At 37.4% G+C, this 72,089-nt stretch overlaps 3 protein-coding genes across 6 annotated transcripts; 1 reads left to right on the top strand and 2 right to left on the bottom strand.

The window, feature by feature from the left end:
• Positions 1–812: 812 nt before the first annotated feature.
• LOC137385657 (collagen alpha-1(I) chain-like) lies at positions 813–17,984 on the bottom strand. Of its 2 annotated transcripts, none has more exons than XM_068072169.1 (25): positions 17,655–17,984; positions 15,966–15,997; positions 14,544–14,597; positions 12,634–12,859; positions 11,976–12,109; positions 11,662–11,851; positions 11,342–11,547; positions 11,035–11,143; positions 10,760–10,839; positions 10,165–10,327; positions 9,798–9,940; positions 9,517–9,661; positions 8,934–9,140; positions 8,538–8,725; positions 8,298–8,433; positions 7,967–8,190; positions 7,656–7,817; positions 5,847–6,027; positions 5,537–5,653; positions 5,182–5,315; positions 4,756–5,089; positions 4,069–4,186; positions 2,620–2,761; positions 2,111–2,332; positions 813–1,654 (listed from the first exon to the last, which is right to left on the bottom strand). In XM_068072169.1, exons 1-25 carry the CDS (start codon positions 17,728–17,730, stop codon positions 1,511–1,513), a joined length of 3,867 nt encoding a protein of 1,288 aa, XP_067928270.1. In that variant the 5' UTR covers positions 17,731–17,984; the 3' UTR covers positions 813–1,510. The 2 variants fall into 2 exon arrangements, with proteins under 2 accessions (XP_067928270.1, XP_067928269.1); XM_068072168.1 differs by having other exon boundaries at positions 10,954–11,143; positions 17,655–17,983.
• An 8,008-nt stretch (positions 17,985–25,992) lies between these two features.
• Positions 25,993–42,358, bottom strand: LOC137406620 (transcription intermediary factor 1-beta-like). 3 transcript variants are annotated; one of them, XM_068093243.1, is made up of 9 exons: positions 42,287–42,358; positions 36,218–36,381; positions 35,965–36,112; positions 35,443–35,626; positions 32,908–33,089; positions 30,956–31,126; positions 30,753–30,861; positions 26,728–26,892; positions 25,993–26,234 (listed from the first exon to the last, which is right to left on the bottom strand). In XM_068093243.1, exons 2-9 carry the CDS (start codon positions 36,376–36,378, stop codon positions 26,098–26,100), a joined length of 1,257 nt encoding a protein of 418 aa, XP_067949344.1. In that variant the 5' UTR covers positions 36,379–36,381; positions 42,287–42,358; the 3' UTR covers positions 25,993–26,097. The 3 variants fall into 3 exon arrangements, with proteins under 3 accessions (XP_067949344.1, XP_067949339.1, XP_067949329.1); XM_068093238.1 differs by having other exon boundaries at positions 26,728–27,249; XM_068093228.1 differs by having other exon boundaries at positions 26,728–27,435.
• Positions 42,359–62,475: 20,117 nt separating this feature from the next.
• LOC137389538 (flagellar attachment zone protein 1-like) lies at positions 62,476–63,909 on the top strand. Its single transcript, XM_068075575.1, has one exon. The coding sequence runs from the start codon at positions 62,476–62,478 to the stop codon at positions 63,907–63,909; it is 1,434 nt and encodes a 477-aa protein (XP_067931676.1).
• The last annotated feature ends 8,180 nt before the right edge of the window (positions 63,910–72,089 follow it).

A 72,089-nucleotide genomic window follows, 5' to 3' on the forward strand; every position in this document is an offset into this window, starting at 1 on the left:
GATGAGAAATTTGCTTGCTTAGGTAAGCAATTCCTTCATTGGTACAAAAAGACTGCGCCAACTGGTAACTCCTCTAGCTTACCAGATATGGTTTATTTTTTTCCGTGTCATGCCTAGTTCAAAATTTAAAATGTAATGTAGTTTTATGGTTTGTCTTACAATTAGATAGCTCATAACCCGCTTGCAGCTTTTTAACGCATATCGCTACACCGCTTTTGCAACAATCCATGAACACAGACATTGAAAGCGATTGTCCTTAATGCATGCGAAGGCGCATTCTTAGCCCCTAATCAGGTAAGTATTTAGTAGGCTGGTTCTCAGGCACCAGGCAGAGTTTTGAAACCAAAATACCTCTGACAACCTGGTGGAAAACATACAGCCTGTCTGTAGAAAGTTTGGATGAAATCTGTCAGAAAATGTAGAAACAGCATTTATGCAGACTAACAGACAGACAGGAAAACAAAGTTTGATTTATTAACTTGGTTTGATCTGTTTACAATAGCTCAGCACCACAGATTGTATATATGCTTTTTGCATAACAACTTACAGCTCTACTGCAGTGATAGTGGAAGCACAAGGATAAAACTTAGCACACACTGAAATAGGAGATAGCAGGTATAACATCCAGGCACCAGCTTAATCATTCAGCTGATGGTTTAATATCATAGCCAGTAACCTGCAATAGCCATATTTATTCGTTATGGAACAGTTTGAGACACTGCCACATCTGCCCCACAAATTGCTTGAAACAAGCTAATCATGCTGTAACACTCAACTGCTATGACTGTTTATTTTCCAAATAGACATTAATGTTGTGTTTTAGAATAGGTATTTTATTGCGCATAGATATATTCTCTATGTTCGTTTATAAATACACGAGTGCAGCAAGAGCTGAGGACTAAATTGTATAAAACTACATTCGTTGTAACTTTTGTACATAAGAAATAATCACATCAGAGTATGCAAGTTATAAACTAAAAGGAAAATGAAGAGTGCAACATAGTTGTGAGGAAGTGAAGATATATATAGACTAGAAACTAATGAGAGCAATGAAGGTGGTGGGCTGCTCAACCTTCCCGTCTATAAAGACAGTGGGAGCTGCAACACCAAGCCTACGTTCCAAGTCATCATTATCCTGTTAGTAGCAACTGCTTTAAGCACCATTGTTTAGCACCAGTTATCAATATAAACTACTCATCTTGTCTCTCTATACACCACCATTTGTCTAAAATGCATCATAAAAACCTTGACCTCAGTCACTTAGATCTCCTGTAAACTCTTTAGAAACTGAAAATGAAACTGCTAGCGTTAAGGAGATGTGTAATCAGAAAATAAAATACTTAAATCCGGCTCCAAATTTGCTGACTTGTGTTTATATACGAATACGTTTTTCAGAGACTTGAATTAGACAGTGAAACGCCAGTGTTGCAACATAAAAACCCAAAAACTAAAATTCCGTAATCAGATGAGATATTAAAAGTGTTTGTATTTTTTTACGCCATGTAAGAGCTTAGTGGAAGCAAACATCACCAACTCCCAGCTCGATCTGCTGTGATATATCTGCTGTTATGTATGTTGCAAAGTCAATGATGGGAAGCCGTTGCGATCTCTTGGTCTTTATTTCGAATACAGCCTGCCCCCAAGAATCTCTTGTCTGTAACAATAACAAATCCTAGGAGCTGAGGCTACAGTTTGTGTGGTATTTTTGACAAATGTCAGTATAAACTAGTTACTTAACAATACAGTAATTGCATATTTTTATGTCACAGACATTCAAGTGAGCACATAGGACAGCACATAACCTTAAAAGCGTCATATAATTTTTTGCCAGATGTAGAGTATATCATACTGTAAAACACTTTCTAGATGCAGATAGATAAAGATTAAGTAATTATGTTGATACTATTTTCTTTACAGAACTGTTTCAAAAGCCTTAGAGCCAACTCGAACCCGGGACAACAAATTCAAAAGCTAGCGTGCTACTACTACACCACTCAATCGCCTTGCTACTTCATGAGATAATTATGCATGTACTGATTACTCATGCCAATCTCTCAGTGTATAGGACTGGCCAGTGTACTAGTAACAATAATAATAGCAACTATTATACCTGGCATGAGTCTGAGATGACATTGTAGGTGAATTTGCTGCTACCATGAGGAGACAACTCCCTGTCATCATTAGTCATGAATTTGACTGCCTGTTCTGAGGTTGAGTTGTCACTAGTGAAGTAGCTTATTGTGTTATAGCAGCCAACAGTTAGCTGTTGTGTGGCCTCTGAACTCAGCAGCTGAAGGAAGTTCAGTTGGACTTTGTCCATTTTGTATGTGAGCTGCAAATATCAGCATAATAGGGGTCAGGAAAGACAGGAGATGAATAAGTAATAACATATTAGAACTCAACTAAGCCTTTTTGACTTTGTTTGAATTACTGTGTGAGACAGCTTGCTAAAATATTGCCAATATTGTCAATATTGCCTAATATACGTGCAAAACCAATGACTGGAAAGTTGTCAACCACTGTTGGAGTCACTTACACAACTTTCATGATTTCTACTTTGGTATTTTGTTTGTTTATTTCGTTATACAAACTATGCTAGTTTAGGCATAAAAATCTTACGATAGAGCCCTGGTTCATTTCTGAAAGCCAGATGTGTCCACTGCCCTCTCTATATAGTTGATCCCTGCGAATAGTGGTTGGTTTAGGAATGATGCAAGTCTCTCCAGTGGATATCTTACAGTTGACTAGAAGAGCGTCCTTGCTGTACACAGAAAATAAAAATGTTCATATTGCCTCACTTGTCATACAAGTATTATGTCTTAAAACAAAAAATACGAGGCTCAATATCTTTAATTAATGATTTTAAGCATACTGAAATCAATTAGAAACAATTTTAGTTGAGAGATCATAGGAAAACAACTGTAACAACTTAATATATGATTGTGATAGTTTTATGTACTTCAAGATTGGTATTATCCAAATGGTGTAATCTTTCATGTATTGACATGTTAAATCAGTTTCGAGTGAAGGCATCATCACGCGGTGCAATGTCTGATTCAGACCAATGTCTAGCCTGTCTTGACAAACTGTTGTTTTTTGTGGAGTTGTTCTCCGTCGAGCAGGCGAGCAACACAACAGCTTGTCACAAGATGTACTGCACCTGATGCATCAGCTGCACTTATAGGGAGTTGTTCTCTTCCATCTATGCGGCTTGGCTGCGATGTTATGTCAGTCGCTCCACTAGTAATCATAACAGATTTCGCGCAAAAATTTATGTAGAAAAAAAAGATTACAACGTTTAACCAGTGACCAGTCTCTGCGGTAAACTTTAGTAGAACTTGAGAACTTAGGCAACAACAGCGACTAAACATGTTGTTATTTGTGCGCTCAGTCAGTTTATTTTCATTTTTGTATCAGTCAGTTTTATTTGTTCTTATGGATTTTATTTTCAATTTATTTTATTCTTAAGTTTTACTAAAGTTTTACAACAGAGTTGTAAACAACCAACAGTCTTTGGTTGAACGTTGTAATCTTATTTTTTTATACATAAATTTTTGCGCAAAATCCGTTATGATTACCAATGGAGCGACTGACATAACATCGCAACCAAGCCGCATAGACGGAAGAGAACAACTCCCTATAAGTGCAGCTGATCCATCAGGTGCAGTACGTCTTGTGACAAGCTGTTGTGTTGCTCACCCGCGCGACGGGAGACTACTCCGCAAAACAACAGTTTGTCAAGACAGGCTAACCAATGTTGTATGTATGGCATGCAAGGTGCCACACACTGCTATGCAAGCTTATGCAGGTGGGCGGTTGGTGTGAACCAAATAGCTATGAAATCCCAGGATGACACAACTAAATCCTGCACACACTCCACAATGCATCGCGCGAGGTCGCAAAACAATGCTCCAAGAGCATTGTTTCTGTTTCCAAAACAATGCTCTTGGAGCATTGTTTTGCGACCTTGGACGATTTATCTGAAAATATTGCTCTGAATCAGGCATCAGGGAAGCTCTGTGGGGACCGCAAGCTAGAAGAGAAATGACAACTGATAGAGAGCCCGACCTGTTGCCAAGGTTAGGATCAATCCAGTATTCACCATCGTTCAACTCAGGGTAGGCCTCGGCGAGGTGTTTGCATGTTCTAGCTGGAGAGTCTTTGCTTCCCTTTGGTTTGGCCATGGCTACAAGTTGACAAAAGTGTTTTAAATAACATGTACTACGCAATTACTACTTCCGTTGAATTCATTACACGCCACTCAAACTTACACCAAATTTTCATACATCTGTGCGAATGTTCTGTTGCCGCGAAAAAAGTGGGTTTCACATAGCTGAAGACAAAAATATTTTACTGAAATACTACACAAAGGTAGATTTAGTTATTTAATGATTTTCTTTTATATCATTCTACAAACAAACTCGGCTTTTAGTAAAATCTTTCTTATAATAAAAGCTGTCTGTCTATCTCTCCGTCTATCCAAAGACACAGTAAGGGCGTTAGGGAAAATATTGCACCACACAAGAATCAAAGACAAAATATTTGGCTTCGAAGCCAAGCACCCTACCACTGCGCCACCTGACCACATTTTCACACCTAGGAATAATTGCGCACATACTTATTACACATGACCATCTCTCCCTGCGTAGTAGTATTTAATAGCTCTCTATGGTGCTACCATGGCTATTAGCTGCTTATTATTCTACTATTAACTTCATAGCTATCCTCTAACTTGCGTAACGGGAGTCGACTAACCTTCTACAGTTTGGACGATATCAAGGACATCGTCATTGTTATAGACATTGCTGTCGTCCATTTGATAGCCTTTGGAACCAGATCCTCCTCTGAACATGCTCATCATAACCTGAGGAGAAAAGGAAGGAGCAGATCCTGGAACTCCTGGAGGACCAGATATACCAGTGCCACCACGACGACCATCATCACCAACATCTCCAGTTTTTCCGGGCATGCCCTGAGGTCCCATGACTCCAGTTCTGCCAGGCATACCAGGTTGTCCAGTTAAACCGGTAGAACCACGGGGTCCAGGAAGTCCCATAGGTCCAACTTCTCCTTGTTCACCCATTGGTCCCTAAAAATTTTTAAAGACTTGTCTTAAATATGTGCATGAAAAGTAAACGTGCCAAAAGAACTCTCTTAATGATATTTAAAACAAGCTTGTACCTGAGGTCCTGGTTGTCCAGGTGGGCCAATAGCACCTTGGAAACCTCGGTCACCAGGATCACCATTATCTCCAGCCTCTCCCTGATTTCCGGGGGCTCCTTCTGGACCTAATGGCCCAGGTGGACCATGTGGACCTGCAACACAGGAATATAATAGAGATCTGCTCAAACTTGTTTTTATCTCGGCACAAATAGGCATACTTAACAAGCAACTTCAAGCTAAAAAATGAGATAAACCAAAAAGGCAGAAAACAGAGAAAAATAGAAAGGTCAGAAAGGTGAGAAAGAATGAAACAACTATGAATGTAAGAAAAAAGACAGTAACATAAAAGAAAAAAAGGAAAATTCTCTTGTACCTGCTTCACCAACAGAGCCGGTCTGTCCCATGTCACCACGTGCTCCTCTATCTCCTTGGGGTCCTTTAGGTCCAGCGTTACCCGCAGGTCCTGGCATGCCAACCAAGCCAGGTATTCCTGTAAATAGAAAACTAGTGTGAGTTCACAATAATAGGTCTAAAATTCGACTGAGCAATGCCAAAGTGTCAAGGTTATCAACTTTGTAACCCTTTTTCTGACAACAATTTCTCATTAAAATGAATATTTTATGATATTGAAGTATTGTTTTATAGGTTTTGGAGAGTCATTACTACGGAGCAAACAAACATACCTGGGGTGCCGATGGGCCCTTTGTCACCATTTCTACCAGGTTTGCCAGGTTGGCCATCCATACCATTGTTACCCGGAGCTCCACGCTCTCCTGGAGCACCGATGGGTCCAACAACTCCTGGTGGTCCAATGGGACCAGTAGAGCCATCACGGCCATCATGTCCAGCTGCTCCAGCGTCACCCTGTAGAGTAACAAGACATGATTTACACGCCTCGAGTGCGTAATGCTATGTTTCAGCATAATTACCTCAGCTTCACATGCATTGAAGTAAAAGACAGCGTAGCATAGCGCGGGTCACGTGAGGTCTCTAGAAGTGAGTGGCATTGCGTGATTCGGGAAAGTTGGCTGTCCCTGTACAGTTAACTATATTGTTATATTAACTATGCGATATGCAGGTTTTCATTTTTTGCCTCAATATTTATATGCAGTCTTGGCCAACAGTGTAACTGTTTTAATATAAGTTGTTCTTAAACCTCTAATGATTCTGCCATTAACACAGGAATTATTAAAACAAAAGGAGAAAACTTGTATGCGCCAGCGATAAGAATGGTCATGTGCTGCCAATGTTATCCACAAGCTTCGCGAATACTTACATGTTTGAAAAGAGAGATTTTATTCATAATTCACAATTTATATATAAATCTCAATGGTTATCTTTTGTTTGTCTTTTGTTTTCGATCATCCGTGTGTCCAAATATAGATATTAGAATCTAACAATGAAAAGTCCATATGGTATCACAACTTGACTCACGATGATCTAAATTGCAAGTCTGCAAACACACAGGCCTAACCACAGAGCTAAGCCAATCTTTTCATTCTCAGCTATCTTATTTATCCTTATTGTAATTGAAGCTAGATATGTAATTTACTTTTTGTTATTAATTGCTATTACCTTTTGCATTTGATTTTCTTTTGAAATATTTTAAAAGCCATTTCAAAATATATTACCTATGTTTTTATTTGTAATTTTCAAATGTGCTGTTTCAACTTCAAATTTACCGTTATGTGACACCTTCAATTTCTGGCTCTTCCTCTAAGGTCATTCTGTAAAAGCTAAAACTTTTCTTACATAGGCGGTTTTACATTGTGTTATCTCAAGTAAGATTGCCTCTACATTCTCTCTATGTTCAGTCAGACAGAGTACCCTAGTGCGCTTCACTGCTATACGTTTGTACCAGTATTGAGAGGTACCAATATTGTCCTTCATAACTTTGATTTGTAACCTTGTTTTATACAGTGCACCTCCGAGTTACGATTATCCTGTTATACAGTTTTTTCACCCTACAATGCGGAGTACGATGGTTTTTCACCCCGCCATTCGACATTTTCTTCGTCACGCGGCGTCAGCAAAATGTTTTCTCGCAATTCAAATTTTGCAGTTGATGTGCTGACTACGACGAAATAACAAAGATGCCGATATGCTATTCGCCGAAGTTCCTTTCACAACGCCTGAAAAAGGCTTGCTCTTTCTCTCTTAGTTCAATGTTAGTCGTTACAAGTTACCGGTATAGTAAAAATGAAACCAGAAACAAATAGATGATACAATTTTAGACACTGACAAAATTACAGTTTAGTCTTAATAAAACACTGACTAAAACTTAGTTTTGAGTATGCGTTTAATACGCTAAATTCAATTAAGTTAAATTCCAAGAGCTACACCGGGCATTCAGTAGTAGATTACAAATTTGTTATGTTCAACGTGTTCATGCTAAGCTTTGATAATGATATTCTTAGCAGCTGAGCTCAGCACCTATTTCAGAATAAATATTGTTGAAGAACAGCTACATTCAGTCAAATTGAGTGGCTTACTCGGGGTCCAGGCGCGCCTGCTCTGCCAACCTCTCCTTCAGCACCAGCTGCTCCGGGTGCTCCTTCTTCGCCTTGTGGTCCAACTGCGCCAGGAGCTCCAGTTTCACCGATGTCTCCAGGCAAGCCAACAGGTCCTTCCAAACCAGCCTCTCCTGGTGCCCCCTGAAAAAATTAGTCATCAAAATAGTATTTGAACAATCTATATTCTCACAACTAATCAAAATGCTTGTGTGTATTCAAAGTTTATTTATACAAAAGATTCTGTCCATCTTTTACATAGATAAGTCATAAATATATCGGAGCTGCCTTACCATCATTCCTGGCACACCGGGGTGTCCCATAGCTCCAACCATACCAGGAGCACCTTCGTCACCTTGTGGTCCTGTCTCTCCAGGGGGTCCTGAAAATCCTGGCATACCAGTGTTGCCATTTCGACCATTAGGGCCTGGGATTCCTGGTAGTCCTTCCTCTCCAACCTTTCCTGTTGGTCCTCTGGGACCAGGATCACCTTGAGCTCCATCTTTACCATTCTCGCCTAAAGAAATCCTATACTACAGCACCTCTCAGAGAAATTCATAATATATATAGGTAATTTAAAATTACAATTTATTCTGTTCTTAAAAAATATTATTGTTTAAATACCTTCGGGTCCTTCTTCTCCCTTAGGTCCAACATCTCCTACTTCTCCTCTCTTTCCTTGAGCGCCTCTCGCTCCTTGTCCTCCTTCAGCTCCTTGCTCTCCAGGCAAACCTTGCTCTCCTTGGAAGCCTTGATCTCCCTGCAATGTTAAGATGCATCTTACAATGGAAAATTATTAGTCTTGTTTCTTCATGCTAGTTTGACAATATGCACGTGGAAGCTGAGAACTTGATAAATTCATACCTGTGGTCCACGCTTGCCAGGAGCACCAGCTGGTCCAGGTGGTCCCTGCACACCATTGGCACCAGGATTGCCATCTGGCCCATCAACTCCGGGCTCACCCATTGGGCCAGGTGGTCCTACTGGACCCGGATACCCATCTCTACCATCATCTCCAGCCTGTCCCTCTGGTCCAATGTCTCCATCAGGCCCTGTTGTAAATGCAAGTGTGCAACTACAGCAATTTGTTCTAAGGGTTGTTGAGCTTGCAAGAATTTCCTGCCGCAGCAACATGATTTTCAGTTAAAAGGCACTAATCTTTTAAGCTTTTAAAAATGAAACTGTGTTTTTGCTGTTTTTGTTTATTTTATAAAATTGACCTTGACTTTTTGTTAGCAATCTCAACAAAATAACAATTACCTGGAAATCCCTGCTCTCCGGGACTGCCTCTGACACCAGTTAATCCTGGATAGCCTGTATCACCAATCTCTCCTGGTACACCAGGTGGTCCATTTTCACCCCTGAATCCCATTTCACCAGGAGTTCCAGGAAGTCCACGTTGACCCATCCTTCCATTATCTCCATTAAGTCCTACATCTCCCGGGAAACCAGCCTCACCATCAGGTCCTGAACAATCATGTACACATTCAATAAAGCAGGTTTCTACTTCATGCGTTTGTCTCAACCACGGCTTTCTTGGCTACAATAAAGTAACTTCTGAACCACATTTCCAATTTTAACAATAATCAGTATTTGTCCAAAGATATGAACCTTGACATTTGGCTTAGCAGCCAGCGGCGCTACCATCTGCCCCACTCGACTAACTTGCTGTATTTTGGAGTACTTATGCAGATCGTGATCACGCATGATGATCTCTTGCAGCTCATCGGACGGCCAACGTACTAGTTAATATTAATAAAAAATACTGTTATTTCATGTAGTCTTAAATTTAGCTTTTAATCATTCTTATAGTCAAATAGGCTTATTTTACTTAATAACTGACCTTGAGCTCCTTGTGCCCCTTGTGCTCCAATGGCACCAATGTCACCGGGCTCTCCATCATCACCGGGAGGTCCCTGTTCTCCACGTGGTCCTGGATATCCGTTAGGACCAGCAACTCCTTCCATACCTCTAGGTCCTTGATCTCCCTGGAGCACAAATTATTGTTAGTATGAATTGATTTTCAGAAATCTATTTTGCAATATATTGGAAAGCGTCACAATCTTTCAACGACCACCACAATAATAAAAACTAGAAAACTATAGTTGGTTTATTATTGTTTACCGGTTCACCAATGGGACCTTGATCTCCAGGCTCTCCATTTAGCCCAGTGTCTCCAACTGGCCCACGTGCTCCCTGAGGACCTTGCATACCCGGAGCACCACGAACTCCGGTTGGTCCAGCGTCGCCGGCTCGACCAGGAGAACCTAAAAGCGTATGTTACAGAGAAAAGCCTTAGTCATAGAAAAGATGCTATGTGATTTTTCAGTGCCAAGGGACATCAGGCTATTGCGAAAAACTCATTCATGTAAGACGACACATTTAAAGTTTTACTACTTTTTGAGGCCACAAATGTCTTTTCAAGTTTAGCTTACTTGCCTAAAAATTGTATAATTTAAATTTATAAAAATAATAATTGTTTTTTATGTACCTGTTGGTCCCATAGGGCCAGGCTCGCCAGGACGTCCTACTTTGCCATCTTCTCCATCAAATCCAGGAAGACCGGGTATTCCAGGATCTCCATCATTTCCTGGGGATCCAGGTAGACCTCTGCGTCCTGGTCGTCCCATATAACCCTGTTCTCCAGTAGCTCCCTGCAATGGTTCAATATTCTTGATCAGCTTTTGTTATCTTTTAGGCTGTAAAATCTTACAATAATTGTCTAACAATTATTTTGTAAAAAGCACAAAAATTACAAAGTGTTAAAGAGACTGGCGTAAGTACTTTGCTGCAAATTCAATATCTTGATTGCATCAGCTATCATAATTATGAGAATTGGACTTTGCATTCGAATTTTAGCAATAACTTCAAAAGTGAAATGGTTAGTTGTCTGCTCATATCACGTGCTGAACAGCGTGAGTAGACAACTTATTTTGTCAACTAGATCAAAGACATGAGTCTGTCAGGTTTCCCTAACTTAATGTTTCATCATTTATAATTTTCCTTCCCTACATCTAGTACTCTTCTATATATCAAATAAAATATCGCAGACAAACAGAACTAAGATCTATTAATCATATTGTTACCGTATCTCCAGATTCTCCATTTGCGCCGGAAGGTCCCCTCTCTCCGGTAGCTCCTCTTGCTCCGGGAGCACCATCTCGACCTACACATATATGTAGTTTTAAAATATCGTGTTTAAGATATTTAAAGGTGAATATATAAGTTCAGCTTTGCATCAAATATCAGCCAGACTTATCAATGTATAACAGGTTCTCACCTGATTGACCGATGTTTCCGGGTTGACCTTGTATACCTTGAGCACCTGGTGCACCGGGTGCTCCAACATCTCCTCTCTCACCAGTAGGTCCAGGGAGACCTTTAGGTCCTGGTGCACCATCTCCTCCAGCGGGTCCTGGCATGCCACGCATTCCTGGACTTCCAATGGCACCGACCATACCTTGTTCTCCCTAAATATCACCAGAAACACTATATTACAAAATGCTGTACCTTCAACATAGACTTACTGATAGATCTCTGTATTTGCATAGCATTGATTAAAAGTTGAAAATAGACTATTAATAGATTATTTATTGAATGATGCTACCGTCAGCTATAAATCCAAATAATAATCAGGCAGAAAGAATAAGGAACGGTGCATTACTGACCATCGGACCTCGGTCTCCTGGCTCTCCAGGAGCACCAGCTGCGCCAGTGGCTCCCATGGGACCTGTGAATCCCTGTGGTCCCTCGGGTCCAGGAGCTCCATCAAGACCTGGATCACCATCCATACCATTTTCTCCATCATTACCAGTTCGACCAACTACTCCTGCTTGTCCCATCTTTCCAGGGTTTCCACGAGCTCCTTGTGCTCCTAAACACGGACAAACAGTTTGCAAATAAGTTTTTTTGTATTTTTGGTGAGTTTGCATTTTTGGTGAGTTTTCATACTAAGAATGTCTAAAACACTAGATAACCATAAAATTACCTGCGCGCCCCTTCTGGCCACGATTTCCTTCGCCTCCTTTAGGTCCAGGGGCACCAGTCACACCAGGTGGTCCAGGCATTCCAAGGTCACCGGTGTTTCCTGGGGGTCCGGCTATTCCTGTAGGTCCACGCATTCCAGGAGGTCCTGGTGGTCCAACTCTTCCTCTGTCACCAGGCTGCCCTGCAGGTCCCTGTAAATGTTGGCACAATGTGAATGCATCAATCTAAACTTGCGTCATGAAGTCATATAGCTAGCGTTGTTTACAGGTGACTTGGTTAACACATTCACAGCGTAGATGTAAAATTGCTGCTTACCGCAACTCCTGGTGCACCAGTGTGACCGACAGAACCACTTGGTCCTTTAGGACCGTCAACTCCAGTGTCACCTTTTTCTCCTTGTGCACCAGTGAGACCACGGTCTCCTTTAGGACCAGGCATTCCTGGCATACCTATATACCAAATTGGTAACAAGTTGTGAAATTCTGCGAAGACAACTTCGAAATGCACTTTAGTAATTGTTCAATCTTATCTCTCTTGCATATTTTGAGCCAATTAGATGGAGAAAGAGCCCCAAATTGCAAAAGTACATATATACATATCCATATACATATATACATATACATATATACATACATATATACATGTACATATATGTATGTACATGTACATATATATGGATATATATGTATATAGCTTCTACCTTCATTATTACACTGTATATAGCGACTCGTAGTAATGTAGACGTTGTCTTGCTTGCACTATATGTACATCACTGTCAAACAAGGTGGTCTCGGAATGGCTCAATTTTTAAAAGTTGATGCATGTTGTCAATAGCTTGCATTTTGATAATTCGATGATTATCATTTTTAAATTCTAGTATTATAGCTTTTCTTTCAATTTTACCAGATTTTCAATACCATAGGTAAATGATCTCCGAATTTGATGCGGTACACCAGAGGGCACTGTTACGTACCAGGAGCTCCACGCGCGCCAGGTGGACCATTCATACCAGGTGCTCCTGATTTTCCATCATTTCCTCTGCTGCCATCTTTACCAGTAGCACCAGGCATACCCACTGGTCCTCTCATTCCAGGTGCTCCAGGGGGTCCAGCATCTCCACTTTCTCCCCTTGGTCCAGGAAAACCTTGAGCTCCTGCTGCACCAGATGGTCCAGGCTCGCCTCGAGGTCCCATGGGACCCTGGAGTTATAACAACAGGTTGAGTAGACAGTCGAGCTATGAGCAGTTGTGCTGCAGTTATGTTGCATCAGACAAATTTGGATGGATCTGCTGTGTTGTGTCAGCAACTTTAATAGGTGTTTAATGGCTCCTATACTAAATACTTCATAGATAACAATGACTTGCTAAAATCAATCTACAACTAAAACTTTTGACAACAAGTAGCAGGTGGGTAGCATTAACCAATACTGCTTTCTTGTTTTTTGTTGTTGTTACGATGCCAGCGCTCATAGTAACTCTAGTCTCTCTAATTAGCTTAGTAACAATATCCAGCTAATGAAAAACTGAGGAGACAGCGCTGCCGCAGCAGTATTGCGAGTCATCAACAGTCTGCGCTTCATGACTTCTATGGGCAAACAGCTGAATTTTCCAACTTGACATCTAGATTACCATGTGAGAAACTATTTGTACATTATTTACATGTTTGGTTTGGATTTCTGACATTTTAGTAAATGAGTGCAAAACCAAATTAAATGTAGGGGTGTGTTTAATGTTCAAGTGGTGCTCATCAGTTGGGTGCTAGGGCTGAGTGCGAGAGGCCATGTGGGCGAGACATCAATTAAGGCTAGCCCGAGAACTACGCTTGATTAAACTGCTTTGTTAGGGCTGGGAGGGTGTTGAAAGGGAGTCTGCCTGAAAATTTACAAAAAAGGAAGCCAATTGAAGAAAGTTCAAAGTAGAAATAGATGAAGGATGGTCTACTAGTCTATCGGTCAACTGTACTAGGATAGCGACGTGTTTATTTAATAAGATGATTCTAAAGATATAAATGCACACAAATGACCTAGAAAAACACAATATTGGTGTAACTCCAGAAAAAATACATAAGTTGTCAAAGGAAGCATATAAATGTTCATGTGTAACAGGTAAAACATTCACGAAAACACAAGCAGGTTTTGACACAATTTCCACCTGTATCTTGAGTATTTAGAGCGTGTATCCTCCAGATATTGTTGCATATCTTCTGCCAGTGTTACCTTTCTCTTCTTCAGTAGCTTCAGTGAAGCATCTCGTAGACCAAAAGAAAATCTCTAGATTATGAAGCCAAGCTAGAGATATTCTTTTAGACTACAGGACACGCCAACACTTGCCGCCTCTCTCTAGTCAACTGAGCTCAGCCTGCCACGCAGATGCCTTACACATGGCAGTTCATATAGGCTTGACCTCTGACCCGAGAAGTGCCGGGCAAAGCTTGACAGCATCAATGAGATAGCTAGTCAGCGGGAATAAGTTTATTAGCAGACCTCAAATTCCAAAAGAGATGAAAGATCGTGTGTCACGCAGAGAGTGCTGTTATTGGTGTGATTTGACAAGGGATAAGGAGGCATGGCGAAGGAAGGCATTAATTTTCATGGCCATGTAGATGTAACATGCTACAGTGCAAGCATGTCAAATCTGTCTGAATAGTGGGCACTTATATTCCATGATCTAACTACGTGATGAGACAAATTTTATTTTGTTAAAGTGTATTTTGCAGAATAGACACTGAAATTAGGTGGCTGTTGTGTTCCCTAATGCGTTTCATGTGAAATTTAAACCATCAATGATGTCCAGTAGTTGTGCTCGTGTATATGGTTTGGTAGATGACCAAAGAAGTCATATATAAAATGCTGAGATACGAATAAGAAAGATTAGGCCAACTTACAGCTCCGTACTGCGCGGGAGGAGGAGCATATTGGTCACTCTGTATATTGTGTATCTGCAACAAAACATGCTGTCAACATTTCATCGGCATAGCTTGACATCAAGTCAACGTAGCATAAAATCCACATTACATAGAATCAACATTACATCAAATCCACATTACATAGAGTCAGCATTGCAGAGAGTTAACTTTGCATAGAGCCAACATTGCATAGAGTCAGCGGAAAATGAAGTCTGAGTTGCATTGGCTAAGTTTGTTATAATGGCAGCACAGCATAATCAGCATTGTATAGAATTAAACAGTGTAGAATGAGAAGTCAGCGGAACAGGCAGCCAAACATGAGATATTGTACAAACATCTGCCAGCTATTTGCTTCGTTTGCCTGACAGGAAAACTCAAATTAATTTTCTTCCATGCCGCTAACTCGCTACAGCCAGCTAAGGAATGTAGCTGAGCAGCCAACCGTAGGTCGAGAATATTGCGAGACGTTTACACAACTGTAACAAATTGTTTGTGGTCATTTAGACTAAATTTCAGAACCTAATGTAACTGTCCAAATAGTCCAAAAAATATTTTTTTATAAACAAATGAAAGCTAAATGCTGTACACCTAGCAAGGCAAACTTGCGCTTTTGATACAGCATTTCTGATAGTATGGCCTTAAAGGACCTCATGTGACTGGAAAAAAGTGTTGGATATTGTTTTAGAATTAACCATTGGTTGGTATGGAGAGGCCCCAAACTAAGATTTTTAAACAAACTAGAATTACAAGCTATTTAAAAATCTCTGTTATTACAATTACATAGGCTGTCCATCAACGCTCAAACAAAGCTTTTCTCTTCTGCTGCCGTCTACGCGATGATGTGGACTAACAGGACTTCTCTGACATGGAAAGCTCAAAGAAAGAATACTGGCTGAGCTTTCAGCCAGAAAGTAATTATATGACCACAATTTGAACTGCCAGCTAATAAAGCTGCAATCAGTGCAATAACTCTTTGGGAATTGTAGAGAACATTCTAGAGAAATCAAATATTTACATAACAAGCACCTGTATACCACTGCCATTTCCCAGCAAGGCCTTGAAACGCACTCACTATATGTACAATAGAAATCTAGTCCTGTTTCTACTTTCCCCGTTTATAACACTATTTATAATTTTCAACTCTGTACACTATGTATAATTGTCAACTTTGTACACTCTGTGCAATTTTCAGCTCTTGTACACTATGTATAATTGTCAACTCTGTACACAATGTATAATTGTCAACTTTGTATACTCTGCATAACTGTCAACTTTGTACACTATGTATAATTGTCAACTCTGTACACTACGTATAATTGTCAATTCTGTACAATCTGTATAATTGTCAACTCTGTACACTCTGTATAATTGTCAACTTGGTACACTGTAGAATTTACTTACTTGTTGAGCTTGGTCACTTTGATATTTATCACCTACAAAATACACAGACAACAACTTTAGACAATTTTAGAGACCTCTTGAAAAGACGCTTACCATCGTCAGGTGTTTTCATTACTCGAAATAACTTGGCACCATATTTATTGTAAAGCGTGCATCACTAATATATATAGGCAAATGTCAGATATATCTACATTAGCCATAAAACCTACAAATTATCACAGTTTTCTGTATGAGTGGATACACCCATATGTTTCATATTTGGTAATACAAAGATAAATTAGGGCTATCTCAAATACTAAAGTTAAATCCACTTTTAATATTCCATTATACATATCTACTACCAGATGAAAGGTATATGCTACCTGTTAATGAAATAGTGCTTTCATGAATTTATTGTGAAATTTTTAATAAGATCATTGGATCAATAAAGCAGCAATCAGGGAGATATGCAGCTACTGTATTTACTCAAGCAACAACCCTTGGACTGAGGCTACTCAAGTACAACATTAACCTTTGCTGGTCCGTCAACAGACAACTTTGTAGAATTTTGCCAGAAAACCTTTTACCGCTTGAAATAATCTAAATATTAATAGCAAAATAACAAAAGTGGGTATATGTGATCTAAGGACGAATATTAAATAGTGCAACTCAATAGTATTATATATAAACTATATTAAAATTGAGAATCGTTCCTCTATAGGATAACTTTGATTATACGATAATCTCCCAGCACAAAAAATTGCTCTCATTGCTCATTTTCAGTTTGATTGGGTAGCAAGTTGAGGTGACACCTTCCAATGATAATATTTGCGCTTGTCCAATCAAGAACAATACTTTTTACATTTTCTGCTGAAGTTAAATTATAGTTGCGCGGAGAGAATTACTGTTATTGTTACATATCACTAAGAGCCACAAAAATATTCTGACTACGTTCTGAAAAGAAAAAACAAAATTTTTTTGTGTTCACAGCTGCTTTTAGCATCTTCAAAATATTTGGTAATATTAATGATCTATTATGATATTTTAGACTCTCTTTAGACTATTCACATATATAACACCTTAGCAACATGCAAAGCTTAATAACAAACATGAGTACATCAAATTGGCAGTTTATAACAAGTGTTTAAAATGTTCGGGAATTTGTCAAATACACATATTATAAAAATTATATGTCGCAGCATTTTTTTTGTATCAGATATAATATCTAATTGGTTCATAGCCAAGATGTTTGCAAAATAAACCTGAGAATATGCAATCAAGTGCTCACAATTTCGCAAGCATCCAAGCCATTTGAGGTTAGCATTTTTAGCAGCAATGCTGGAGAGTAAGCAAGCGGAGAGCCACTTCCCCCACCACAATGATGAAATATATGACGAACTGAGATAAGCAAATAGTCAAACTGATTTCTGTAAAAACATTGGAGCTGATGGAATGCTGACATTTCGACTGTCAAAACAATGATGCCTAATGATTAGTGTGAGGGAGCTAGTGGCTAGAGCCTGATGGATATTCAATGAAATTGAGTGCCATGCTCGACCTCTCTACCACCATTGGTTTACTAAAAGCAATCAACAAACAGCTGGCATCCGATCTCTAAAACTGATTGATAAAACAGAAGACAAGTAGTGACTAAACAATTTGTACGATTACTTTGCTATAAATCAGTGATTTTATGGAGAAGAAACTAACCTTGTTGTCGCGGCACAGCAGTAGCATATGTGATCAAGACAAAAGTCGTGAGACACGTCGTGGCGTCTAACCTCATCTTGACTGTTGTCTATAACTCCCTCCAATTCATAGAGTTAATATATCTGTAGGAGTCCAGCGGGCGTAGAGCCCCTGTCAATTCGGCAGCACCTCTCGTATGGCAGCAGTATCTTAGTGCCCAAGGTCTGTTCTCTCTTCCACACCAGGAGACGACTACTTGCCTTTGAGAGACAAGAAAACGAGTCCTTATGGTGCTAAGACCTATAGCAATCCAGCTCCGCGTTGATAAGTACTCGCCACACTGAAATCATTCAGCTCACCGAGCTTTTGCAATCTGCTGCAAAAAATTTCCTGCCAAAATCCTAACAGCCAATGACAGCTTTCTTTAGTCAAATTACACAGGTTAATTTCCCCCACTTGTTGGGCAGGTATTTAGTTTTACATATGCACTGCAGTATAATTAAGCGCTAGTCCTGGGAGGCTATTGTTTCACGGCAGCTTCGTCTCCAATCAATGGCCAACTTGTTTCAATTACCGACAGACTGGTGCACCAATGGAAGGAACAAAAAACATATGTCTATAATATGACACCAACAGTCAGCATTCGTTGCTTCAAAGACAGTTGCACGGAGGAAAGGCTGCTTGCATATTATTAGGTCATCGAATATGAACCGGCAGCTTCATTGAGCAGCAGTCGCTGACTTTAAAAGAGCTGCGGAGCGATGAACCAATTGACTGGTGGTCTGAGGTTGAATGCGCTGGTTAAATGTTTATGAGGAAAACATAGCGGATAGCGAGTAAACAGTCTTTGCCGGCACCAACAAGGATTGTGTATTCAAGCTTTTATCTCGAAGAACTGTCAGTCGGCATGTCAGTCTGATCATTTATAATTGTTATACAATGAACCTCCGTGTCAATCTCATTATCGCAGCCAAGCCATACTGAAGCAGTCGAAAGACAGCAGAATATGTCACATCTGCTAAATAGTACGAGACAATTTGTTTTGGAAAGTAAAAACTGAGTCGTTTTGGTGTTTTGAGAAAATATTTTCAAGTTTCAATATAAAAAGACTGTATGGAGACCTCAGACCAGAATGAGTGTTAACATTGTAACAAAGTCACTGTTTAGCTTTCAGTTTGGTCCAAGTTGATCGGTGAGTTGCCGTTGAAGAGACCAGTGTGACAACCAAATGAGTGTTGTCTCTATAGAGATACATAGCAGTTCCTAAACTGTAAGACACATGCACTAAGACACATTCAGTATGCCCATTCCTTTAGAAACCACAATGCGTTGATCAAGAAACCTCTCACTTACTCTTCCTCAAGACCTCAAATACAAATTACAGTCAAACATGGATAACTCGCCCACGGATAGCTCGAACACACGGTTAACTCGAACGGTTTCTTTGGTCCGTTCCCACGTAATGATAAACTGCTATAGATAACTCAAACTCAACACTGTTAATTCGAACTGTTTTTTTCCCAACGGCTACCGAAACGGTTGTTATCGCTTTAGAAAATCACTTTATTCCAAGCCATAGAGATAAACCTCAACTTTTCGTAATTCATAAGCATCGGTATTACCACCATCAGCAAAATAGTTTTGTCGACGACTTTTCTAAAGGTTTGGTGAAATTTGATTTATACCAAACATCCGCTTAGCGATCGCCCTTCAGATGCAAGGTAAAGCGAGGTAACCTTTGCATAAACTTCAAGAAAAATCGGCAAATATGATCGTGGGTAAAACGCTCAAAAGAAAAAGATGTCTTTTCTTTTGAGCATTTCAACAACGATCAAGTTTTGCCAATGTCAATCTAAAAAACGTCCTGGCAATAACATCACCTCAAACAACATACCAATCTCAAATGATAAAAACGTTTTAAACTTTACATTAGAAGCATTTAATTTGAAACAAGCTATTTGTGCTTTTGATTTATATTATAGTTTGTATATGTACATGTATCTACTAATAAATAAGTAAATACACGGACTTGTGACAGTGCTCTGATAACTTGAACGCTCTGATAATTCGAACACTTTCGCTCGGTCCCATGAAGTTCGAGTTATCCATGTTTGACTGTATATACTCTACAGAAAATTGAGTTTAATTAAAAACAAATGATAATATAAATTATAAGAACGAACACACCTAAATATAATAACTAAACACATGACAGCTACAATACTACTCTAGTTTTTTTTACAACATTCAGACTCCCTCCTTGCAGGTGTCAGGACCATTTCTAACGACTGTATTTCAATCCAATTAATGTTAGGACTATAAGGTACGCACTACCTTGTTGCCCTAATCGGCTGATTACAGCCACTTTCATCTAATACAAACTTGCCTGCATCCATCAGCCTGAGTGCTGTTCTTTTTACTTTCCATCAAACAAAAAGGTTTGGCTTAAAAGCTAAGGCTAAATTTCGAACAGCTACTGCTTATACCTCTACCCAACATGGCCTTGTTTCTATTCATTTGTCATCTTAACGCATAACTGTGTTGGACTTGAACTAACCATCTTGAGGCAGTGGTGATAAATTTACTCTATGAATGAGGAGAAATACCTCAGTAATATAACTGACCAGAACTGGCCAATAGGGATACAGATATAAAGCACCACATGCATCTTGAGAACTTCTAAGAATTTTATGTTCTGTCATAACCCTGATAGTGTAATAGTTAATGCCATCACGTGACAATTCCCTCTCTATAACAATAAGTTTTGTTGCCTAGCAGCAAAAATGTTACAAAAAAGCTATCCGACAAGTTGAGAAAAACTCTTGTATTTTTATGCTGATTGGCAATACTTGTATACAAAGTGTTATTGGTCTGTCAATATGACTCGCACTGCGCAGCGAAATTAAAACAACTAAAACCAACTTGTCTTTTGCTATATTCTCAATCTTGAATCCTTATTTTCCAGTGGCAAGTAAGGAGTTAGCAAGAACTCAGGCTAACAGGGTTGATTAATCAACAACGGTGAAAATAATAATCAGTCTCCGTAGGTATGTCCCAAACCTGTTGAAAATACCTATAACCATTTTACCTATAGCTATCAAAATAGCAATAGAGTTACTCAGCACACAGTTTATTTTATTTGCTGGCTTGATGGCATTAGCAAAGTGAGACATGTTTCCAGTAAATAACATGGTGTCGAATGGTCACGCCATGCCTAACATGGTAGCTAAGGTTACAATTGCAAATTATAGGTATGGCTGGCTTAACAGAATCACTCCTTAGATTTCATGTGATAAGATAGATAATATGTAGATCATACTGTGCACTAGCTATGCGTAGAAGCTATGTGTAGTAGCTATATGTAGATCATACTGTGTGTACTAGCTATGTGTAGAAGCTATGTGTAGTAGCTATATGTACTAGCTATGTGTAGTAGCTATGTGTAGTAGCTATGTGTACTAGCTATGTGTACTAGCTATGTATACTAGCTATGTGTACTAGCTATGTGTACTAGCTATGTGTAGTAGCTATATGTAGATCATACTGTGTGTACTAGCTATGCGTAGAAGCTATGTGTAGTAGCTATATGTACTAGCTATGTGTAGTAGCTATATGTACTAGCTATATGTAATAGCTATGTGTACTAGCTATGTGTAGTAGCTATGTGTACTAGCTATGTGTTCTAGCTATGTATACTAGCTATGTGTACTAGCTATGTGTACTAGCTATGTGTACTAGCTATGTGTAGTAGCTATGTGTACTAGCTATGTGTATTAGCTCTGTGTAGCAGCTATGTGTAGTAGCTATGTGTACGAGCTATGTGTACTAGCTATGTGTTCTAGCTATGTATACTAGCTATGTGTACTCGGATGCTCAGATATAAAAGTTATAATTGGAAAAGCTGTGATATGCTTGCAGTCGGTGCAGTAGCACGTATATAGTTTTTTAAAACTTTATTTGTAGAATTCTGTAAAGGACTACATTATTGGTGGACAACAAAAGCTGCCAGATGTTTCTGAAAGCTTTACTGAACTGCTGACAGCTAGCGCTATTCACTGTGAGGCCGACACTTTTCTCAGGACTGCAGAATGTGCTTGCACCTGCTACTCATTAGTGTACTGGATATGACTGAACAATGACCCACATAGGTGGAAATACTTTTTTTTATTTAACACGCAGTGTGATTACATTAGAAGGCACAGATTGAAGCTAAGGAGGTATCAGTTTACATGACTGGAAACATACGTAACAGTTGCGGAGAGACGGCTCTGTCAGCCATCAGTCAAAGCTATGCCAGTCCTTCCTTTTTCAGCTCAAACATGGCTAGAAAACAAGTTCAATTAAATCTAGCTCAGCTCTATATAACAACTGATAATTATCACATGTACAGACCTATTTTATTGTCTAATGGTAGGAGTCATGCTTTCTTTGAAAAAATTTCTAAATTGGTTATTTGTGTCTCAAACTTTTTGGTTATTTACAAATGGACAATGTGAGCTTCACTAGGAGTTGCATAACATTTACTTTGCAGAATTGCTTAATTGCGTAAATTTTTAAGACCTTTTCCAACAAGCACTAGCGATAATTATTAGATAGCGGAGACTTACAAAACTATCCAAAGAATGAAGGTTAATTTCAAAGAAAGTCATTACAATTACTACACTTTTATGTACAAATGACGGACTGCAGGTCTGCCAAACTAGTCATACTTAGGTGCTGGTAGTAAAACTGACTAATTTGAGGGCAAGTCGTACACTCAACTGCAACTGTTCTGGATGAAGTACCTAGTTGAAAAAATGAGGTACCTAGTTGACAAGATGAGGTACCTAGTTGACAAGATGAGGTACCTAGTTGACAAGATGAGGTACCTAGTCGACAAATGAGGTACCTAGTTGACAAGATGAGGTACCTAGTTGACAAGATGAGGTACCTAGTCGACAAATGAGGTACCTAGTTGACAAGATGAGGTACCTAGTTGACAATATGAGGTACCTAGTTGACAAGATGAGGTACCTAGTTGACAAGATGAGGTACCTAGTTGACAAGATGATAAGTGAACAAGTTTAAATTGCTTGTTCACATGTGCTTGTCTTACAATTTTAAAAACTGTGTCACACTTACTAAATGCAGTATTTATATAAAATGGTGCGTAGCTACTCATAATTGTTAAAGCAAGCCAATGCTTTATGGTTGTTAAATTAAATATTGGCTAGAAATTCTTCCTTCTTAAAATACCCCAATAATTTTTGAACAATATAAAGTTGTAAAAGTTTTAAAGTAAAATTAAAATTATTTAAACTGCTGTATTTCAAGGTTTTATAATCAGTTCAACAACAGCTGTTATTTAGGTATATAGGCAGACAACTCCAATTCATTTCAAGACCATTTTCTGTTTTAGTTGCTGATAGCTTTTTCATTGTAAATATAAAAGTCACAAAATTCCGTTCAAATTTTAAACTTGAAATGGAAAAAACGTAGCATAAATATACTACATAAGGAAGCATAACAAAGACATAGAAGCTCAACAGTAAGGCTACTGCAGTATGTCTTCACTAGCTGATAATTATAATAAAATGCTTGACTTTCAAACTGAAACAATTTGAATTTATTAGCTCTCTCCCATTAAAGGTAAAAACACTGACTAACATAAACTACATTGTTCAATTTCTTGCAATAGTATAGCCTTAGAAGGAACTATTGCTGCCTCCTATTTAGACCTCAAGTGTTTATATGTATCTCTAAGGTATGGCAGAAGATTGAATCACAATCTAATCAATTAAAATTGGGATAATTTGAATCTTTACCCAAATAGCTTTGGTTAACTTATAATATTAATTATCATAATAGTCTCTGTTGAGACATGATAATGGATTAAAATAGATTCTCAATAATATTACCTTTACAATGAACATGTGGGCCTTCTTGGTAACCTTATGTTTCACTTGAAAGCTGAAACTCATATGTATGCTATCGATATTATGGTGTACTCAGCATATATATATATAGTACTTGTTAAACAGTTGTTCATTGTACACTCAAATTAGTTTGAATAAAAATTTATCTATGAGAATACAACAGTCTTTAAATAGCGGAATCTAGGAAAATCTGACTATAGTAAACTTTACAGCCAGCCATAAAATAATTTATGGCTGACTATAAAAATACAAAATTAAATTTTTTGTGAAAGAGTCAGATAGGAAGGTTTTAACGCATTTACTCTTCATCTTATCTTTTTTAAAGAAGGGGTTCAGGAAAAGGTGATAAAAAGGTAACTAGAAGGCATATACTTAAAATGGTGCAGAAAGGAGAGAAGTATGAAAGACAGGGAACACATCGATGTATGGCATGAATCTTTGATACTATTCATTCTCCTGCAGTGCCTACCTTGAAAGAAGCAGCAATGAACGGAAATTCGAAACCAAGTATTAGTATTATAGCGCCAGTGTATCAATGTGGTAATGGTTCCAGTAAATACAAAAATAATATTACTTTCACAAAATGTTATGCCGTGATAGGAGAGTCAGCCTCTTGCAGTAATTAGATAATTTACTTGTTACAGTTGTAATGTTATATTATTACCTTACAGTTCCTATTGTTCTACTGTAGGAACTTCATTCTGATTATATCTCTAGTGAGTATCTATGTTTATACATGACCTCTCATGTACACTGATTATATCTTCAGTGAATATCTATGTTTATACTTGACCTCTCATTTACACTGACTATATCTTCAGTATCTATATTTATACCTGACCTCTCATGTACACTGATTATATCTTTAGTGAGTATCTATGTTTATACATGACCTCTCATGTACACTGACTATATCTTCAGTATCTATGTTTATACCTGACCTCTCATGTACACTGATTATATCTCCAGTGAGTATCTATGTTTATATATGACCTCTCATGTACACTGATTATATCTTCAGTGAGTATCTATGTTCATACCTGGCCTCTCATGTACACTGACTATATCTTCAGGGAGTATCTTTGTTTATACCTGACCTCTCATGTACACTGATTATCTCTTCAGTGAGTATCTATGTTTATACCTGAACTCTCATGTACACTGATTATATCTTTAGTGAGTATCTATGTTTATACCTGACCTCTTATGTACACTGATTATATCTCTAGTGAGTATCTATGTTTATACCTGATCTCTCGTATACACTGATTATATCTCCAGTGAGCATCTATGTTTATACCTTAACTCTCATGTACACTGATTATATCTCGTGAGTATCTATGTTTATACCTGATCTCTCATGTACACTGATTATATCTCCAGTGAGCATATATGTTTATACCTGATCTCTCATGTACACTGATTATATCTCCAGTGAGCATCTATGTTTATACCTGACCTCTCATGTACACTGATTATATCTCTAGTGAGTATCTATGTTTATACCTGATCTCTCATATACACTGATTATATCTCCAGTGAGCATCTATGTTTATACCTTAACTCTCATGTACACTGATTATATCTCTAGTGAGTATCTATGTTTATACCTGATCTCTCATGTACACTGATTATATCTCCAGTGAGCATATATGTTTATACCTGATCTCTCATGTACACTGATTATATCTTTAGTGAGTATCTATATTTATACCTGACCTCTCATGAACACTGATTATATCTCCAGTGAGCATCTATGTTTATACCTGATCTCTCATATACACTGATTATATCTCCAGTGAGTATCTATGTTTATACCTGACCTCTCATGTACACTGATTATATCTCCAGTATCTATGTTTATACCTGACCTCTCATGCACACTGATTATATCTCCAGTGAGTATCTATGTTTATACCTGACCTCTCATTTACATTGATCATATCTCCTGAAACTGTCTGTTTGTGCCTGTTTTTAATGTCTATTGTTGAAATATGTAGGTAACTGGTCAGTGGATAGAGTACATGGGAGTTGCAACACTGCTGACTTGGAAAGATAACTCACCAATAATATGTTTTATTAATCCTGACCTTCATTCTTGTGCAGCCCTAGCCTGTCTTGACAAACTGTTGTTTTTGCGGAGTTGTTCCCCGTCGAACGGAGCGAGCAAAACGACAGCTTGTCACAATACGCCCTGCACCTGATGCATCAGCTGCACTGAAAGAGAGTTGTTCTCTTCCGACTGTGCAGTTTGGCTGCGATGTCATGTCGGTCGCTCCATTGGTAATTATAAGATTTAGCCCAAAAATTTATGTAGAAAAAATGAGATATATACGTTTAACCATATACCAGTCTCTGTGATAAACTTTAGTAGAACTTAGATTTTAGTAGATTGAAAGGTTTTTCTTCATTTGAGAGCAGATCAAAAATACTTGTATTCTTAAACCACCATTTGAGGATTTATTAAGAATAACAGTCTCACAAAGGTTGGTCATTTCTGGTAAGATGAAATGCTGTATACATTCACTGTGCTGCCTTGAAGATGCTGTCTAATCATAGTTGAGTTGATAGAATCGCATGGTGGAGCCATTATAATTACCCACTACTAGTCTATCTTCTGTCACGTGCATCCCAAAGGGGTGCATAGTAGCTACAGATCTGTCCGTCAGTTCAGCGACCTTCTGACCTGAAATAATGATAGCTAGGTATATAAGTGGCTATCCTCAAGGAATTTCAACAGCTGGATTGTAGGTCCAATATTTGGTCAAGTCTACCTGTATGTAAAAGGAGCATTTTAAATTTACATTGTTCATGTACAACAGTAACCTTTGAGAACAGAGTTGTTACAGCCCTGTTGTGTGATAAACTAATTATGTTCATTCGTATATAAAACATAAAAGGAAATAAAATAATGTATGTAGGAAGACAGTGAAGAGCATTTTTACACGACAATTCACGAGTATACCATAGTAGAACCCCAGTATTAGAATTTGGTGCATAGCAGAATGGAAACACAGCAATTTAATCTAATCTATATAATAATACATTGGCCACCTGAGTGTACAACACATGACCTGAGACAGCTATAAATAACAACTAGCTGTCATATGATTGAATCTGATGCTGAAACACAGAACATGGTTATGAACTCTGCAATAGTAACAGAGGTACAGACTGACCTGAAGAGATATCAAGTATGGATATCTTGTTGGTGTTGCTCTGAGACACCAGAACATATTTTCTTCCATAGCATGTTAGTCCTGGTGGGCTCGACACTCCCTCATGTGTCCACAAACGTTCTCCCGTCATAAAATTTACACAGAATGTTTTGGTTCCACTGCAGGCTACAATGGCTGATGTATTGTCAAAGGGGCACATGGCTATTCTACTAGCAACTAGCCAGGGGCAGGCAACTCGTCGCATTATACTTCCAGTTAGAGAATAAACAACAAGGTTTTTATTTGTTGTATCAGGCAGTACTATCTCATCAGAGATTATAGTCAGAGCATTAGAGTATGTATCATAGCAACGATGGGTCCACTTTGTTATATAACTCCCAGACATGCCATGTACACTAACAGTTGAACCGCAAGAGAGAGTGTAGATCCTCTCATTGTACACAGTGATAGACTGAACTACACCCGAGAGTGTAAATATCGTCTGTGGCTGGTATGAGCTCATCTTTACTACTGAACCATTTCCTAGTCCAACATAAAAGTTATTTTTATAGCAGCAGATACTGACTGGTTGACCTGATACGCTGACATATTTGAGAGTTGTCATCGATTTCGGAAGTCGAACGTTTGACACTGTCACAGCTCCAGTGTCATAGTCAATAGTTAGTCTGTGTGGGGCAGTCATTTGTAGTTCAATCATTCTGTTCTTCCCTGTACAATTATCAATTATACCACCATATGATGAGTGACTGCGTAAATTGTAATGGATGGGTGTTAAAATACCACGTTATTCAGATCGGATTTATAGTGAGCATATGAATGCTATATCATTGTGTCTATTAATTTAGCACACTTCATATATATATATATATATATATATATATATATATACAGTCAAACATGGATAACTCGAACTTCACGGGACCGAGCAAAAGTGTTCGAATTATCAGAGCGTTCAAGTTATCAGAGCACTGTCACAAGTCCATGTATTTACTTATTTATTAGTAGATACATGTACATATGCAAACTATAATATAAATCAAAAGCACAAATGGCTTGTTTCAAATTAAATGCTTCTAATGTAAAGTTTAAAACGTTTTTATCAAAAAGTATAGAGATTTTTCTATCACTTGAGATTGGTTTGTTGTTTGAGGTGATGTTAATGCCAGGACGTTTTTTTAGATTGAGATTGGCAAAACTTGATCGTTGTTGAAATGCTCAAAAGAAAAGACATCTTTTTCTTTTGAGCGTTTTACCCACGATCAATTTTGCCGATTTTTCTTGAAGTTTATGCAACTTCAAGAAAAAGTTACCAAAGAAAAATCCCTTACTTTACCTGGGATTCGTTAAGAGCAACACTCCGAGGCAGTTCAATTAAAAGTTTTACGAGGTTTAACGGTACATTGTATATCACTCACGCTTTTTGAATGGATACTTATTGAATGTACACACGTATTCTGTGTTTAGGTCAAACGATGAATAGTTTTTTTAGCTAAGACAACGTATACGTTTAATAAAAACAATTTTAAGACGTTTTAAACATTCAACATTCCGACGTTGATTCAACACGGAATCAACGTCGGAAAACTATTCGTCACGGGCTAGCCGGGTCACGCACTCAAGGATTTTCGCCACGCACATACAAAACAACATGCTGTTTTTGTTTTGTATGTGCGTGGCGAAACTCCTGGCGAAAATCCTTGCGCGCGTGACCCGGCTAGCCCGTGCTATTCATCGTATCGCAGTATAAATCAAATTTCACCAAACTTTTAGAAAAGTCGTTGACAAAAATATTTTGCCGATGGTGGTAATAACGACGCTTATGAATTACGAAAAGATGAAGTTTACCTCTATGGCTTTGAATAAAGTGATTTTCTAAAGCGATAACAACCGTTTCGGTAGCCGTTGGGCAAAAAACAGTTCGAATTAACAGTGTTGAGTTCGAGTTATCTATAGCAATTTATCATTACGTGGGAACGGACCAAAGGAAATGTTCGAATTAACCATGTGTTCGAGCTATCCGTGGACGAGTTATCTATGTTTGACTTTATATATATATATGTATATATATATATATACAGTCAAACATGGATAACTCGTGCACGGATAGCTCGAACACATGGTTAATTCAAACGGTTTCTTTGGTCCGTTCCCACGTAATGATAAATTGCTATAGATAACTCGAACTCAACACTGTTAATTCGAACTGTTTTTTTGCCCAACGGCTACCGAAACGGTTGTTATCGCTTTAGAAAATCACTTTATTCAAAGCCATAGAGGTAAACCTCATCTTTTCGTAATTCATAAGCGTCGTTATTACCACCATCGGCAAAATAATTTTGTCAACGACTTTTCTAAAGGTTTGGTCAAATTTGATTTATACTGCTATACGATTAATAGCACGGGCTAGCCGGGTCACGCGCGCAAGGATTTTCGCCACGCACATACAAAACAAAAATCGCATGTTGTTTTGTATGTGCGTGGCGAAAATTCTTGAGTGCGTGACCCGGCTAGCCCGTGATGAATAGTTTTCCGACGTTGATTCCGTGTTGAATCAACGTCGGAATGTTGAATGTTTAAAACGTCTTAAAAAATTTTGTAATTAAACGTATACTTTGTCTGAGCTACAAAAAACTATTCATCGTTTGACCTAAACACAGAATACGTGTGTACATTCAATAAGTATCTATTAAAAAAGCGTGAGTGATATAGAATGTACCGTAAAACCTCGTAAAACTTCTAATTGAACTGCCTCGGAGTGTTGCTCTTAACGAATCCCAGGTAAAGTAAGGTAATCTGCATAAACTTCAAGAAAAAACGGCAAAATTGATCGTGGGTAAAACCCCAAAAGAAAAAAATGTCTTTTCTTTTGAGCATTTCAACAACGATCAAGTTTTGCCAATGTCAATCTGAAAAACGTCGTGGCAATAACATCACCTCAAACAACAAACCAATTTCAAGTGATAGAAAAATCTCTATACTTTTTCATGAAAACGTTTTAAACTTTACATTAGAAGCATTTAATTTGAAACAAGCCATTTTTGCTTTTGATTTATATTATAGTTTGTATATGTACAAGTATCTACTAATAAATAAGTAAATATATGGACTTGTGACAGTGCTCTGATAACTTGAACGCTCTGATAATTCGAACACTTTCGCTCGGTCCCTTGAAGTTCGAGTTATCCATGTTTGACTGTACATATAACATTTTGATAATATAAAATTATCTCTCCTGATCTACACAAATAACTAAACAAGCTTTTAATGAATGATCTTTTCTTTTATATATGAGAGTTGAAGTTGGTAATTTTCAGAATACGGAGTAGAAATAAACTGTACCAACAAATAGTTTAGTGAAGATGTAACAATGTACCTTTTATACATTGTTACAGCTTTACTAAACTACCCATTTCCCTCGTCGTTTGTCTCCTTTGACCTGCATCCACACTTTCAGTACCCTATTGACTGCTGCTTAAACTATACAATACATAACAAATCAGGCTACTTTTATGTATTCAAACTCAACAACAATATTTAAAATCAAAAACATCAAATATTTTTGTCAGTTTTTGTAATGCAGTCAAGTGATTTAACATGATTCATAGCAATAATAACAGGTACATGTAAATCTGCAGAGAAAGGAAATTAAAGAAACTGACTCAGTAAGAAAGCCCCAGCAATCTAATCATCTACAGAAGTACATAGCTTGACTAGCATTTAGCAATCTCATACTAAGTTCTATCAGGTATACATACAGAATTATCAGGGAGAATGTACACCAATCAGCTCAATATCTACCGTGACCAACAATAAAGTTGCCTGACTGCAATTGTTTGCACAAATGAGTAGCATTTTCAGCAGTCAAACCTTTATTAATGTAGTATCCTAGCATAAAGTGTGCCACTTGTCAGAGCTTCAACTTGGAAAGCTTCAATTCAGAGTATGACAGACCTTCAACTTTACACGGATTACCTTTGTTCAATAATAAAAGCATATCATAAAAACTCTTGCAAGTATATCATTACCACAATCATCCAGCTGAGCTATATCTTGTATCTCCAGCTTTGGGAGTTCGTCTTCTAGAACCTTCTGTAGGCTCTCACTAAGCTCCTTGTATCCTTTCACAAAATCTACCTGTATTTCAGAATCAGTTTGATGAATCAGTCTTGTAATATTACACAACCATGTGACTTAGAACGGATGAATGATACTGTGATGGAGTTATTACCTCATGACTATTTCTCTCTTTAGATTCTATCATTAGCCTCTGGTTCCTTAACCTGGTCCACTTGCTAATAGCAATATCTTCTAAGAACTCAGCTAGCTGGAGTTTTCCTTTCGCTCTTTCCTCCAGCAGCTTAGCTTCCAGTAGATCATATTTAAGACGGATACAACTCAGCTGTTAACAGATAACTAAAGCAATTATTAACCATTTGACAGTTCATGAGTTGTCTTCTCATGAAGCGTGGCAGAGAGATATGTTTGTTCACCCTCATCTGATCTGAGAACTGACAATAATATCCAAATTACAGATTTAATCCATTAACTCAGTTTCATGAGTTTGATAAAACACACTCAGAATAACTGACATCTTACAAAACAATTCCACCAATCAGCTTCCATCGTGTGAACTCCACAGCTGCGTACTCATAGTAAGAAATACTAACAATGCTAAAATACTGGGCTCTTATGCATTCTTATAGTAACTGTTAAAATCCTACACTAACATTGTCTCATTTTACAGAACCATTCACTATAAACATGAACATACATAGTAAACTATCTTTCTTTTGTTACAGTTCCTATCAATATCTTTTTGTCATTCATATTTTAGTGTGTGAACTGCAATGAGATAAAAAAGTCAACAAAGTGTAAAAATTTGTTTCTTTTATTTCAGCCATCTCTGTAGATGTGTCGGCTTAAGTTCATTGGCAATATAAGTAGGTGGAGATAATACCTCATCAGTTTCAAAGAGTCAAATTATTAGAGATATTAACTTTTTAAAGTTGGAATTAGTTTTCTATATTTCAAATAAATTTCAAAATTATATTGTATATATATTATATACAATCTTTCATAACTTGAGAAACAACTTTCAAACTGAAAATTATTGCCTCTTATTCAGCGCAAAATTTCCTTGCTAATGATATATAAAATAGCTAGCTTTATTACATTCTTTCATTTTACAATAACGGGGAAAAAATGGTTTAGAGAAATAATTTATAAATCGCCCCTAAAATGCTGGAGAATGCTGGCTATAAGAACAAAAAAATGATGTTACACATGTTTTGTGACATTTCATGTTAGTCATGTACATCATAGTGAACACTGAAACCTTGTCATCATAGTAACTTTATTATTTTGCACTACATAGGACATGTTTCCATCAAACACAAGGAGTTATGAGTAGGATTATAGAAGTCAAGTGATCATGCTCTTTTGTATTCCTTGAAGCCTGGAGTTAGGAGGTTCTTTGAAAATTTGTACAATACAAAAGCATTGAATCGGACTATTTCTAACCTATTTCAAAAAACATCGTTTCTAGACCTAATGCTCACTGAAAAACTTCCGAAAACAAGTAAGCTGAAACTGAAAACACCTGCAAAAATGATAGTTGGAGAAGGGTAACTTACCAGTTAGATCAGTTGATCAAAAACTTTGCTAAAACGCTTTTGATTGGTTTAAGCCGAACCAAAAACTCTTGGAAACTTCGCATGACAATATTCATGGTAATTGTGTTACTTGCTTCATAACAATAAGGACAATTAAACTGGTTACTTGGCTCCAGAAATTTTGCCTTTGTTGTTGATTACTGATTATAAATACCGACATGGAAAAATATAAAACCACAATTTGGCGATTTAGGATTTTAAATAGATTGTATCTTGCAGAAAACTTTGTAAAGAACACAGCTAAAAATAATTTAGCTACTGTTAGTGGTTACCATGCAACATACAAATGAACTGCAGTGTCAGAAAGTCGTCGCGTGTGGCTTGTCAAATTTAAAGAGTTAATGACATCAAAGAAAGTAAAAGCAATTCACTACAATGTTTGTTCCTGACACTCAGCGCTGTTGATTGCTAATAAAAAGAAAACAAATTAACCAGTATTGTTAAACATGAGACAAATCAAGATAATTAGAATAAATATTTAAACTCAGACACTGTAATAAAGTTTTACCTGATCATCTCTGGTCTTGTGTAGCAGCTGGACCATCTCATTCGTCTCACTGTCATATTCAGATTGAGCTTTTGATGTTTCCTTGAATATTTTTTCTAGTTTTTCTTCTTTCACAACCACTCGGTCATCTTCCACCAGCATCTTTGTTAGCTCTTTTAGAGACATCAGCATATGATGGCCACCTGAAATGGTTAATAACAGACTTGTATTAACCATATGCAAAATTACTCATGAGGGATGTATTTTATGTTCATTTTACACTATACTTGGTGATTTTATAAGGAAACAGCAGTATCTGCTGATACTGACAGCAAGTCAACTTCGTGCTAATTATCTTTGCTAATGATAAGTACATAGTTTTAGAACATTTCTAACGGCCTAAATTGACTGATAACCGCAGGTGTATCAACTCCTTACATGACAGTGCCATTTTACAAACCTCGCTATGGGTGTCAACGCATGAGAAGATATTAAAACGTTGCTTTAGGATATAAATTATTCAATCGATTTGTGCTTTCTAACAAACTAGCACAACTATTTTTACAGATATCTATACTAGCAGAATCCCCGGCGTTGCACAAGTAATAAAAACAGTTAAACACCGTGGCAGGTAAGGTAGTTACCAATGGATAAGTTGACTAATAAGCCAATGGCAAAATTAGCTAATTTGAGTAACTTAGCTAGTAACTCAAGCTTGTTTAGATCTTTACTATAGTAAGAGCTGTGAAGCCTGCTTGTAAACATTATGTGTAATGATCTCTCACGCGATCAATCATGATCTTCAATCGTGTTAGTAGTAACCAGTAGTATTTTCGCAAGAGTTTCAAGCGTGTGTATTTTAACTGGTGTAATGACTATGTGCACAACTAATCCATCGTATCGTAATGCAGGCCCGTGGCTTAGTGGATAGAATTTCTGCTGGCACACCGGAAGATCTGAGTTCAATTCCACTCCAAAGCGAGTTTTTCATTCCTATAAATTTATTGCTATAATTGGACACTTGCACGACAGACAAACACTGATATAGATGTATCGCATGTATAAATCACTAGAGTGTTGGAATAGGTTAAAGTAACCTTAACCTATTCCAACTCTCTAAATATTTATAACACTCCACACTTTTCAGAGTGTTGAACGCTGTTAGCAGTAGGCTTGAAAACTTATCAATTATATATACATATATATATATATAGCTGAATGCCCAGCGTTGCACGAGTATTAAATTTTTCCTGCATAGAAAATTGATTTTTAATCAACATATACAACATTTACCATTGTAACCTTTATATGAAAGTATTTTTTATTTCTGTGTGTCTGGCCAATGCATATTTCAAATATTAGAAAACTCGAGACATAGCTAAAACAGATTCTTGAAAAACATTTCTTACCTCTTATGCTACACATTCACTTGAGATTTAAAATAGCTTATAAAGAGTTGCAGGTAATGTAGTTGCCATTCGCTACAATTCTTTACTCAATGAATTTGAGTAACTTAAGCTAGTAACTTGAGCTAATATTTTAATCTTTACTATAATAAGAGTTGTGTCTGTATAAAGCCAACTAAGAGCATTACGAAAAAAGATTGCACATTACAGTAATCGAACCAATACGTTCACATGCACGGATGTGAAGACAAGTGCACTACCACTAAACCATGCAGCCACCTGACAAGCATAGATGTAATTGTGCATATAATCATTACACATCATGATCTCTAATGGTGCACTGAATACTTGCAGTTCAGTACGTCTCATGGTGTACTCATGGTGTACTCATGGTGTATATATATATATATATATATATATATATATATATATATATATATATATATATATATATATATATATATATATATATATGTGTGTGTGTATATATATATACATGTATACATATATATATAACCTTTGATCCACAACTTGCAAACCGTTTTTTATATACATGTTCTTCGAAGTATTAAGACCGCGTTAAATAAGAAACTAGTATTAGCCTGAGACAGTTAGTAATTACTTCTACAGCGTTGCTTTCAAAGTTCATCTGCCATCATAAATTTAAACTGTTTTTTATATATGTACATGTACTTCGAAGTATCAAGAATGCGTTAAAAAAGGAACCACTATTAGCCTGAGACCGTTATTGATTATTTCTATGGTGTTGCTTTCAAAGTTTTAACGAAAAAAAAGTGAAAAGCTTCAGAGTTGGACAACGACAGAATTGATTGTTATTGATGTAAACAATTCATTATTATTACGATTTTGTGTAAACCTTTTACTAATCACTTGATTTCATGGGTTCATAAAGATCAAAAATAGTCAAAGTGGCGGTCAAATAGAGATGGCGTTCAAATAGAGGTGGCGGTCAATCAGAGGTTTTACGATATACCGTATACGTAGCCTATACACTGTATATATACATGCGTATACCGTAAATCAACCAAATGTACCATCATAAAAAGCAAATAATATATCATCATGTGAAACAATTTGCTAGAATATTTTTGGAAAAATACCAATAAATGACAATGACAACAATACGTACCATTCTCACACTCCTCTAGTCCAGATATGCATTGTACACAAGCTATGGTGAGACACACTTTACATCCCAATATATATGGTTGGTACTCATGAATGCTACAAGTTCTTTTCTCTAACTTGGCTGCTTGCTCTCTGTACTCACTCATTGCTATCTTGGTGTGGTCTTTAAGTACATCATCATGAGACTACAAAAGCCTCATTCTATGTGACATGTTTGAAAAGAGCTACCTTGTAAGAGCACAAATAGACAAGCTACATCATGCTATACATTATTTTAGACAAAAAGAAAATGAAGTGATGCAATGGATAGCTGTGAGGAGAGAATCTTGAAAGTTAGAATCTAACATGTTAAACTTAAAAGGTTCCACGTTAACAATAACTGATGTTTTAAGTAATGCTAATTATATACTAAGTGATCTGATAAAAACTGAGTGATGTTTGTTGACATGAACCACATTCTGGAAAAAAAGGCTGTTGGAGGGGCATCATGCAACACTTCATTATAGCTTAAGGTTGATACTACCTGCTGGTGCTTCTCACAGAACTTTCTGGAACAGCCCAAACAAAAAATAGTGGCCGCTTCCTTATTCTCACAGGTATCACAGAAGTCGTCTCTCTCTACCATCAGATCGAATGATTTAAGGTTCCTGAGTGGTATGCTGGAAACCTTACTGCATAAGACACCAAAATATTCATATAAATAATAATTTGCGCACACACGTGCTATAATATAGCTTGAGAGTTAGCATACCAAATGTAAAACAGATATAGCGTACCCACAACCTTGGACCGGACATTGTAGCTTATGGTTAACTTCAAAGGATGAGAGACAACCAAAGCAATGAACGTGGTTGCAAGGCAACACCTTGGGGTCTTCCATCGTGTTATTTTTCCTCATACAAAATCCACACTTCATCTCCGCGCTTGCTTCTTCCATATTCTGAAATATAATATTCAGTACATCAAACTAAGAGAATACATATAATAAGTAGAGTTTGATGGTGAAGCTTCGACTATTTAATTATCATTTTGCGATACCCACAATTCTATGTTCACCTAAAGCGTACAAAGCTAATACTACACAATAACCCAAAAGTTATCTGCTTCTATATACAGTCAAACATGGATAGCTCGAACACATGGTTAATTCGAACAGTTTCTTTGGTCCGTTCCCACGTAATGATAAATTGCTATAGATAACTCGAACTGAACTCTGTTAACTCGAACTGTTTTTTGCCCAACGGCTACCGAAACGGTTGTTATCGCTTTAGAAAATCACTTTATTCCAAGCCATAGAGGCAAACCTCAACTTTTCATAATTCATAAGCGTCGTTATTACCACCATCGGCAAAATATTTTCGTCAACGACTTTTCTAAAGGTTTGGTGAAATTTGATTTATACCAAACATCCGCTTAGCGATCGCCCTTTGGAAGCAAGGTAAAGTGAGGTAATCTTTGCATAAGCTTAAAGAAAAATCGGCAAAATTAATCGCGGGTAAAACGCTCAAAAGAAAAAGATGTCTTTTCTTTTAAGCATTTCAACAACGATCAAGTTTTGTCAATGTCAATCTAAAAAACGTCCTGGCATTAACATCACCTCAAACAACAAACCAATCTCAAGTGATAGAAAAATCACTATACTTTTTGATAAAAACGTTTTAAACTTTACATTACAAACATTTAATTTGAAACAAGCCATTTGTGCTTTTAATTTATATTATAGTTTGTATATGTACATGTATCTACTAATAAATAAGTAAATACATGGACTTGTGACAGTGCTCTGATAACTTGAACGCTCTGATAATTCGAACACTTTCGCTCGGTCCCGTGAAGTTCGAGTTATCCATGTTTGACTGTATATATTTCTTTAAGTTGGTGTGTGTATCTGTCGTCGTTGTATATGTCCATCTATAGCTATTAACATCTTGGAATAAAGAATTCATACTGCAGAATATCTGATCTCTGACCCCCTCTCTCACCAGTACGACGCCTTACTAATTCAGCCACATGAGATTGATAGATTTGCTAGGCGATATATGTCGCTATATGGGAGCAAATACACTACCGCTTTCCGTTACTACGCAGCATGATGGTGTAGCATTACGGAGAGGGGTACCTCTTATTAGTAAGCTTTTTCAAATTATCCATTGGCAATGTGCCAGGCTAATAGCAAGTGGCAGGCAACTCTCATTACCTTTCGTTGTTTATAAGCTGATTTTTAATACTTGGGCAACGCCGGGTAACACAGCTGATCTTATAATATTTCAACTGTTTTTGTTTACTTGCACTACAAAAATGCACCCTGTGATAGTCACTTGACATGCTTTGCAGTATGTACTAATAAATGAAGCCACAATATGTAGCAAAAAGATGTAGCCTTTGGACGCGTAAAACTTTTGAACATATGCAAGCAGATGTGCTCTTTAGAGCTGAGTCAAACAATCATTTTTATCCAGTTTTAGTCTAACCGACTTGAATTACGAGGAAAATAAAATCGATTTCAACTTGATCAAGATAATTTAAATACAACTACTTTAAAATCCAATGTACCCTTGTTTGAGTTGTTGTACTTTTCAACAGACTTCCAGTCTTGTGTGCCAGCATGTACCTTATGGTATGGCTCATTGATAGAAAAAATACCAAAAACTGAATAAATTTAGAAGACAAGAATTCATTGATAAACTTGGAGGAGTTTTTATGGGATATACAGAACATGTTGAACAGGTAGATGCATAAATTATAAACTTGTATATTTTATAGCCTTGAAACCAAAGCTACCATTATAAAAAATTATTCCCTTTATACTTTACACAAGATACTATATTTTGAAGACATTAATATATCATATATGTATATATTTTACCAATTTACAATTTAATAGCAAATAGTATAGGTTGTGCATTTTTCTATCATCAGTGAAGACACCAATAAGATCCTGTACATGTTGCATGTCCTGTCATGTACTGTTGCACAGCGTAATAATATTGTTTATAGCAACTTGAAAAGCTTGATAGGTGAGGCATCAATCTTTTGTGCTTTTAGCAGTTAGATTTTCGACAGAGATTGCATCTCAGTACAAAAAGCGATTTTTCATCCTTCACAAAAATATAATGATTAAAGGCTTACAATGCCACAAAACCCAATCTCAAGTCAGGCAGGGTTTATAAGCAATAAAATAGTCCCGCATTTGAATGAAATATGTTGATGTGGTCTCTTTATGATGAATTTGAACATAACAAAATGCTGTACCATTGCAAACTTGTAAGGCAAAATACATAACACCTAAAATGTTGGCTAAGAGCATTACTTCCTCAACAGCTTGGTAGGAGAAAGCTACACTTTTTAGATTAGGCCAAAAATGGTAACAGCCATCCTTGCTGATTTGCTGATTGAAGCATGCTAATAATATTCGAATTAGGAACCGTTAGCTCTCGATCCTGCCAACATTAGTTAGTATTTTGATTAATTGATCACATATCAGTCTTTTGAAACATCTACATATACAGTAATCTATATTATATTATGATTGAGATCAGTAAAAATGACAGCTACGATACCCAGCCTCACTGAAATCATAGGTTTACAGTCAGCTGCTGTCTTTGCGTTACCATTGTGTAGTAAACCTAAGAGTCGCGAAAGATGAAAAGGGCCATGGAGATCAACTCCGTAAAGTAGGCCGGAATAGAGAGAGGCATTCATGTTTGATGGACTGGTAAAAAGATGAAGTGACCGTTATATATAAAGTAAGGACTTCTGAGACAGAGGCTGACCTAAAAAAACGACAGATGCCTTTTACCAATATTTATAGAAGTTTTTACGCAATTTACAACCTCTAACAAATTTATTCGCACTGTTTGCGTGTTCATAAAACTAATTTATGGTTGTGATTGGCTGTCGGAGTATTATAAGTATGTGTACCAATTGGTTACTAGCTGCTAAAATTTCTTAAGCACCATTTTTCTGTTTTTGTATATACATTTTTTCAAGATAAGTTTTTGTATTTATCATTTTTTGTTTTCAGGCTATGTGCTACTGTTTCTCGAGAGTACTGCTCCTTACCTGTTATATGTAATTTCAGGCTGTGTTACTGTTTCTCAAGAGTACTGCTCCTTACCTGTTATATGTAATTTCCATGGGCTCTTTGGTGGTGTTTAGTTAGTTGCGCCATAATAGCTAGTTGTCACTTAGTAATTTTTATTGTTGCAACTGTGAAAAAACTTGCAAAGTTGGCAGTCGGCAAAGCGATGTAATTGGTCAGTTTGACCAATAACTGTTAAGCTCTAGCTCACTCGCTTATGCAATATAAATATTGCCACAATTTGCTAGGCAGGGCAGCTTGTGTTTGGCTCTTGAAAGGAACACACGATATTATCACTATAATAAAATAGTTTATTTGTAAAGAAGTATTACTGCTGACTGTTATTAAATGCCTAGCACCAAGCTGGCACAAGATCGCAACAATAATTACAGATCTAGAGGTATTGTCTCTACAAAGAGTCGAGTTCCCTCCTGTTGGTTTAGCAGGTGGTATTTTAGGAAGCGTTGGGTTCAGCTCCCTCCCGTTGGTTTCAGAAAGTTGTATTTAGGAAGCACTGGGCTCAGCATACTCTGTTGGTTTTAGCAAGTTGTATTTTAAGAAGCATTGGGTTCAGCACATTCTGTTGGTTACAGCAGAGCACAAGTGAGTTGGTTTCACCTTCCTTCTGATGGTTTCAGCAGGTTACATTTTAGGAAAAGTTGGGTTCAGCAGAGCACAGGTTTCATCTCCCTCCTGTTGGTTTCAGCAAGTTGTATGTCAGGAAGCGTTTGGTACAGCGGACTCTGTTGGTTTCAGCAGAGCACACGGCACACGTGAGTTGGTATCAAGATTGTATCATAAATATGCCAAGTGAGAGTTGTCTCCACCCCACTCCAACAAGTTTTGTTCGACTCCTAATATTATGGCGCCTTACAGTGCCTCGCGTTGCGCGTTCACAACTCGAGTTGTACAACTCGAGTTGCACAACTCGAGTTGTGAACACGCAACGCGACTTTTCAAAAGTAAGGTGCAATATACTGGTATTACGGTAGCATAACCGTAGATCTGGTTATATTAACAATGGTATATCAATAGGCACCCGTTAGCTAATAGAAATTAAACTATGTATGTACTGTAAAACTAGAGCTAATAGCGAAATATTAGAATTATACTGTGCCAAGTTTGCAACTCGAGTTGTACAACTTGAGTTGCACAACTCAAGTTCATCAAAACCCAAGCCGAGTTTTTTCAGCAGCAACTCGAGTTCATCAAAAACCCAGGCCGAGTTGTACAACACGAGTTGTACAACACGGCAACTCGAGTTGTACAACTCGAGTTGTGAACACGCAACGCGAGGCACTGTAAGGCGCCATACCGTTGAAATAATTTCTATGTTCATTTTCGGTGTTCATTCAGTTTTTTGTCAGATTCTAGAGAGATGACACTTTTTTTATTTGAAAAAGAAGTTGCCCGGCTGGCTGCGAATTTCTTTTTCCCAAACAGGTTTACATGCGGCAGTAAAATTTTGGCTCATGATCATACCTGCCAACTCTCACGCATTGGGCGTGAGACTCACGCAATCACCCCCAAGAAAAAATGAAAATGCGTGAGATTTTTGCCCCAATTTCCACAATTTTATATATACTATCATTGATACATCAATTGCCCCAAAACCAAATCTCACGCATTGCCCCACTTTTGGGTTGGCAGGTCTGCTCATGATTGGCTTTAATAATTGAGTTTTAGTAACCAAAACTTACATCATTACATTAGAAATCAATAGATATAATTAGAAAGGAACACAAAATTCTAAAAAACGTAGCAAAACTGATGTTATCATTCATAAAGTGCTGTTAAAACGTAAGAGGCGCTCACTTAAAACTCATTAATTTAAGCCATTTTGAATAAAATTTTGGAATTTTGTGTTCCTCTCTAATTATAACTATTGACTTTCAATGTAATGATGTAGGTTTTGATTACTAAAACTCAATTACTAAAGCCAATCATGAGCCAAAATTTTACTGCCGTATGTAAACCTGTTTGGGAAAAAAATTTCGCTGCTCGGCTCTCATATAGATTGTTTTTCAGTTTGCTTTTTACATTCTACAATTGTTTTTGTCTCTTTATATTTATAGAAATGAATATGCACAAATCTCGCCAATATATATAATTTAAATATGTATACATATTTAAATTATTATTATTAAATTTCTGTAAATGAGACACCCCAATTACTCACTTTGCTTTCTTTACGAACCCGTGTTAGTTTTGCGTAACACAACTCTAGTTCATCAAAAACCCAGGCCGAGTTGTACAACACGGCAACTCGAGTTGTGAACACGCAACGCGAGGCACTGTAAGGCGCCATATAATATTATAACCTTGCGTGTTTTGCAGGATTGTAACTAGCTTAGAGTTTTACACAGTGTTAGTAGTTTCATACCATGGCTTATGCTGGGTGACCAAAAATAGCCATCGTATTTAGGAACAATTTAATAAAATACATATCAACTCTTTTGAATACATTTTGTTTTCCAATTGGAAAATGCTGCTAACTAAAATGGCTTCACACGACATAGAGCCCACACTAAAAATAGAATGCCAAATCAAATCATTTTCTCACTAAAATGAGAACAGCGGTACACATCGATGAAATTAATGAGCAGATTTGTCTAATTAACTAACATAAACATTTAATTCTCATAACGCAGAAAGGCTTTTAGAACGTTCAAACATATCAATCTAATATGCAAGTCTAAACCAAGTTCGTGGTTGAGTGAACTTGAAAAAAAGGTTTAAAATTGCCGGCCAAGTAGAATGTTACCTGATTTAGAAAAAAAGGTGATATTTTTGCAAAAAATAATTCCTGTTAGATTTGGAAATTACCAAAATAGACTGATAGCCTGACCAAATAACTCGGCGGGTGTATTTTCGGCCAGGAAATAGCGCGACGTTAGAACCCAATTTTATCGCGTTAGTTAGTAATATTTTATTTTGTTGATAACAAAATAACAAAAAACCTCTATTTGCAGGTATATTATTAAATAACATAAAAACTGTAAAAGTATCCTTAATACAAAATAGTAGTGAACAATCCATGTTTAGTTTGAGACTATTTGTGTGAGAATTAAAAGAAAATTTGCATGAGAAGATGACTTCAAATAAGGTATGCGGGATAACTTTTACAAAAATAAATTGATTGATGGCCATTGATACTATATACAAGTGTTCATGTCTGAAGACTAGATTTTCTATGAGTATTGATTGTAGCAAGATCGATTGTTAATTAATCATTGGATGACTATAATATAGTCTGTTCTGCATCATCTGTCTGTGTGAGTATCATTGATGTTTACTTCTATGGTCTATCTGTAGTGGGTTAATTATGTTTTCAATTGAATCGGCAGCTTTCATGCATAAATTTAATCAGATGTTAATAGTTGTGAGGGTTGGAAAATATTTTCTTTCTTAGATTGGTGTAATTGTGGCATATGTATAGGTAACGGTCTCCAGTTTCGTCCTCATCCAGGCATGTGCATGTTGATGTAAATGTTAAATTGAGTTTGTATAGGTGATATTGTAAGGCGATATCACAAGTTTACTGTTATGTTTCTGCACAGAAGCAATCAAATAGAGTATTAAATTAGAGAAATGTGGTTTATTGCACTCTCCAGAGACAACTGATTTGATAACAGAAAACCCAAGTATTTATATGTTTGGTCATAGAAAAGCTTTGTAAAAAGCTACAAGCATTATTAATAGCTATAATGAGACAGTACTATATAATATTAGCTTGTATAAAGCTTTAGCTAATAAGCATAATGTTTGTTTGCAAAGTACCAATAATACTTGGCACTTGCATGACACCTCCTCACTAAGCTAAAGGTTCTTTCTGGTTCTCTTAGACCTTCGGGGTTTGTCTCTGCTATACTCATCTCCATCAGGTAGACGAGGGTTGCGTGGTCTTCTTCTAGACGGAGGTTGCTCTGTTACAGTTGTAGGGGCTGGTAGTTGCAGTTTTGTCTCCTCTGTTATATCAGGTTTATCTCCAGGGTCTTGATCTTCTTCTGTTGAGTATCTTGGTCTGAGTTGTTCAACATGTCTTCTCCAAGTAGGTCCCTTTGGTACCACTTTGACATTGAGACTACGAGTTCCATATATCTTAGTAACAATGGCTGGAACCCATCTAGGTTGTCTGTTGCGTCTAGGTCCATGATACAAGGCATAGCATGGTGCTCCAAGATTGTAGCTGTGTATCTTGCTAACTGTCTTTTCTGCCGATCGGTTGACTTCTCTGGATTGATGAAACTGTGCTATGTGTGCGGGTGATGGCAATAGGGTGTCAATCTTGCATCTCATCTGTCTTCCATTCAGCAGCTGACTGGGAGAGTATCCTGTAGGAAGTGGTGTCCTTCTATAGTGCATCAGGAACTGTTGTAGTGCAGATTTAGGTGGGAGTGACGATTTCTTCATGGCTTGTTTGAAGGATTGTACTAGTCTTTCAGCTGCGCCATTTGTAGCTGGATGGTAGGGTGCTCCAGTGAGGTGAACAATGCTTCTCTCTTGACACCACTGCTGAAACTCTCCTGAGGTGAAGCTGGTAGCATTGTCAGAGACTATGGCGTGAGGGTATCCAAAGTGTGCGAATATCTCCTCTAAGATGTCTGTGGTAGCTCTGGTAGAAGTAGATGAAGTCCTGTGTATGCATGGATACTTTGAGTAGGCATCTATCATCACTAGCCATTGGCTGCCCATGAAGTTTACTGCATGATCTACGTGAAGACGACTCCATGGCTTCTCAGGTAGCATCCAGGGATGTATAGGATACTTCTGTGGAAGCTTCTGGTGTTCCGCACAGGCAGTGCACTGTCGGCTTGTCTCCTCTATATCAGAGTCAATGCGAGGCCAATAGACAGCAGTTCGAGCTAGCTTCTTCATTCTTTCCATTCCAAAGTGTCCAAGGTGAAGGATCTTTAATACTTCCTGTTGTAACTTGACAGGAATGACTACTCTGTTGCCATATAGAAGACAACCTTCAGTGATAGAAAGTGAATCAGAGATCTTGTGGAAGAGTGACAGCTGAGTCTCCTTCATCTCTTTGTTACCAGGCCATCCTTCTGCTGTGTAGCGCATTACTGTGGCTAGTGTTGGGTCTTTCTTTGTCTCCTTTGCTAGAACATTGTAGTCTGTAGAGTTGAGCTGTTGTCCAATAGTGTGAATAGTGCATACAGTATCAACATCATCCTCATCTTCTCTTGCATCAAACTCTTTATCAGGTCCAACTGGCAGTCTTGAGAGGACATCTGCATTTTGATGATGCTGGGTAGATCTGTATTCTATGGTGTAGTCATACTGATTTAGTACCAGTGCCCATCTTGCTAGTCTGTTGGCTGCTAGAGCTGGAACTCCTTTGGTAGGTCCTAGAAGTGTGAGAAGAGGTCTGTGGTCAGTTACCAAGATAAACCGTCGACCATACAGGTACTGGTGATACTTCTTTAGAGCAAATATGATTGAGAGAGCTTCTTTTTGTATTTGTCCATATTTCCTCTGTGTGCTGGTCAGTGATTTTGAAACATTGGCTATTGGTCTCTCACTTCCATCAGGATAACGATGAAATAGTACAGCTCCCAGTCCAGTTTCTGAAGCATCACATGAGATTCCAATGTCAAGATCTGCGTTGAAGTGTGCTAAGACACTATCAGTTGATAGCATATCTTTCAGTTTGTTGAAGCTCTTTTCTTGTTCAGTGCCCCACTTCCAGGTCTCTCCTTTGCGTGTCAGTTTATGCAATGGTCCTGTGAGTTGTGACAGATTGGGTATGAACTTGCTGTAGAATTGTGTAGCTCCTAAGAAAGATCTTAGCTGAGTTAAGTCTGTTGGGACTGGCATCTGTTGTACTGCATCTGCCTTCTTTCCTTTAGTGATTCCCTTTGAAGTGAGTTTGTGTCCCAGATACTTTACTGTCGGTTGAGCAAAACAGCACTTGTCTTTTCTACATCTGAGCCCTCTTTCTTCTAATCTTTGAAGAAGTCGACGTAAGTTTTGTAGATGGCTCTCTGCATTGGCTCCACTCACTAGTATATCATCTAGGTATACTGCTACTCCTGGGAGGTCTTGTGTCAGTTGCTCCATGATTTCTTGAAAATACCCTGGTGCTGAGCTTATGCCAAAGGGCAACCTCTTCTGTAGTAGTACTCCTCGGTGTGTTGATAGTGCTAGTCGTCGTTGACTTTCTGGTGCCAACAATATTTGATTGTAGGCATCTGCTAAATCAATCTTTGTGTAGCAATAGCCTCCACCTAGTTTTCTGATTAGATCTTCTGGTAGTGGGATAGGTTTCCTATGTGTTTCTAGCTGATTATTGATAGTTTTGGAGTAGTCTCCACATACTCTGATCTTCCCTGCAGCTTGACCTGTTGTAGATTTGCGTACAGGTACAACTGGTGTTCCATACTGGTTGAATTGAGTTGGTTCCCATATGCCTTTAGCTACACCTGCTTCGTATGCTTGGTTGAGCTCTTCTGTCAAGGCAATAGGAACTGGTCTGGGTCGGCAGAAGACTGGCTTTGTTGAAGGTTTGAAGTTTATCTCTAGTTCAAAGTTCTTGAGACATCCTAGCTCGTCTTTGAATATTTCTGGAAATTCTTTGCACATCTCCTTACACTTGATTTGTAACCTCCCATCTGGCTGGTTCTCTGTGATTGTTGATACAAGGTTCTGTTGTAGCTTGTCATCAATAGAGATGCCTAGTTGCTGTATAGCAGTTCTTCCTAGTAGGTTGAGATCTTGTACAGCACTAATCACAAATGGTAGTCTGACTTCTTTCTGTGCATCCAATTGGGCAGTTAGCTCACATCTGCCAAGCGTCTCTATGAGATGTCCTGAGGCTGATTTGTAGTTAACTGTAGTAGGTTTTAGGTTTGGCTTTCCTAGCTTCTCCCATATTGATTTACAGATGAAGTTGTCACAAGCTCCAGTGTCCAGTTCAAGTGTGAAGTTGTCTCCCTCCAGTTTGATGTTTTCAGCAAGTTTCACCATCTTGGTTGATGTGCATTCTATCATCTTTACTGGTTTTCCTGCTGCAGATGATTTCTTTTTCTTGCATGCTCTTTCTATGTGACCTTGTTTAGAACAAAAGTTGCAGGTGGCTGCTTTGAATCTGCAGTCATCCGCTGTATGGTTAGTTCGGTCACATCTGTAGCATAGCTTTCCTTCCTTCTGCTTGTCAGGTGTAGAGTTGTTTTTCTGGAGTGGTTTGTATCTTGATTTCTGTTGAGCAACCTTGTTGACTTTAGACGAGTTTCCATAAACTGTCTCTTTGGCAACTTTAGCTGCTTCTTCTGTTTCCTGTGCTACCTGTATAGCTTTGTTGAAGTTGAGTTCATTGTCCTTGACCTTGAAGAGAGATTTGAGAACTGCTTCATTGTTTACAGAGCATATAAATCTTGTTCTGAGAGCCTCATCTAATGGATCTGTAATGTCTATGAAGGCACATGTAGTTGCATCTTGACGAATTCTGGCAGCTAACTCTTGAATAGTTTCTCCAGGTTTCCTCTGCATGTCACTCCAATACTTGTAACGCTCTCTAACAATGAAGCGCTTAGGGTCATACTGGTCTTTGAGAAATTCCAGTATTTCATCCATGTTGAGGTCGTTGATCTGCTTGGGTGTTGAAAGCTGAGCTGCCATATTACTAAGCTGCTTGTAGAGTGTAGGCTGTTGGTTGGTGAGAAAAGTGCCAGCAATCTTGTCTTGATGAATAGAATTTGCTGCAATGAAGGTGTTGAATCTGTCTATGTAATCTGTTAGTAGCTCTGCTGTTGGGTCAAAACCTGGGAAGGCTGGAACAGCGGTTGCAGCTGTTTCTTGTTTCCGTTGTAGGTTTTGTAGTAGTAGCTCCATCAGTTTCTTATTCTCCTCCATTCTTTCATCTTGCTGACGTCTGTATTCCTCTTGTTGCTGCTTGAACTCCTCATGCTGCTGTTGTCTATGCTCTTCTTGCTGACGTCTGTATTCCTCTTGCTGCTGTCTCTGGTCCTCCTGCTGCTTCTGCATTAGCTTGATCAGGTCTGCTACTTCTGCCATTGTAGTGGTGCAATTTTGCAATGCAAATCTGAACAAAACTCTTTGTAACTGTTCAAAAGAGAAATCCTTGTCGCCAATTAGCTTCTGTTATGTTTCTGCACAGAAGCAATCAAATAGAGTATTAAATTAGAGAAATGTGGTTTATTGCACTCTCCAGAGACAACTGATTTGATAACAGAAAACCCAAGTATTTATATGTTTGGTCATAGAAAAGCTTTGTAAAAAGCTACAAGCATTATTAATAGCTATAATGAGACAGTACTATATAATATTAGCTTGTATAAAGCTTTAGCTAATAAGCATAATGTTTGTTTGCAAAGTACCAATAATACTTGGCACTTGCATGACAGTTGTGTGGCCTGTGAAGAGCCCGATTAAAGTTGATATTTGTCTCCTTGGTAATGTAAGTAGAATAGGTTTTTTCTCCAGATGTTTTGCTTCTAGGTCCTTTAATAAACCAGTAGAGCAGTGTTCTGTTATCAGATGAGTTCTCCATCAGCGTTGTCGATCATTATTTAGTTGTTTTCGAATAGCGGATGTTCTAAAATGACTTGCTGACATATATGTTATAGTTGTGTTTCAACCATTTGTGTTTATAGTGTGAGAATATATCTTCTTTTGAAGTTTGCTTTTTGCAGATAACAAAGTTTTTGCAAAATAGCTTTGTCCTATTGCCATTCCACAGTATTTGTGTATGTGTCTGGAGCGTAGTGACTCAGCTGTAGGTATGTTTATGATATGGTGGAGTGTTTTCATCGAGGGGTTAGTCTTTACTCCCAGTATGTCTTTCAAACAGATATGGAGAGAGATGTCAGCTTATTCATTTCATATAAAACTATAATAAAACAATTTGAGTATTGTGGTTGATTCTAGTATCTTTTTAGAATAATATGGCTGTAACCCTGCATTGATGAAGTGGAGAAGTAGTCTCCATTTCTTGGTCAATGGATCATGAATGGCAATATAGAAGGTGTGATCCTTTAGGTTAGGTTTTTTATTTACATGCATGATGCAAAATTTATGTTATGGCTTATGTATAAAGATGTATAAACTTGTTCTATGTATATAGTCATGATGAAGTTTAAATCTGCTTTTGTCAACAGGTATTGTTTCTGTTTATATTTTGCAACATCTAATTTCTGTGATAAGGGAGGTGCTTTTGTCTGTTTCCATCATGGCCGATTAGCACCAGAAGCCATCAGCGTGGTATGTTTAATATTTTTCATGTTTTTTCTAGTGTACATATCTTGAGATATATACTAATACTTGTTTATAGATTTATTGATATTTTAATTTATTTTAAGCTTTTCTATGAGTGAGGTAGTGAATGAGCCCTTTCTCTTGATATCTAAGACAATCTACTATATAAACGGCAACGTTGTCTGTCTGCGTGTTTGATTGAGTGTCCGCCTTATAGAGCGGTCTTTCCTTTTATCGTCGTACGAATTTCGGTCGTACGAAGCGAACTGAATTAATATGTGTAGTAACAGTAAATAAATTATAGAGCGGTCTTTCTTTTTCCATTCGGTCGAACGAAGCCAACCGAACTAATATGAATACTAAATATCGTAATTTCGTAATATGGACTATTAGCCGCTACTTTTCTCTGACGATTTGAGCCAAGCGGCTTATATAAAGGTGTGGCGATTCTGTTGTTTTTCTTTCACCGCTCGGGCGCATTAACCGAAATTCCCGGTTAGCACGCTTTTTAAACAGCAAATTTTCTGCCGTGTTAAAAAGCGCCTTCCTGAGTTCTGCGGCCTATACAAAGGTGTCTATACAGCTATACAAATGTACTATTTATTAAATAAAATAAATTAACGAGTAGTTATTTACATGCAATTAATACTTACTGCCAACGTGTACCGAGAAGGTCACGTAAACGTTTGTTTCTTGGAGCCACTGGAAAAACGCATTTCTCACCTACTAAATTTCCACATCAAGAAGGTAAGTGTTTCTTATACGATGTTGTATTGTATATGAATTGCCACATCTCCACTACTTAATAACGTTGGATTTGCGGCTGTTTGTGATAGTGGGTCATGTTCATTTCCTTCAGCAGCCAGAGTTACTAATTTTTTTCCAGCTACGAGTAGGTGTAACTGTAAGCTTACTATTACAGAACGTTCACGAGTACTCCGAGGGTTGCGATACGCTATTGTGAAAAGAAAGAGAGCAGCTGCTATCGACTTACTGTCACCCTGCATCAGCCATGACCAGCTATACGTCGCCTGCTCAAAAGTAGGCACACGCCGAAAACTGTTTCTTCATACGCCCGACAGAAAAACCAAAAATGTTGTCTATCCGCGAGTGTTACGTTGAACTAAGGGAGAGAGAGAGAGAAAGGGAGAGAGAGGGGGGGGGAGAAAGGGAGAGAGAGAGAGAGAGGGGGGAGAGAGGGAGAGAGAGAGAGAGGGAGAGAAGGGGAGAGAGAGGGAGAGAGCGAGGAGGAGAGGGGGGAGAGAGAGGGAGAGAAAGGGAGAGAGAGGGAGAGGGGGGTGAGGGAGAGAGAGAGTGGGAGGGAGAGAAGGGGGGAGAGAGGGAGAGCGATGAGGAGAGGGGGGGGGGAGGGAGAGAGAAAGAGGGAGAGAAAGAGGGAGAGAGAGAGGGGAGAGAGGGAGAGGGGAAAGAGAGGGGAGAGAGGGGAAAGAGGGAGAGAGGGAGATGTAACTGCATATTTGGAGTTGTTTTACAGTATGAAAGCCAACTCTCAATAAACCTTATGCTGCCCGTGAATCTGTTACTGTAGGCGGGTAATGCAGCTAGTGTAAATATAAAACAGATTGTGTCAGTTACGCTGACCTAACGTGCATCTTCTATTTCAAAGTAATTGATTTCGCATATATGCAAAAAAAACACATTTGTAGATACTGTCCAGTAAGAAGATGTAGCTGTTGATAATGATATCATAGGTCCCTGGTGCTCACTCAACCTGTTGTTTGGCTCATGAACCACAATATCTCATCTGCAACACAGTTAAAATAGATATTCCATATGACACAACGAAGCATGTTGTGTCATATAGAATATTTTATGTTTTCTTGGAGAGAATAAGAAAAACAGTGAGCTTCATTTAATATCTAACATTTAAGTTCTCCGATGATATTGAAGCGGAACTCCTCGGTAATAAAAACTTGGTGACAAAATGCTAAAGCCTTTACAATACAGCAGTGCGTTACGTATCGCTCTTGGAAGTGTAACATGGCCACTTCAAGTGGTCGTACGCACGGGAATAGGGGATGATCTGTTCAGGTGGCAGAGGTCAGTGGCTTTTACCCTCTACGCGACTTCAGTAGTACGTTTTTCTGTACTTTTATGTTAAAGTTAAAGCCACGTGGCGATCATGTGATAAGGTACTAATGATAATATAACACAAATAATGACGCATAACAAGTGACAATGTTTGATTTATCACGATAACTACAATGTTTTAAATTATATTACAAAATCTAATGATAAAAATTATATATTTTTATGAATTACTTGGCATATGGTAAAAAAGGAAAACATCCAGTCAGAGGGAGCCGCAGTGAGGAGATGAAAAAGCCGCATGCGGTTCCGGAGCCGCGAGTTGCCGACTCTAAAGTTAGTTGAAAGTAGCGATACGAAGTCGGTGTTTGTGCACATAAAGTCTCAAACACTATAAAAAAAATAAACACAACAGAGTGGTTTTTACAACCTTCATCATCTTAACAGTCACAAAGGATAAGTAGATTTTCGCAGGTCACTTGTGGTGTTTTGCTGACCACTTGTATTAGAAATACAGTGAGTCCTTACAGCCCAGCGAGCAGGTGGAGTACTCACACGCACTGTTTTTGACGTAAGTGCAATGCATGGGATTCACCATCTAAATGGTTACGACTACAAGAGGTAAGTAGATATATTAACTGTTCACTAGTGTAAAATTATGCAGATATATTCACTGGCTTCTCTTGAAAAGGCAAGGATGGAAGTGGTGTTTTGATTGTCTAAGCTAGTTCTGTTTTGAGCTTTAATTTGAGCTTAGTGTGTTTTAAAAGGGTTTAATACTGTCAAACCAAGGAATGTGGTAGATTATAATCTATTATTATTGGCTTCCAACATGCACTTAGCCTTGCAGCTTAGCAGAGCTTTGATTTTGCACACGGCTATCATTCTTGCAAAAGGGCTAAAGAACATGCCTTTTTACTCTAAAAATTTGTGTACTATATATGAAGATGTGCAACCGGTATAAATTGAGAGGCAGATTGTCATTCAAGGAAATTTGTGATAATAAGACATAGATTTGTCTCAAAATTTTCGTCATAAACGTTTGTCATTTCTTATAGGGATCAATAGAGGGATAAGGTGCTATGTGTGTGGTACCACCAAGGCTGATAACTATGACCCACAGTTTTGTAATGATCTTGTTTTTGGACAGCCGAGGAGCTGTGATAGAGCAGGACTGTGCTGCTTACACCAAAGAGAGAATCTACACATCAGGGGTTATGTTTAGTAAGTCACAGAGTGATTACATGCTCGTCATTGATACTTGTAGCTAAGTACAGTAGGCACTCCTACAACGTAAATAATCCGTTCTAGGAACGTTTATGTTATATGGAATTTACATTATACAAACAGTAAAATACAGGTAAATTCCCTAATCTGTACCAAGGTCTTTTTAAACTCACCCCTTTGGCCATGCAAAAAGAAAAAACTTGACGTAGCTCTTTTAATTTGTGGGCTGTACCGTAACTGCAGTATTATTGGTTTGCATCGACAACTTTTCTCCTTTTTTGTGATCAATCTCACCGGTTTTATAGACCATGATTGCAGTAATTTTACAATAGGTTGATTGCACATCTTCGACATTCATTTACAACGATTTACTTATTTTTTCTAAACAGCAAACTTTACTCTACAAAGTAAAACTAATAAGAAATATTTTATACATCTACAATAAGGCAAAACAACCAAATATTTTTGTTAGAAAAAGTGGTTCAACCTGTTTGCGGTCTATCTGTAACCAGGGGTCAAGGTTATGATATAAGAGAATTTTTGACAATACTCCAACTCGTGACATTCAGATTAGTAGACCGACGCTGTAACACCTACATCTATCAATCGCCTTTGTACTTATAAAAGATTGCGCAGCTATCCTATTCTCTGTTTTGTTGACTTATTTGATGATCTATTTTGACAAACTAGAATGTCACGAAAGTTATATATATAATAGATATAATGCTATACACACGTCGCTTTATTTGATGCGGCTAAATAGACTAACATTCATTCAAATCGAATTTAAAATTCGCCCGACTTGACACTTTATGTTATATAAAATTTTGTACGTAGTATGAAGCAACAACTTCACATAAATTTTTTACGTTATCTAGAGTTTACGTTATAGAAGGTACATGTATATGTTATAGGAGCATTTACTGTAACATGTATAATAGATGATACACAGAATTTCCATGCTTCGAATTAAATTGGAGTTGCTTGCTGCCGATGAATTCCGTACCCTACTGTTTCAACAATTCGGACTTGCTCTATAGATTTTTTCAAGATTCACGATGTATTCTCAAACCAAAATGTGTTGAAGTAGACTCACTTTCTGCTTATGAATAGAGTACTTTTATATTCTTGCGTAGTCAACTAGTTGCACCAAAAAGTCATTATTTTGTTATCCTCGTACTAGCAAACCGTCCTTAGCATGGTAATCCAAAAACAAAAAGTCAAGAAGAAGCTGTGAGTAGCGGTAGAACATTTTTGTAGTAGAGACCCGCATGGTTGTGTGGTGAAATTTGTTGACCTTCATCGGGGAGAGCTTAGCCGAGTAATACCACTTCAGGTCCATCAGCAGTGAGTGTTTCTATGACATTGAAATACTCTTACTTTGATACTTCGAATGCTTTTGCACAAATTTAGCGAAATGGTGTTGCATACATTCCAATTTTACCGTTTCTATGTTTTCGTGTGGAAGCAACCCTGAACCCATTCAAAGCATTGAAATGCAGTGATAATATGTTTGATTTTAGCTGATTTATGTGGCAACCAGTTTAATGATATATAGGGCTTATAGGCGACCACTTCAGCCGATAATACAAGCAAAGCGCTTGACATTTTCTTATTATTATTGGCTGTGATTGCGCGGGCTTTGATGCACTAGTTATAGACTGTCAAGGACAGATAGTTTTGATTGGATATACTGTGCGGCAGCATATGCCATTGTTATGGGAGCAATAAAGGCAGTCTAAGAGGCATAAATCTAGACGCCTCTTACTTGTGTAAAAAGAGTTCTCATTCCAATAGGAATTTATTGTGGATAAAGTGGAATCGCTGTAGTTTATGTAGTAAGGAAGACCTGAGCATCTTTATGGCACTTCGTACACAATATTTAGCACTATCTAACCTGGTGTGTGAAAGTGGAACTAATAATTGTTCATGAAGAAGTGAAATTACACTCGTCGGATATTGAGCGTTTTTTGATATGTTATTGTAGCAGAACAACTTGCCAGTTCTTTGAAAAGTTTCTGTTATGCAGAAGATTACCTCTTTTCTGAATGATTAGGTAATCCAGTTTTAGCCTAATCTGGGTGATTATCTGCTGGCGTGCAGCCTTGAAGTCCTAGATAGCTATTCACTTACAGTCTTGAATGCATAGTGATATAGGTTAAAGCTTTCTTTACTATAAATATTCATTAAAAGTTTGAGGTGTGTCATATTTAGCCCTTTTTGATGAAGTGGGTTGCAAAATGTGCTAACTGATTTGATACTATCTTACAGTGGTTTTCTGGAGGCATGTTGTAACACTTTTTTTGTGAGAACACTCATTGGTCGATTGCCACTTCATCAGCAATTGGGTGTGTGTGACGATAGACTTGTGAATGAGTGGTGTGGCTAGGTTAAAAAACCATGACCAAAGTTTGGGGTGCGGCCTATACATGTTGGCAGCTTCCGCATGTCGATTTACAATACAAGTGCACAAGTCATCTTTGGAGTTTGTTAATCTAGGAGCTTTTGGAAACCTAAGGCATGATCAAAGTTTGACTGTTTTAATTTTGGGATGATAAGTTTTAGGATATAAACTTCCCAGATGTAAAGCCTGGTTCCCATATCGATTGCGAGACTCCAGCGGTCTCTAGCGCAGCAGAACACTTGCGAGCTAGGCTTGGCGGCATCTGTTCACATATAAGCTGCATTGCTAAACATAATCACCCAATCAAATAAAAGGTTCGCTCGCCAAACCGTTTCTATAATGGCGATCTTCACCTGTACAGTGCAATTCGGGAAGGTTTTGCCTGTGGCCTTTCACAAAATTTGAACCGCGCTAAGCTATTGCGTTGCCGCCGGCAACTACCGGTGGTCCTCGGCGCGTAGGTTCCCATTTCACTGCTAACAGCCTGCGGCGCTGTCGCCGGTGCTTTGCGACGTATATGGGAACCAGGTGGTATCATCTGTTGTTAGAACAGTTCTGCCTCATTAATACAGCTACAAAAGCATGCTGGCTTTAATTGGTCATTTACTACTTCTAATAAGTTCACTTGATTTACAATTTGACATTTGGAAAGAGTTAGTGAAATTTTGTTTATATAATTTAATTGTGTAAAGCTTCCTTGATAAAGTTAAGACTCAGTTAAAGTAATGCAACAAATTACACTTTGCATCTCTGTCGTGGTACTTAGCAGTGCATTGGGTATCAATAAATTTCTCATGGTCCTTTGCTTTTACAAAATTTTTATGCTCAGCCATATTTTGTCTATTTGGTACTATACTAGTAACTATTTGATTTTAACATTTAGTTGTTAATACCAATACAATCTGCAGTAACAGCTCTATCTTTGGATGTCAGCTGAATTGCTGCAATCAGTTCATTATGTAATGGGCAGTTTTAAATATCAAGCAATGTATCTTGTTATCAAAAATCAAAGAATTAGTGGAAAGTGTCGATTAACTGCATGTCTATCAACCGATGTTCTTTCCTATGAGTAGACTGTTCATGGTCTTTCAGTTAGAAGAAGCTGTGACAAGACCCTACGGTGGGAGAGTTCTGTGTACAGCTGCAGTAGGAGCCAGCAGGAGAGGGAGTACGTTTTTGGACTACCTGGAACCAGGTGTACGTGTCTGAAAGACCTCTGCGACTCATCACCTCAAGTCTCCGTTACCCTCGTGCCGCTTGTTCTCTTCGCTGTCGCTGCCACACTTGTCCAACACGGACTTTGTTGAACATGTTTTGAGTTTATTTAGTCCAAGACTAAAAACTGCAAAATGATAAAGAGTGATATAACATTATTACTTATTAACACATAAGAGAGTAAAAGCTAGCACTGAGGCTACAGTGCATATTTATTATCACATGACTGTAGTCAAGGTAATAGGAGTTGTGCTACCTTTCTATACGTTCCATTCCATTTACGATGAGGTTTTTATCATCAAACAGAACGATTATGTTAGACATGCCAAAAAAATATTCCTATGATTTTATTTCTCTGCCATTTTTAAGAAACCTATCAAAGTATCAAATTCTATAAAGCTTTGGTATTGCTGGGTCATTCGTCGTTACACATACTTTTTTAGCAGTATATTCTGATTTCTCCACCTATTGTTTACATCTTTGTCAAGCTTTTATATTTTACCCTAACATTGCCTGAGTATCATGTTTGCTTGGACAATGAATTGCGTTAGTTATATAAAGCCTTCCCAATTGGTCTGCCATCAACTTTGTTTTATATGAAAGCACATTGATTTAAAGCTATACACATGCATATACTGTAAATACCTTTGTCTATTCTATCTATATCTATATATATATCTAAGGGTCTGTCTCTAGCCAGTTGTATGTCCAGGTATAGCAATTGAAACCTGATTAAAAATACTACTTCACAGTGGATTTAAACTCAGAAACACCGGTGCTGCACACTGGCATGCTATCTGCTGCCCCACACAGCTACTATGACAATTACAAGTCACTATAAAATAATTTTAGTCACGCTTATTACACCTCCCAATCGTTAATGGCGCAAAAAAGCATGCTCCATCTAGCATGCTTGAACTATTAGAAGTAAAATTTATGCCTAGACCCTGAAATGCAATACATATACGTATATATAGTAGAAACTTCATTAGACTTATAGCACACAGAAATAAACAAAGACCTTCTTTTATAAGTTATAATGGTAGATAGTGTGCAAGTTGATTAAAAGTAAATTTTCTGTGGAAAAATATTTTTATTACCCATGCAATGCCGGGCATTCACCTAGTATATATGTACAGTATATATAAATGTATATGTATGTAATTATATATGTATATATTTATACATATTAATACATATATATACATATACAGACATACTAGTTGTGCTTCCCGGCGTTGCCCAGGTATTGAAAATCAGGTTATAAGCAATGAGAAGTAATGAGAGTTGCCTACCACTTGCTATAAGTCTGGCACAATGCCAATGAAAAATTTGAGTATGCTTAATAATGAAGGCTACCAGCTTCTCGTGACGTTATGCTATGACCCTGCAGAGTGCGCAAAGCCGTTGGGTATTTGCTCCCATATAGCGACATATATCAAATAGTGATGAAATCAATCTCTGTGGCCTAATTGGTATGGTGTCGGAGTTGGGAGCGAAATGGTCCGAGATCAAATCTTCTTCGGTGTGCAATCTTTATTTCAAGATTTTATTAGCTATAGCCGGAATACAGACAGACATTCACATACAACACACATACTTTGAGAAATATATAATTAGCTATATATTTAGCTATATAGATATACTTATATATATATATATGTATATATGTAGGTATATATATACATTAATATATAATATTAAATACACATTATAATATATATATTAAATTAATATACTCATATGCATACATAAAAAAAAATATATACATGTATATATATACATATAAATTTATGCCACCTACGCTATGCCACCTATATACTCCTACACTACTGAAAGCATATATTTCTATATACTATCCAAAACAAAGAGTTTACTACCAACTTTGGTTAACAATGTGCATAGCGATTACAAGTTTTTGTCATCAAACTTTGAAAACCTGGGGTTGGTTGAGTAGAGAATGGAAATGTATAGCCTGTACTTCCTTATCAAAAACAAATTGAGATAATTCCTTAAATCAGCTCTTTAGCATGTCAAGAGAAGATAACCCGCTCAAATTGAAATTATCAGTAGGTAGAGTATGCTTAGTTATAGCCATCTTGCAGTACATAATGCCTCTGAATTTTTAAACTAATATAAAATACTGCAGACAATAAGGATTGCAGGCTACTGACATCACGCTCCAGCTAACAAGTTTCACAATAATGAAACTCGTTATGACAAACAACAAAATCATTAATTTTTACTTTCTGCCGGTTATTTTCGAAATTTATTTCCATCAAATTAGATGTTATTTAATGAGCCTTCACATGTCTGATAGCAACAAACAAAATAAATTTAGACTGTAAAGTTTGTCAGTGGCGTGTTGGCTGTCAGTGGCGTGTTGGCTGTCAGTGGCGTGTTAGCTGTCAGTGGCATGTTGGCTGTCAGTGGTGTATTGGTTGTCAGTGTCATTTTGGTTGTCAGTGACGTATTGGTTGTCAGTGGCATATTGGTTGTCAGTGGTGTATTGGTTGTCAGTGGCGTTTTGGCTGCCAGTGGCATATTGGTTGCCAATGGTGTATTGGTTGTCAGTGGTATATTGGTTGAAATAACTGCTCATTTTTGTTTTCTGCCCTTGTCTGCGGACGTCTTTAACATGAAAAGATATTAAAAGTTTTATGTACAGGTGTTTTACCTTTACATCTGATTATAATGTGCGGATGCAAGAGCAGTAGTGTTATAGTATCAAATGGATAAAGACTGCTTGTTCATTGGTCATTTCTAATTTAGTATGATTATCTGTTGCGAGAAAGCACACGCACTTCAGTCACTACAAAAAATACTAAAATTTTGAATATATCATGATAATTATTTCACTTCTAATTGCTGGAAACATTATAAAAGTAAATAATACAAATTACTAGACACTATAAGTATGTGCCAATGCATAATCACCAGCATGTGCCAACGCAATTGAATTCTGCCAAATGATACCTATTTGATACAAATGATGTACTATTTTGAATGTACCTATTCAGAGTACATAGGTAGTACCCTGAATAGTACCTAGTCAGAGTACTACCTAATAAGTATTAGGTATTAATAGCAATTAGGTAGTATTCCTACTAAGCAGCACTAGCAGCACACCATATAATGAATTAGTAGGAATACTACCTATACACCCTAGTATAATAGGTAATATAGTATTATAGTATCTGGTATAGGTGACAGTATAATACCGCGATTTCTGTCTGTCAGTGCTTTATCCGAATGTTCTCGTTATACTCCATATGTTAGTAGTAAAAATACAAACCAAAGACTATTAAAAAAATGAGATGTCAAATTTTGGTTTGCAATTTCTTGTGAATTAAATACCAACCTTATTAACATATTAAAAATCTGTTTACTGTGAATTCATATAGTAGTCTCTTTAAAAGAGGCAGTGTCCATCCATCAACGAGAAGTCATGCTAAGTGTTATGGTAAAAAATAAATTACACAGGATGTGAACTAAGATGCCTACTTACTGAAACCAAACACACTGCCAGCTGCACCATTGGACCCCTTTGTAGCATAACTGAATAATGGTGAAAATACTGATTATATAAGATGATCTCTCACTTACAAGACTTAATCATTTTTGCCCATATTACTAAACTCAGTTGATCATAAACTACAAACAGCAGCTGCAGGGTAATACTCAAAAATGATTTGTGCCAGTCAGAGCTTCATTTGGATGATCTCATTTTACTCCACAATATGAGAGTAGTCTATATATATATTCCTCAAAGTATGTGTGTATGTATGTGTGTCCCTCCAGCTATAGCTATTATTAGAATAGCTGTAGCTGGACAATGCTGACGCAACGTCATGGCGTACTGTCATTAGAAGCCTAGTTCTTATTAACTAGCTTACTGGAATTTTCCATTGGCAATGTGCAAGGCTAATAACAAATGGCGAGCAACTCTCATTATTTTTCATTGTTTATAAGTTGATTTTCAATACTATTTTCTATTGGCAATGTGCCAGGCTAATAGCAAATGGTAGGCTACTCTCATAACTTCTCATTGTTTGTAAGCCCATTTTAAATACCTGGGCAATGCTGGAAGACACAGCTAGTAAAAATATAAATCAACGACTACTCAGAACAATGGACTGTCAAGTTTCTGTTTGCACTTTTTTATGAACTAGGTGAATGCCCATCGTTGCCCAAGTAATGAAAGTCTTTGAACAGAAAACTTATTTTCATCTAACATATACAAAAATTAACATTCTAACTTTTAAACCTCATATCTTGATAAAAGCATTTTTTTGTGCAGTTCAAATGAATTAAAAGAACAAATAAAGCAACTGTAAAAGTTTGCAAACTTAATGTAGTCAAACAACTGAAACTTTTGAATTTCATATCATGAAATAAATGTTTTGTTGAAATAAATAAAGAAGAAAAATAAAACTGTAAAGGTGTCTAAATGTTTAGGTGAAATTACTAGCAAGTAATGGCTAAATATAGTCTGTTTTGCTACAATTACAATGGAAAAATATTTGGTATACAATTATATGATTTTAGTTCGTTTCAGTGTTGGTATCATAAGACGAAAATATCATATAGAGTGGTACAGAAACCCATAGTAATTATCTAATGCAGACACCGCCTGGTAAAAATCATCAAAATCATCATCATTAAAAAATATTAACAAAACAATATGCTAACCTAATTAACTATAATTACCTACAATAACTTTAGTGCATTTTGTGGTTATGATCTGTAAGAAAATGTAATATTATAATATACTGTGTGCAAGGCGTACCGTGAAGAGTTTTTACCTTCGAGACAGACGTGTAGCATAAATGGTCCACCTAACTTAAATGAATTTAGCTTACTAAACACATACAATGTATTTGAAGGAAATTTTAGTATGTATTTTATTAAACTCTAAACTTTTAACTTAAATTTTATCACGTATCTGTTTGCGAATCCATTTTTACTATAATAGACAACGTTGAATTGAAATAACGAGCAACATATATCTCTTTCCGGCATTGTAGGATGTATTTCGGCAAATAGCATATCAACATTTTTGTTATTTTGCTTTAACCATTACAACAACTGCCAAAATTCAATTTTGAGAGAAGTTTTTGTGGATATCGTATGACAGGAAACCAAATTTTCCCTAGGGTGGCAAGAATGAAAAAGCATAGTGTTTCATAGTTAGGCAAAAAATATTTTAGAACAGGGACTTTTGATCTGTGGACGCAATGTATTAATTACTACGCCATTTAGCATGTGCAATCGCGAAAAGGGTATACGGTATATGATAAGGCCGATTGAGTTGTATGAATAGCGTAGCTTAGTGGTTAGATGCCCAATTAGTAACTTGTGGTTGCAATCTTCGTGAGTTCATATCCAGAACAAAGCGAGCTTTTCTTTCCAAGATTTTAATAACTATAGGAAGACAGACAGATAATGACAGACTATGACGACGAAAAACTTTGAGATTTATACATAGAGATTAAGTATCAACCTTACTAAAATACTATAAGTCTTTTAACCTTGAACTCTAAGAGCAGTTTCTTTGAAAGAGCAATCTTTACTATAGACTGTTTAGAGCTGTGAGCTGTTTGTCTGAGAAGCCACCTTGAAAGCGTTAGAAAAAAACATACATTACACAAAATTTGAACTCGGATGCCCATTTACTAGAGCCAAACACACTACCAACTTCACCACTGGACCATTTTGCAACGTAACGGAATAGCTGTGAAAATACTGATTATACAAGATGATCTCTCATGGGGACTGGGATTACCACTGTGGAAACAAATAAAAATCAGCCTCTCCACTGCAAGTGGTTTTAAGGTACATACAGGTGAATAATTAGAGACCAAAAGACAATTATTTTATGCCAAACAATATCGTGCTGATTGATTCAACTCGACAACATCTAGTCATGAGCAAGTGATATATAACATGCAACAAACTTCTTAAGACACTGTATAACGTATTATGTAGCAAAACAGACTCTGGAAAGTCAATTACATCCTGTCAGTGTCAAATGTAAGTAAAGTAACTTTTGATATAAGTACCTTTTATTTTCGCTTGAACATAGCATTTTTTTAGCAACTACCTTTTTGTTTTGCTGCAAATTTCACCTAATGTTTTTACTTAGATTTCTATAGCATAACATACCTTCCTTACTAGAAGGCTCTTTTTCCTGGCCTTTGGACAACTCACTTTCTTTGGTCCTGCCTACACTAAAGCCACTGCTATTTCTCCCCTCTTCATCTTGAGGAACAGCAGCTATAACTGACAACCATTAAACGATTAAACCATTAATTTTGTCACAGATTCTGAGTGCTGTATATAGTATCATAAACAAAATTATAGCATGACAATAGCTATTGCGCAATACGCTGATGAGTCATGATCATAAATTTAGAAGCATTGTTCTATTACTAGATTTTTCCTATATGGATTTTCTAGAAGTTTCTAGAATAATTGTAAGGAGGTATAAATAGCCTGACTGCAGCAGTTCAAAAAAATTCAGTTTACAGCGTGCATGTCTACAAGTCAGCAATAAAGGATTATATCATACTCTCACAGCAATCTTCTGCATATTATTTTATAGACATTATATTACTTATACATAGTTAGCCACAATATTACACCCAGACGTCTTAACTCTTAGCCTTGTGCAGACATCAGGATACAATCACAACACCAGATATCTCGAACCGGTCACATTGCATCACCACTTTGTGACAACTTGGGGGTTGCTCCGGAAATATCTACCGTTGATCAGGATTATATCAGTCTAACTCACGCAAGACATAAAGAGTACCAAAAGGCAGTCAGTAATGGCGGAGACTAGTATGAGCAGTATGCGGAGGGCAATGGATATGGGCGAGAAACTTGGATTAAAGGATGCTGAGCTAGCCAAATTCATTGAAGAGAACGAACCAAAGTTCGCAGCAGAGATTGAACGCGAGGAGAGACGAATGGAACGAGAAGCCAAAAAAGAGGCTGAAGCTGAGGACAGACAACTCCAAATGCAAATGAAGCAAATGGAGATAGACAGCCAAAAACAAGCAAGAGAGTTGGAGATGCAAAGAGAGATAGAAGAAAAGAGGTTGGCGCATGAGCTTGAGATGAAAAAACTAGAAATGGAGAATATTAGGATGGACAACTCCAAAAATGAGAGTACAGGACTGGAACGGGTTAGCAATAAACCTAGACCGAAACTACCAGTATTTGATGAGAAAACAGATGACATGGATAGTTACCTGCAGCGAATTGAATGGATAGCTGAAAACTATCAGTGGGATAAAGCTGAATGGTCATTCCATTTGAGCCAATATCTCAAAGGTAAGGCTACAGAGATTTACACTAGAATGGTGGCAGAGAATAGGAAGGACTACGATCAGGTGAAGGAAGCTCTGTTAAAACGCTACAATCTCACGGAGGAAGGTTACAGAAAGCGATTCAGAGAGAGTAAAGCCGAGCACGACGAAACACCACAACAATTTCTAGTTCAACTTAGTACCTACATCGACAAGTGGGTGGAGCTATCGAACTGCAAAGACCTGAAAGAACTCAACTTGCGACAACAGTTCATAGCGGCATGTCCTACGGATCTCGCTGTACATCTAAAGAAGATGAAATTTGACAGCTGTGACGAGTTGGCTGAAGCTGCTGACCGATACCTGACAGCTCATGGTCGCAAGATGTCATTCATAAGGAAGACAACTCCAAATGAGACAACCATCACTGGCCACAGTTATAACGAAAAGGGGCATATTGCAAATCGGTGTAATAAGAAGCCTCAAAAGTACTGCGCACACTGCAAAATGAATAACCATAACACAGCCGAATGTCGAAGACTCAAAACATCTACGCACAAGGCGGGTGTGGCTGAAGGGGAGACAAATCCAGGACAGAATACGGATGAAATTAAGATAAGTGGGAAGCGTTACGTACAAGTAGCATGTTGTAAAGGTAAAGTTGGTAAAATGGAGAATGGAGTAAACCTGGTTGGAGGTTATGTAAATGGTAAGCAGGTAGAGATGATTAGGGATACTGGATGCACCACAGTGGTGGTCAAGAAATCACTGGTAAAAGCTGATCAGTACACAGGAGAGGAAGGATATCTACGAATGGCAGATAACACTGCTAGAAAACTGCCATTTGCCAAAATCAGCATCGATACACCATTCTATCAAGGAGACGTAACGGCGATGGTTATGGAGACGCCCATTCACGATCTAATGCTTGGAAATATTTCAGGCGCTTGATCCCCATGTAATCCACTACCAGAACAGGATCAAGAGTGTTCTGTGGTTACACGCGCACAAGCTATAGAAAATAAACGAGGAGAAAAACCACTATCAGTTGTCAGCAATGAAAACATCGAAGTAGACAGAGAAGACCTCATCAAGTCACAGAGAGAAGACGATTCTCTAAAGAGGCTGTATGACGCTACAGAAACAATAACGAAAGGCAAACAACAAACCAGGTTCATGGTGAAGAAGGACATCCTTTATCATGAATATTATCACCCAGGGTACAACAGCGGACAGCCGATAAAACAAGTAGTTGTACCGAAAACTCTACGTGTCGCTGTGATGAGACACGCCCACGATTCTTTATTGAGTGGCAATCTGGGAATCCGTAAAATTACTGATCGAATCCTAACCAACTTTTTCTGGCCGGGTCTACATGATGAGGTTACGAGATTCTGTCGATCCTGCGACATCTGTCAGCGCACTGTAAAGAAAGGTTCAGTACAGAAGGTTCCCCTACAGCGGACTCCACTAATTGAGACTCCATTCAAGCGCTGCGCTGTCGACTTGATTGGACCGATTAACCCTCCGAGTGAAAAAGGGCATAGATATATACTAACTCTGGTGGACTACGCTACTCGATACCCCGAGGCTGTTCCACTGAAAGAGATAAGCTCAGAAGCAGTGGCTGAAGCTCTAATCAACATTTACAGTCGGGTTGGAATACCTGAAGAAGTAATCAGTGATCGAGGGACCCAATTCATGTCTGAGTACATGGAGGAGTTCGCCAGACTACTCGGCATGAAGCAGATGCCGACAACCCCCTACCATGCTATGGTTAATGGACTGGTGGAGCGATTCAATGGCACACTGAAGTCAATGCTGAAAAAGTTATGCCATCAGGAGCCAAGGCAGTGGCACAGATACATAAACCCGACACTATTTGCCTACAGAGAGGTCCCACAGGAATCTACTGGATTCTCACCATTCGAGCTGCTGTATGGAAGGACAGTACGAGGGCCGATGGATATTCTACGACAGCTCTGGACACAGGATGATGCCGATGGAGAGACCAAGAGTAGCTACCAACACGTATTTGATCTGCGTGCTGAAGCTGGAAATCGCTGCAAACACTTGTTCACACTAGCAAGTACAATGCAAAGCATGCTGTGTGCTGATTGTGTAAACTCTGTAGTTAGCTGTGATTAAGATAGACTCGGCAAACTAAAACACCAGCTGCTCCAATAATCCTTTAATATTATTATATATTTATTAGTTTCATGAAGTTGATAGCGGACTTTCAATTTTGCCATTATCTAGCTAGAAAGTGACCATGACATATTATTTTGCACAACAAAAAAACAATTTAGATTTCTGTTTGGTACATCTAATATTGTACTGTTCAAATGACAGCAACAAACAGGTGTTTACTCTTTGCTTCCTGAGGTGAGCACTGGAAATCAGATGCCAAGAATCTAGTTAATTATAATTATATAGTTATAATTATGATTGTAAAATTATATATAATATAAAATTATATATATTGTATCATAATATTAATATATATAATATATATTATATAATTATATGAATGATTATATAATTATATATCATGAAATATTATTTATGATGTGTAAAGAAGGTACAGAAGGTCATATTTTATTATATATAATAAATATTATATAATTACATATAATTATAATAAAACTACATATAATTATTTTATAACTATATAATAATTATATATATAATTATTATATAATTATACGTAGATCATATTAATTATATTAATTATTATTAGATATTATAAGATAATTATATATGATCATATATAATGACACATATAATTATTATAAAATGATAATTATCAATTATCATATTATTATATATATAATTTTACAATAAGCATATAAATAGTTATTAGAGTTGCCCCGATTTTGGTATCGGAATCGGTATCGGTGCCGATATGAGTGTCAAGTATCTGAATCGGTATCGGCCGATCTTTTCTTAAAAAATCTGAACCTTCCGATACTTTTTACAGATCAACCATTTAGCAGAAAACTGTATTTTAGCCTGCTATACTAATAAAAAATCATCAGCTGTAAGCTTCTTACTTTTACTTAATGAATTTCAGGCCTGCCACACAATTTATTTCATGTCTATAGCCTGATCAACACAGCGAAGGAAACTTTTTAGCCAGAACGTAAACAAAAAGTGTGGTATTTCCCAATTACAGCGATAGGTTTTATTGCAAGCAATCACGAACAAGATAACAAAAGTGGGAAACAAGAACGCAGTGTAATATTTCTATTTACTAGCATTACGAAAGTAATTTAAACAGTCGACGCATAAAGTTATCTATCACTCTCTTGATCCTGACGATACAATGGATCGTTTGTATTGTACAAAAAACGGTAACCCCAGTGGCGTATCGGTATGTTAGCCTGTCCTCCAACATCTGTTGCAAGGCAATCCCCCTTCAGGACGTTTGGCTACATTGATAATGATGGAAGAAAAGAGACGTCTTACTGAGATAATTGAATCACTAACGGTTTTTAAAAGAAACATTGATTTGCTCTAAACTTGTACAGGCACAGCAGTTCATCTTACAATAGAAGAGGGACTTCGTTATCACAGATAGAACTGTACCACTAACTGTAATTACCTTTATTTACAAATTACAAGAAACATGGACTGTTTTGTTACTACATGCACGGTATGTCAGTATGTGAATATGTATATATTTTTTTCCATAAATGCAAACAAATAAATACAATAATATTCATGTTTTCTTTGCATTATGTTTGTATTTGCATAATAAAATGAGCTACTATCTATGCAACACAAAAGATCTGAATCGGTATCTGAATCGGATTATTTTTCAATTAGGATCGGTATATCGGATCGGTATCTGAATCGGCTGGTGAATTTAGAATCGGGGCATCTCTAATAGTTATTATAGAATTATATAATAACTATATAAATATATACATATTAATACAAGTATTATTACTAGTTAAAAATATCTCAGCTTTAAACTAAAATAGTTTATGATTTTTGAGAAGTAAAAATAACAAATATAAGAACTGGACCTCATGACTGCAGCAATGGAGGGCGAAGAGGACCTCATGACTGTAGCAATGGAGGGCGAAGAGGACCTCATGACAGTAGCAATGGAGGGCGAAGAGGACCTCATGACTGTAGCAATGGAGGGCGAAGAGGACCTCATGACTGTAGCAATGGAGGGCGAAGAGGACCTCATGACTGTAGCAATGGAGGGCGAAGAGGACCTCATGACTGTAGCAATGGAGGGCGAAGAGAAGAAATTTATGAATTTAATGAAAAATGAGTAAGGCTAACTATAAAGTAAAATCTCATGAGCATTCATGACCTGAAACGCATGACCTGTGATGAGCAGGTTTGGTGAATTTTCAATCATTCCTGAGGCTAAATCAACGATAAATATTAGGTCGTACTCTTGTATGCACTCGTCTAACTGGAGTTTAGTTTGAAACTAATTGTTGAGAAAAAAGGCAAAAAGGGTAGCAAAGTAAATATTATTCATAGAATGAGTAACATAACGCCACCAGTCTAGGTTTCGGGGCAGATTTAAAAAATGGGACTAAATAAGTGTGTAAATAACAACATCAAACACCAGCTTTTAAAATTCTAAAGAGTGGCTGTTCCTGTCTACCACATGCTTTGCTCATGTCATCAGACAGTGTCTGAGAAAGGCACAAAACACAATGTGCTTTATTTTCAAATCACTGCAGTTTTAATGCAGTTTCTGAAACTACTATTTAATCATTACGAAAACTGTTAATGAATATCATAATTTTCAAATATTATTGTGATCTCCTTAACAATACTCCATCTAATTTACATTCTATTAGCAGACAGAATTATGTTATATGTCCAACAATTTATCAGATTTGATTGACTAACTGTTGCCTTTTGTTATTTTTGTGGCATAACTTGGAAAGTATTTTGATTTTAAATAAACTTTCTGTCAATGAAAAAATCTAAAAATAATGAAGAGGACTCAGTTGTGCCAGGTCTGTAATATTATTCTCACTCCACTTTTACTTTATGTTCTTATGTACCAGCATAACTCACATGTTAGTTAATCTCTGGTGTAATGAGAACTCTGTCTTCCATCATAATTGTCTGTTGAATATCATCAACTTCCTTTTTTACATGGCGGAGCAGTTGTCAAGCACTTCTACGATGATCACTGTTGCATCACATCGATGATCACTGTTGCATCACATCGACCGACCACACATAACCTTCTTGAGCGATTGAGACCTGGATTAGATTTCAATGTGTACACAGCAAGCTTGAATCATTTATTTCATGAATGAGCATTTGATGACAAGCCTTGATAAAACTTGATATAGGAAGAAAATGATATTTTGTATGAAGTTATGTCATGTATGACAATTGCAGACAAGACTCCGCTGCATATTAACATATATTGTTTCAACATATATTTACTTTCAATCATAATGCACCATATTTCAATATTGTTGAATAGGTTGTTTTTTAATTGTAACCCCTTAAAGATGTTTTAATAATTAACAAAACATCTATAATTAATAACTTAACTTATAACTTAATCTAAACTAGAGCTGTCTAATAATTATTTTAATAATATTTGATAGCTTTAATACGATTAAAAAATGCAGCTCAAAAAGAATCAATTTCTATGGTTCCATAAACTTTCAGGATGCGAACATGAAACTCTTCTGTTTTGTACAAACAATAAAAAACATTCAACACGCTTCGGAAATGTAAACATAATAACTCGTAGTTCCGAGTGGTTGTCATGAAACCGACGCGCTGCGTTGCCATGCTACAGCGCGATAGCCTAAAAACAACCACTTTATGTCACGTGACAATTTTGCATATCAAAAAACAGTTTAAAGTTAGAGTACACAGGCTACCCATAATACATTGCAACAAACCAATACCGGTCTTAGCTATATAACACAGCAAGTTCCTTTCGTTGCGCCATTCCGCTATTGAGTTCTTTCGCTGCGAGTGACATTTACTCGACTCTGTTTACTGCCAAGTGAGTAATAAATATATTTAAATATATGTGGTTAATTTGAAAAAGAAAATAACTCAGGTGTGGTCACTGATTCTGTTGGCTAGTTTATTCTTTGTACAATGAAGTTGCAGAACTATTCCAGCTGGTCGGCAGCAAACAACAAACAAGAAATGCAGCAAACACACACAGAATATTTTCAGTTTGTTTATCTCATAGATATATAAACCTAGATTGGCCAATAATAGCTATTCCCATCGGTTGCCTTGTCAGACTTAAATAGCACGACGTAACGTCATTGTATTGTACCTCATGCTTGACTGCACTGTTATTAACAATGGAGCTCATCAGGAGAAGGTGACAAAATCACATTCATTTTCACATAAAAACCTTCTTGGATACATAATCCAGTAAACTAAAGCAATTATGTGATAATATCTGATAACCACCATAGATTAAAACTAAAAAAGCTATGAATTGTTGCACACAAATCATGAGCCATCAGGGCTTTATTTGCCACCCTCTCCTATCCCCATTCTCTCTTTTCCCCTTCTCCAAAGAAGAAGTGAGAAGGGGAAAAGAGAAAAGGGGGAAAGGAGAGGGAGGGCAAATAGCCCACCCACTCAAAGAGCCAGATCCTGGCTAGGTAAATAGACTAATATCTTGCTGAACTAAACATGACTAATTATGATGAGTATGCAAGTATGTCTTAAGTCAAAAATGAGACAGAATGATTATTTTACAGCTGGCTATGTAGCTGGCTAGGTCACCAAAGCTGATGTGTAATGATTGCTTCACTTGCATTGTGGATGTTACTAACTATGATGTAAACCAAGCAATGAATTCCCTAATCACAGTTAAGAATCGTGGTTGCTTGACTTTGTCTGTGCCTGTGGTGATTGAGGTTTGCAACCATAGTGAGAAAGCGATGAGAGTGTTGCTTAATAGTGCTGGATTGGTAAAAAACTTTCCCAGGCAGCACTAATTGCCACCATGGAAAAGTTGCTGAGGTTCAACATCATGCTATTGTTTAAGGGTATTCATAAAGCTAGTAGCCTAGCTCGTGAGATAGCAAAGAGATATATTTCGATTAGGGCGCATTATGAAGCTAAGAATAGAGCTGGCACGGGTAGCTCGTCTGGTCTTGACCCACCGGGTCAGAGGTGCCCGGATCGGGCTACCTGACCCTCGGGTCTTCCTATACAAAGACACAGGTAGGTTTATGGCTAAACAACAGCGGTTGTATATCGCTTTTTAAGTGCGATTGAAATTGAGTCGCATATAGTCCTAGAGCGGAAGGACCAGGCAAAATAAAACAAGGTGAGTCAAGACTATATTTTTACGTCTGCGACAATAGTCTTTGAACTATAGGTTTCACAACGTTTTTCGGCAAGAAATAATCAACATGTCGGTGGTCTGGGAGTTCATGAAGAAGCCAGTCACGAAAGGAAAATACCAAGTTATTTGTACAATATGCAAAAGCAAGTTAAAGGTTCACTTGCAACAAAATTCACATTACAGTTATTTGGTATCATAAGATTCACCATGTTTTACTCTGTTGTGTTGTAGGTGTGAAATATATGGGAATGTGATTACAAGCTCTTAAAAGCTAAAAAAACGAACAGTTAATCACAGCCACACGAGACCGCCGTAGTTTGGATTCTCTTTCCAAAACGGCTCAAATGGGCTGTAGTTGTTACAGGATGGTTTCTGTTTACACTTTCATGCAACCTCATTTGTCGAAATATTTTCACAAATATACTTCACACATTCAATAAAACCATGTCTATTGTTCTTACGCGTCTGTTTTATTGTTATTGTAATGCTGTCACTTTCAGCACTGATATCTTATAACTTACCGTAAAAAATCGTTAAACTTTTTAACCTTAGCTCGAAGGAGTACATATCATTGTCTAATAATTATGACGAGCCTGTTGGTCACCTGTGATAATCAAAAAGTGCTGCAAAAATTATTTTCGAAGTATTGGGTCACGTGATCAGATTACGACTTGACGATTGAATAATGCCGAAACAAAACTGTAAAGTAGCGAGCATCTATATTTGATACGGGGTATTCGGTAAAACCCGAAGTGTTTGTCATAAACTAGTGCTACGATAAGCTTTATATTGAGCTTTTTATTGGCTTTTCAATTCACGTGAGAACATCACGTGACAAAACGATAACCAAACTGTAATGACTACGTCAGATAAATAAACAGATTCCAATCTACGGCGGCTTTTCGTTTTTGAGCTTTTAAGAGCTTGTAATCACATTTCCACGTAATACGACACTTACAACACAACAGAGTAAGACATGGTGAATCTTTTGATACCAAATAACTGTAATGTGAATTTTGTTGCAAGTCAACCTTTAAGCTACAAAGAAGGGTCCACCTCAATACTATTGAGGCATTTACAACGAGGGCATCCTGAGGAACTTAAAAGCGCGTCTAAGAACCTTCAATCCAGCAAATTTATTTTAATTTTAGTTTCTTTCACTAATACCAGAAGTTTTAGGGGAGTGATGGATTTTTGCTTTCCACTATGCTGGGTTATCTATTTCTATATTTGTAAAGTATTTCTTAACTAATCTCTTGTTGATTATAATAGCAGTTGAAAATAAAATCTGTAATAAAAACACTAGCCAAATCATGCCATTAATCTATCACCTATTGAATAGAATTGATCCACCAATGTCTAGCCATAAATTGTAGATTGCATCTATAAACCAAGCCACAAAATATAACGATTGGTGTGATAATGGTTTCTTTTATCTTAGTTTATTGATGTAACAACATTAGGTTGTAATAGAACTATCTCTTAACCTTAAATGAATAAAAAAAAATCGCGCGGCGTGCTGACCCGGCCCGACCTGATCTTGGCCCTCGTTGCTGACCCTGAGTCTGGTCCGACTCTGCATTCCTTGATCTCGTTCCAGCTTTAGCTAAGAAAGCCATTGATTCCATTTCCCTGATCAGATCAAAACTTCACAGGCTCATCATATTTAGTCATGTTTAGTTCAGCATGATATTAGTCTATTCACCTAGCCAGCGTCTGGCGCTTCGGGTGGGTGGGCTATTTGCCCCCTTCTCCTTTCCCCCTTCTCTCTTTTCCCTTCTCACTTCTTCTTTGGGGAAGGGGA

The sequence above is a fragment of the Watersipora subatra genome, chromosome 1 (genome assembly GCF_963576615.1).
Source record: "Watersipora subatra chromosome 1, tzWatSuba1.1, whole genome shotgun sequence".
Lineage (NCBI taxonomy): Eukaryota > Metazoa > Bryozoa > Gymnolaemata > Cheilostomatida > Watersiporidae > Watersipora > Watersipora subatra.

What these genes read in the sequence shown, in the direction of transcription:
- LOC137385657 (XM_068072168.1), bottom strand. Translation starts at nt 17,730, where the DNA reads ATGAGGTTAGACGCCACGACGTGTCTCACGACTTTTGTCTTGATCACA. An exon ending in AAGGTCCCATTGGTGAACCG is followed by an intron (nt 9,662 to 9,797) that starts GTAAACAATAAT and finishes TTTGTGCTCCAG; the next exon opens with GGAGATCAAGGACCTAGAGG. An exon ending in CTGGCAAGCGTGGACCACAG is followed by an intron (nt 8,434 to 8,537) that starts GTATGAATTTAT and finishes TTAACATTGCAG; the next exon opens with GGAGATCAAGGCTTCCAAGG.
- LOC137406620 (XM_068093228.1), bottom strand. Translation starts at nt 36,378, where the DNA reads ATGGAAGAAGCAAGCGCGGAGATGAAGTGTGGATTTTGTATGAGGAAA. An exon ending in AAGAGAGAAATAGTCATGAG is followed by an intron (nt 30,862 to 30,955) that starts GTAATAACTCCA and finishes TCTGAAATACAG; the next exon opens with GTAGATTTTGTGAAAGGATA. An exon ending in CATACTTGATATCTCTTCAG is followed by an intron (nt 26,235 to 26,727) that starts GTCAGTCTGTAC and finishes TCATTATTTCAG; the next exon opens with GTCAGAAGGTCGCTGAACTG.
- LOC137389538 (XM_068075575.1), top strand. Translation starts at nt 62,476, where the DNA reads ATGGCGGAGACTAGTATGAGCAGTATGCGGAGGGCAATGGATATGGGC.